This window comes from Ictalurus punctatus, chromosome 14 (assembly GCF_001660625.3).
Source record: "Ictalurus punctatus breed USDA103 chromosome 14, Coco_2.0, whole genome shotgun sequence".
In the NCBI taxonomy this organism is placed as follows: Eukaryota; Metazoa; Chordata; class Actinopteri; order Siluriformes; family Ictaluridae; genus Ictalurus; species Ictalurus punctatus.
The window spans coordinates 29,111,987-29,182,516 of record NC_030429.2 but is presented as its reverse complement, the minus strand read 5'-3'; the positions used below and the strand labels follow the sequence as shown (position 1 = coordinate 29,182,516).

The 70,530-nt window shown below is 41.0% G+C and overlaps 7 protein-coding genes and 2 long non-coding RNA genes across 13 annotated transcripts in view; 5 read left to right on the top strand and 4 right to left on the bottom strand.

Annotated features, from left to right (window-relative positions):
- The window catches only part of LOC128634984 (uncharacterized), a 2,947-nt gene extending 1,357 nt beyond the window's left edge, over positions 1–1,590 (bottom strand). The window contains exons 1-2 of the long non-coding RNA XR_008397895.1: positions 936–1,590; positions 1–858 (exon numbers count right to left, since the gene is read on the bottom strand). The exon at positions 1–858 is cut by the window's left edge and continues 1,357 nt beyond it. This is a non-coding gene — a long non-coding RNA (uncharacterized LOC128634984). The remainder of the gene's footprint in view (positions 859–935) is intronic.
- The window catches only part of LOC108274846 (induced myeloid leukemia cell differentiation protein Mcl-1), a 4,773-nt gene extending 2,601 nt beyond the window's left edge, over positions 1–2,172 (bottom strand). The window contains exon 1 of the mRNA XM_017485279.3: positions 1,597–2,172. Within this exon, the coding sequence (XP_017340768.1) occupies positions 1,597–2,002 (406 nt within the window). The 5' untranslated portion in view covers positions 2,003–2,172. The remainder of the gene's footprint in view (positions 1–1,596) is intronic.
- Positions 2,173–11,666: 9,494 nt separating this feature from the next.
- gpd1c (glycerol-3-phosphate dehydrogenase 1c) lies at positions 11,667–22,169 on the top strand. The gene is made up of 8 exons (XM_017485248.3): positions 11,667–11,825; positions 13,807–13,984; positions 15,129–15,269; positions 17,096–17,234; positions 17,401–17,513; positions 17,753–17,986; positions 19,428–19,534; positions 20,429–22,169. Exons 1-8 carry the CDS (start codon positions 11,785–11,787, stop codon positions 20,523–20,525), a joined length of 1,050 nt encoding a protein of 349 aa, XP_017340737.1. The 5' UTR covers positions 11,667–11,784; the 3' UTR covers positions 20,526–22,169.
- ctss1 (cathepsin S, ortholog 1) lies at positions 21,739–28,714 on the bottom strand. Of its 2 annotated transcripts, none has more exons than XM_017485250.3 (8): positions 28,617–28,714; positions 25,625–25,746; positions 25,197–25,307; positions 24,678–24,830; positions 24,294–24,518; positions 23,382–23,547; positions 22,648–22,753; positions 21,739–22,401 (listed from the first exon to the last, which is right to left on the bottom strand). In XM_017485250.3, the coding sequence occupies exons 2-8, from the start codon at positions 25,739–25,741 to the stop codon at positions 22,305–22,307; spliced, it is 975 nt and encodes a 324-aa protein (XP_017340739.1). In that variant the 5' UTR covers positions 25,742–25,746; positions 28,617–28,714; the 3' UTR covers positions 21,739–22,304. The 2 variants fall into 2 exon arrangements, with proteins under 2 accessions (XP_017340739.1, XP_017340738.1); XM_017485249.3 differs by lacking the exon at positions 28,617–28,714 and adding an exon at positions 25,998–26,363.
- A 4,577-nt stretch (positions 28,715–33,291) lies between these two features.
- slc9a1b (solute carrier family 9 member A1b) lies at positions 33,292–43,133 on the top strand. Its single transcript, XM_017485164.3, has 12 exons — positions 33,292–33,686; positions 35,960–36,420; positions 36,515–36,765; positions 36,853–37,070; positions 37,154–37,356; positions 37,706–37,795; positions 38,553–38,623; positions 39,247–39,423; positions 39,501–39,603; positions 39,842–39,940; positions 40,446–40,515; positions 42,080–43,133. Exons 1-12 carry the CDS (start codon positions 33,500–33,502, stop codon positions 42,298–42,300), a joined length of 2,151 nt encoding a protein of 716 aa, XP_017340653.1. The 5' UTR covers positions 33,292–33,499; the 3' UTR covers positions 42,301–43,133.
- Positions 43,134–44,525: 1,392 nt separating this feature from the next.
- fabp10b (fatty acid binding protein 10b, liver basic) lies at positions 44,526–52,219 on the top strand. 3 transcript variants are annotated; one of them, XM_053686020.1, is made up of 5 exons: positions 44,526–45,093; positions 47,864–48,036; positions 48,240–48,329; positions 48,838–48,919; positions 49,629–49,831. In XM_053686020.1, the coding sequence occupies exons 1-4, from the start codon at positions 45,021–45,023 to the stop codon at positions 48,844–48,846; spliced, it is 345 nt and encodes a 114-aa protein (XP_053541995.1). In that variant the 5' UTR covers positions 44,526–45,020; the 3' UTR covers positions 48,847–48,919; positions 49,629–49,831. The 3 variants fall into 3 exon arrangements, with proteins under 3 accessions (XP_053541995.1, XP_017340248.2, XP_053541996.1); XM_017484759.3 differs by lacking the exon at positions 48,838–48,919 and having other exon boundaries at positions 49,629–49,838; XM_053686021.1 differs by lacking the exons at positions 48,838–48,919; positions 49,629–49,831 and adding an exon at positions 52,082–52,219 and having other exon boundaries at positions 44,529–45,093.
- LOC108274814 (gap junction alpha-9 protein) lies at positions 52,088–54,253 on the top strand. The gene is made up of 3 exons (XM_017485208.3): positions 52,088–52,234; positions 52,338–52,433; positions 52,650–54,253. Exons 1-3 carry the CDS (start codon positions 52,088–52,090, stop codon positions 53,784–53,786), a joined length of 1,380 nt encoding a protein of 459 aa, XP_017340697.1. The 3' UTR covers positions 53,787–54,253.
- A 10-nt stretch (positions 54,254–54,263) lies between these two features.
- Positions 54,264–60,377, bottom strand: mycbp (MYC binding protein). The gene is given in 5 exon segments (NM_001200787.1): positions 54,264–54,515; positions 56,267–56,396; positions 57,250–57,298; positions 57,381–57,453; positions 60,283–60,377. Coding segments are annotated over 5 exon segments (312 nt in total). The 5' UTR covers positions 60,298–60,377; the 3' UTR covers positions 54,264–54,470.
- Positions 60,378–60,423: 46 nt separating this feature from the next.
- LOC128634983 (uncharacterized) lies at positions 60,424–62,500 on the top strand. Of its 2 annotated transcripts, none has more exons than XR_008397894.1 (3): positions 60,424–60,872; positions 61,361–61,529; positions 61,953–62,500. It is a non-coding gene; the product is annotated as an uncharacterized LOC128634983 (long non-coding RNA). The 2 variants fall into 2 exon arrangements; XR_008397893.1 differs by having other exon boundaries at positions 60,424–60,940.
- Positions 62,501–70,530: the final 8,030 nt, after the last annotated feature.

Sequence of the window (70,530 nt, the reverse complement as noted above, 5' to 3'; positions counted from 1 at the left end):
CCTCACACCATACCCCTCACCACACCTCTCACTATACCTCACCCCTCTCACTACACCTCCTGACACCATACCCCTCACCACACCTCTCCTGACACCATACCCCTCACCACACCTCTCCTCACACCATACCCCTCACCACGCCTCTCACTACACCTCTCCTCACACCATACCCCTCACCACACCTCTCACTACACCTCACCACACCTCTCCTCACACCATACCCCTCACCACACCTCACCTCATACCATCTCTCACTACACCTCACCTGTCACCCCTCACTACACCTCTCCTCACACCATACCCCTCACCACACCTCTCCTCACACCATACCCCTCACCACACCTCTCACTATACCTCACCGCTCTCACTACACCTCCTCTCACCATACCCCTCCCACCTCTCACTACACCTCACCCCTCACACCATACCCCTCACCACACCTCTCCTCACACCATACCGCTCACCACACCTCTCCACTCACTACATCTCTCACTACACCTCACCCCTCACTACACCTCTCCTCACACCATACCCCTCACCACACCTCTCCTCACACCATACCCCTCACCACACCTCTCACCTCACCACTCACCACACCTCTCCTCACACCATACCGCTCACCACACCTCTCCACTCACTACATCTCTCACTACACCTCACCCCTCACTACACCTCTCCTCACACCATACCCCTCACCACACCTCTCCTCACACCATACCCCTCACCACACCTCTCACCTCACCACTCACCACACCTCTCCTCACACCATACCGCTCACCACACCTCTCCACTCACTACATCTCTCACTACACCTCACCCCTCACTACACCTCTCCTCACACCATACCCCTCACCACACCTCTCACCTCACCACTCACTACATCTCTCACTACACCTCACCCGTCACACCATACCCCTCACCATACCTCACTACACCTCTCCTCACACCATACCCCTCACCACACCTCTCACTACACCTCTCCTCAAACCATACCCCTCACCACACCTCACTCCTCACTACACCTCTCCTCACACCACACCTCCATCACTTACTTTCATTTAGAAAGAAGTAGAGGTTGAAGAAGTAGATGCACCTTTCCTCAATGCGTAGCACGAGACGTATCAGAAAGCACCGAGTTAAATATTTAGAGTTAAATTCAGTGTTAAATATTCTGAGTTAAATATTGAGTGTGCTAGAACATTCTCCACTGATCGTGTGTGCGATAAGCTCCAGAATTACAGAATACCCATAATGCACTTTAATATTCCTGGGAAACAGCGAAATGAACATTGAATTTCAGAGAAAATTTTGCATAGTGCCCGCCTCCTGCAACAGGATTGGCCAGAAATATCGGCCTGCTGCGTGATGATTGGGTAATTGTATGAGGAAAAAGAACTTTAATCAACGCACAGAAAATCGACGTAAAGCTATAAAACTAAAGTTATACAATCTAAACAATATAAATTAAGTTGTGAATTCGTTCCTAAAAACTACTTATTTTATAACAAAGTGAATGTTTAACTGAGTTAAAGTGTTTGTTGTCCTGTAATATAATGTTTTTTATAGACGGAAGACGGTTTAAAGCAGTAATCTCACCGCTGTAGGTGATCCTGTGTTTGCAGAGCAGTTTCCCCACCACTCTCTGCAGGCTCGGCAGCGCTGGGTGTGTGTTGTTCCCGGGGTGAAGCCCTATGTGACAGCGGTACAACTGCATGAGCAGCGCCCGGGTTTCCGTCTCCAGGTCCGGTATGATCCGCTCATCGCAGCCGCTGTCCTGAAGCAGTAACCGGCTCTCCAGCGGCACTTCGATCTCATTAATCACGGTTTTAACAGTCCTTCCGTCGACCTCCTCCGTGTAGCCGTCCAGCTCCTCCTCGCGTTTCTGTGGGAAAGTCTGTACTGGAGCTCTAGAACGGAAAACACCACTAACACCGCCGCCATTTTCTACTCCACAATACAGTAAACTCAGCGGAGCGGTCCTCTTCATCATGCTCATACTCATGTCTGTGACTGGCTAGCTTCTTAATAATGTCAAGAAATATCCTTTAAAACTGCGTGTATCTGGAGAAAAACGAGATAAAAGCAGATAATTAACCTACAGATTAAATTACGATAAGTACTCCCTGACTACAGTGCAATGGAAACGTCCAGAAGCAGAACATAAGTCATATAGCAGGAAACTTATCATGGGGCGGGGCCTCAGTCGTGCGTCACGCCTACGTCACTCAACCGGAACATAAACATATTTGGAAATGGAAATGGCCTGTGTACTTCGCTTTCCATTCCTCTTTAAAAGTACAGAAGGGGGTTGTGCACACCTTTGTGTGGTGCATACGTTTGTGTAGTGCATACCTTTGCTCTGATTTAAACAAAGATGAGGCGTAATGCCGAAACCCAGCAGCTTCAAAGGACAGTCAAGACTGAACACAGTGTTAATTACTAAATAAAAACCTCAGACGTTGTCATGGTGCTATTACATTGCTTTCGATAAGATGCCTGTCCAGATCTACCAGTGTCATTTATATTTTTCGTATAAGCATCAGACTGTAAGTTGGAAAAATCAGACCAAATGCAAGTCCTTTTCTTTCTAACAATCACACAACTGCTTTGCCCTGTTTTTAACATTATAAAAAATAATAAGAAATGATATGTTGTAGTTTGTGCTTTTTGGGCATGCATAAATTGGCTAATGTTTAGTTCAAACAACAAAATGACTTGTAGAACATTGAGCTAAAGCTGAAATGTTTGAAGTTTAGAAGACCCTGAGATTGGAGCTGATGTATATTATAATTATTATAATTATAATTATACTGGTGTAGGTGTGTAATAATAATAGTAATAAGGAGGAGGAATAAGAAGATAGGCCACATTTTTTTAAAGCATGAATTAACTAAGTAATAAATTGTGTGTGTGTTAGGGAGGGCCTAGGGGGGTAAACGGCACACTTATATAGCACTTTTATCCAAAGCGCTTTACACTGCGTCTCATTTACCCATTCACACACACACACTCACACACCAATGGTAGCAGAGCTGCCATGCAAGGTGCTAACTTGTCATCGGGAGCAATTTGGGGTTCAGTGTCTCGCCCAAGGACACCACGGCATGTCGAGTCATGTGGGCCAGGAATCGAACTGCCAACCCTACCCTTCTGCACCTTTGTGCATTGTGCTCATTACAAGCATGTTCTTATTTTTCTTTGGGTAGCATTTGCATTTTCAGAGAAAGCTAATTTTGAGGAAAGCATCTTTGGCTTGTTTTTTCATATTGTTCCTAACATGGTCAGCTGTCTCTTCTCTACCTCAACACCAAGGCAGTAGGATGTGAAGAAGCTGTGACATGTTGTTAGGACTTTGTAGCCCTTTGCTCATATCTAGCACCGTCCTCATCCACCAGTTCTTCTCAGTGCTTTCCACATCGCTTCCCAATTTAAACTGCATATTCCATGCATAGCTTGATTTGACATCACAGGCTGTCCATATATTGATGCCATATTTTGCAGGCTTATTCAGTATGTACTTTTGGAAAGGACATCACCCTCTGAATGGAAAAAGATGTTCATCCACTGTTACATGAGCACCAGGATTGTACAGGATAGGTATAATGTCCACCCATTTGTCCCATACTTCCCTGATTGCAGCTAGCTTGTCTGTTTCACATTGACCGGGCCTGCTATCACAATTATCAAAGGGAATCACATGGGAAATTATATGGACTGCTTCCAGACACATTAGCTGCATTCATGCATGTCGTAATTACTGTAATTAGGGGTTACAACTTGCAAAAAGCGTTCATCTCCTCATAGAACTTGTAATTACAATTGGTAAACCAGGAATTTCCGGAGAGCTCCAACTTGTACCACCTGACCGCTGCAACCTCACGTGTAAACAATAAAAACACTTAATTACACTACCTGATGCGATTTCTGTGTTCTTGAATATGTAGCAATTACAGTTACATTTACAATAACAATAGCACAAAAATGTGATTTAATGTTGTAATTATGCATTTTGCATCATCATCTCACACGGATTCACTTTGGCATATTGAAACACATAATTCCGAGTCCGAGGACGTGAACAGCTCTGAGTGGAACATCTGGATTATCATCTAGTAATTATGGTAATTCCGACATGGCATGAACACAGCGATTGTTATATTTAATATTGGCCTGACATTCTCTTCATTCCATAGACTTTTGACTTATACATGCCAGCGAATAGCAGCAGTCTATGGTATGCATGCAAGTCAACACGATCCAGTGGTTTTCTCATGAAAAACATGAAACCACTTCAAATTGTTCATGTCCAGTATAATCTTCTCAGCTCTTTCCAGTATGAAGCTGCCTGCATGCTTGAGTGACAGCAAAACCTGTAGGACCTGAAACCATTTTGATCACAGTGGAAGCTAAAAGTCTGTCTTGGCTTTAAGCTAATATTTAAAATATTAATTAAAATATTAGCTTAAGCTAAGCTAATATTTATTATGTAGTGGAGTCTGGTTATTGCTGTAGAAAAATAACTGTAGAACCTGAAGACATTCTTCCTCCAACACATGATCCGTCTTTTCACTCTGACTCAACTCATATGTGTGTGTGACTCAGCATATAGTTGAGTTATCTGGTCTGCTTATGATCTCTCTCTCTCTCTCTCTCTCTCTCTCTCTCTCTCTCTCTCTCTATCTCTCACACACACACACACACACACACACACACAGACCTAGCAGTTCAACCCTCACCCAGAAATACACACACACAGTTACAGACACACCTCTCTAACACCTGACTGTTTACTCACACGCTATTTGAATATTAAATGGATGAATATTTAATGTGGATCATGTTTATTAATGAGCAGTAGATGAACTATAGTTGACGAATATTACACAAATATTTTATAAGAAATGTTAAAGATGCTACAGTATTATTAGTATTATTAGTTTCCTGTGTATGTTTCATACTAATATACAGTAATTTAAAAAAAACAGATAATATATATATATATATATATATATATATATATATATATATATATATATATATATATATATATATATATATATATATTTTAGATTTTAAAATGAAGAGAAATAAGAAAGAGATGGAAAACTACATGATCATGATGACCCACTGGATTAGGACATTTTTATTTAATATAATTGTAAAATAAGGCACAAGTGCTTTTCACACCATGGTGCTGCTGAGTTCTGGATTGTGATTGGTCAGAAGGAGTTGATTAATTCTCTATAGCAGCAGCTCTGACAGTAGCATAGGTTTAGATTAATGCGTTATTGTTTCTATAGTAACCGCTCATTCACAGCCATTACAAAAGTTTCTCCTGTTAATCTTTTCTTAGTGAACTTTAGACTCCTGTGTGATTCTTCTAGTGACACTATTTTACCATGTTAATTCATTCAAATATTCACTGTCTTTTTCCTTTTATTAGTTTTTGAAATTTAAACTTGTAACATCCAATAATATTTCTCTCTCTCCCCCTCTCTCTCTCCCTCTCCCTGTCTCGCTCTCTTTCTGTCTCTCTCTCTCCCTCTCTTTCTCTCTCCCCCTCTCTCTCCCTGTCTCTCTCTCCCTGTCTCTCTCTATTTCTGTCCCTCTCTCTCTCTCCCTCTCTCTCCCCTTTCTCTCTCCCCCTCTTTCTCCCTTTCTCTCTCTCTTTCTCTCTCTCTCCCTTTCTGCCCCTCTCACTCTCCCTCCCTCTCCTTCTGTCCCTCTCTCCCCCTCTCTCCCCCTTCCTCTCTCTCTTTCTGTCCCTCTCTCTCTCTCTCTCCCTCCCTCTTTTTCTGTCCCTCTCTCTTTCTGTCCCTCTCTCTCTCTCTCTCCTTCTCTCTCCCTCCTGGTCTCTCTCTCCCTTTCTCTTCCCCCCTCTCTCTGTCTCTCTCTCTCTCTCTCTCTCTCTCTCTCCACAAGAATAAACAATTCAATTAACAGATGTATTACAGGAAGCTATGCAGTATTTGATTAATTTATATAATCCCTCTGCAGGCATTGTTGGTGGAGTTGTGGGCGGACTTGTTGGTGGAGTTGTTGGAGGCGTTGTTGGTGGAGCTGTTGGTGGAGTTGTGGGCGGACTTGTTGGTAGAGCTGTTGGTGGAGTTGTTGGCGGAGTTGTTGATGGAGCTGTTGGCGGAGTTGTTGGTAGAGCTGTTGGCGGAGCTGTTGGCGAAGTTGATGGTGGAGTTGTTGACAGAGCTGTTGGTGGAGTTGCAGTTAGTTTTCAGTAGAGTTTTACAGAATTCAGTTTGCAATTTTTCGCAGGATTGTTGTCCCAGTTTTTGTCTTTGATTACTGGGCCCCATATTTGACTTGTAAATAGGAGCAATGATGTGATTACTGAATGGTGGAGATTTAGTTAAATTGGAATGGGGATTGGTGTGGAGTTTGGATTTTATGGAAGGCTCTGCGTGCTTTATCTGTGAGCGATTGTACAGCCAGGTTAAAGCTCCCTGTGCTGCTGAGGGTTACACCGAGGTAAGTGTGTGATGTTTTCTGTTGGAGTTGCGTGTTCCCCAATGTGATGTGTGTGTGTTTTCCTCGCTCTGTTCTGGAACACTTTGGTGCTACATTTGCTCTGGTTCACTGATAGAGCCCATTTACAGCAGCACTCGTCTAGTATGGAAATGTTCTGCTGTAGAACCTCTGCTGTACGAGACAGCAGAACTAAATCATTTGCATAGAGCGGGAATGTGACCTGGGTGTGGTGGAGGATGAGACTTGGGTGTGGTGGAGGGTGAGACCAGGGGCTGTGGAGTTCTCCAGCATTGTAGCCAACTCACTGATGAAGACGTTGAACAGAGTCAGACAGAGACAGCACCCCTGTCTCACCCCATGCTCTTGTTTAAAGAACTCTGTTCTTTTCCGTCCAATTTTTACTGCACACTCCTTTCTGTGGTACACTGATTTAATGATATCTTAGACTTTCCCTTTGATAGAGGACTAGAGGAGTTTGAACATCAGTCCTTCATGTCAGACTGAGTCAAATGCCTTCTGAAAGTTTACAATGCAAAGATTTTGCCCTTTTTGTTTTTGATAGTGGTGTTAATGAGTGTGTGTAGAGTGTAGATGTGTTTGGGTAAAAATCCAGTCTGGTTTCTATTTAGGACGTGTTTTTGAGTGAATATGAGAATGCGTGTATGAAGAATACTAGAGAACATTTTACCCAGACCGCTGCTAACTCTAACGCCTCTGTAGTTTCTGGGGTCAAATTTGTCACCGTTTTTCAGAAAAGGTGTAAATGGTAAATGGTCTGCACTTATATAGCACCTTTTAACCATAGCGGTTCTACAAAGCACTTTACACTGTTTCTCATTCACCCATTCATACACACTTACACACCACTGGTAGCAGAGCTAGCCCTCACCCTCAGGCTACAAGTGAAGTAAATGATAGTGGTGTTGCTGTGGGTGAGAATGGTGATGGCTGATGAAAATACAGTTATAGTAGAAGTAAGTGGAGAAGGTGCAGAAACAGTGATTGGTGAGGTAGGTGGGAACGAAATTAACCACAACCTCAAACATCACAGGGCTTTGAAATGAGTAATGACAATGAGATAGTAGCTGAACATGGTTGTTCAGATATTTCTGACATTGGTTCCCAAGTTATGTGTATACATTGAAGGAAATAAACAATTTCTTGGATGCAACTTTTGGGAAAGTAGTTAGTAATGGTAGTTAGTAGTAGTTAGTAGAAAAGTAATTGAAATTAATGATTTTTTCCCAGATGTGGATAAATTTATTGATTCGTTTTTGTTACTACTGAGAAAAGTAAGCTATGATGAGCTAAGAAAGAAGAAGAGATTTCATTTGAAGAAACTCTTAACATAATCATGTCAGGGAAAACCTCATACTTCACATAATTAAGGAAATGATTGAGCTGCACAGGGTGTCTCTTCCTATGGTTTCTAGTTCTATCCCTTTTATCTTTTCTTTTTTGTGGAGTGTTTGCATTCATGCAAATGGAGCTATAACTTCACAGGTGGTGGAAATAAGAAAAATGGCAGTAAATTTTCATGCAACATTAAATAGTAAAGAACCATGTGACTCTAAAAGTACTGAGGAATTATTCCATGATTTCCCAAAGTTAGCAGATGAACAGAAAAAAATGCGGGACAATGAAATTACTTTTAAGGACCTAAAAATAGATATAGATGGACTGCCAGTTGACTTTTATCAACAATTTTGGAATGTAGCTGGAGTGGATTTATATGAAGTACATTTAAGTTGTTTTAAAGAAAAGTCACTTCCTTTAAGTTGTCAATATGCCGTCCTCTCATTGTTACCAAAAAAGGGGGATTTATTATGACTGGATTATAAGATGCTGCCAAAATGTTTGGTGAAAAGAATTAAGTATTGTTTACAGTTTTTGAGTGAAAAAGATAAAATGTATTGTGTTCCAAGTAGGTCATTTATAGATAACATTTTTGTGTTAAGGGACCTGGTTGATTTTAGCCACCTTAATAATAGTAATCTTGGTATTTTATCATTAGACCAAGAAAAGACATTTGACAGGGTGGTTCATGGGTATATTTTTTATGTTTTAAAACACTGGTTTTGGTTAAACATTTTATCATATGTAAATTATTGTATTCTAATGGATTTATCAGTGTACCATCATGTACCATCTAGCAGAGGGCAGGTGGGCTTGGATTTGACAAACACCTGTTTTTGATGAGATTGGTAAATATGAATTTATCTGGAATTACACCATTTTATCAGACAATGTTTTATGTTTGGAGGAATAGTTTAAAGGTGGACAGAGATATGAGCAGTTCTTTTCACTGAGCCTCTGAGGAACCATTGTGTATTTATAACATGATCCAGACAAGTCTTTTGTCCTCAGTAAGTCTGCTAAGGAATGGGATTGTGAAGCTGGGTCACCAAATGGATAAAGATGGATGGAAATCTGTGGACACTATTAAGGAAGGGACTGGTTTATGATCATAGAGACTTGCATCAAAACGGATAGAGGAAATTTATCTGGTAATACAAAGCACTTATAGAGAAAGTATAGCAAGAGGATAAATGGCAAACCAGAGCGACAGAAAAGCCTTTCCAAGGATTGGTATTTAGCTGCTAACGTGTGATGAGAATGAGGGTGAAGTTGTTGATTCAATCCTGAATTTCCGTACTCCTCAGTTGGACTATCTGGATTGTGCTTCAAAGAAGGCACTTTACCACACAAGAGTTAAGGTGCTGCATCAGAAGTCACTAAAGAGACAAAAAGCCTCAACATGGCTAGGTTTGTTGCGGCCAGACATCCTTGTAAGAGACAGGTGGAGGACCCTGTATAAACTCCCTGTAGAGAAGTGTACTGCTGATTATTGAAGATTACTCACGGGACCATAGCTGCAGACACGTGGCACACCTGAATCCAGCAGTGGGTGGGTAGTGTAAGGTTTGTGGCGAGGGAGAAGATTTAGAGCACATGTTTTTAAAATGTATTAGATTAAATAATCTTTTGAACAGGTTGCACAGGTTGAGTAGCATTTAGTACACTATATAGGATGATAATATGTGATTAACACTCTAATGAATCATTTCTCCTCTGAGGCTTTTACCGAGAGCTATTTATAATGTATTTCTACAGCGTATCCCAAAAGTCACACATAGAGGATTATGTTTCCAGCACGAGGTTGGTTGCGTCAGTGGATGTTGGTCTACGTCCAGTTCTTCTCGGTTGGTCCACAACTTCCAGCTTTTTAATATGTTTGGTAACAGAGTGGTGTGCTGGCCATGTTTCCTGTTAAAATCCATCACAACCTTGTGACAGCTTCCTGATACAGACATGAGAGTTTTTTCAATACGTTCTTCTTTTGTCAAAAGCATTACAGACTATCTGAATTTTTTTTAAAATATATCTACATCTACATCTACACACACACACACACACACACACACACACACACAAATATATATATATATATATATATATATATATATATATATATATATATATATATATATATATATACACATATAATAATATTATATTATAATATTAAAATAATAATTCTGTCAGTTTATTCTTATTGAAAGCTCATTTCCCTCCATTCAGTTCGGAGTTCCCCTGAAGCACATTTTACACCCGACCACAGTGACACCACGTCCCTCATGCTGTCATGTTAATCACAGTGACCTTTACTCCAGACTCTGACAGCACAGAATATTTAAATTTAAAATAACCAGGTTTCTGGTTGTGGATTGTAGCTAGATACACTTCAGTAGACACTCTTCATGTTGCTGTGTGTCCATAATGTAAACAGCAGCGCCGCTCTGGCCATCAGTTACAATCCAAACTGGTTCTAAGTGTCACAGAATGTAGAAATGAAAATGTCACCGGATTAACCAACTTTGTCCCATGTTCTCTTTCTTTGTTGCTGAAAAACTGACATGTTTTCTCCTGCTTGCTGTAATTGATTGTTGTAATGCACTTGCTGTGGTAAATAAATCCACACTAAACACTAAACAAATTACAATGTGGTCAACCTCAGCAGCTAGAATCCAAACTAGGGCAAGGAGAAGTGATCATATTACTCCTATTTTAGAATCTTTACACTGGCTTCCCATCAGGTTTTGAGTTGAATTTAAAAATTTTACGCGTGCTTATAAAGCTCTGCATGAACTGCTTCACAGTATTTGTCTGAGCTCTTAACACAGAACACCTCCATGATTCTGCACAGTGCTTTTGGTGTAAAATGGCCTTTACGCTGTATTACCCCTTTTATGTAAAACAATGTGATGTGTCTTTTTATGTTTTTAATTGGTTTTGCTATAGGTTGATAATATTTCTATAAGAATGTTCCAAATCATTCTATGGACTGTTAATTTATGTCAGTAATATATGAATTATTATGGGGTGATTGAGCGACTTTTGATGTTTTATTTGAAGAACAGATTGTGGCAGGAGTGCATGGCATTAGCCATCTGTCCAGCAGGGGGCACTAGAGCACTCAGCCAACGTCCAGGAGCTAAACCCTGCAAGAACCTGTTAGAACTGGAGACTTAGTTATGAGAAATTTCTCCTGCTACTGACGTTACAAAGAAATGCTGAGAGGGAGACAGGTCCAGATCTGTCTAATGCTTACACACACACGCGCGCGCATTCCCTGTTTAGGTGCGGCACATTGGTGTAATGAGGGAAACACAAACTGAGGATTTTCTAATGCAAAAATATCTGAATTCCACTAAACTTCATTTGTTATATATTTTTTAATTCTGTGAAATATAATATTTACAAACACACACAATTATTCACACACACACTCACACACACACTCCCCCACACACACACTCTCTCTCTCACACACACACACACACACACACACACACACACAATTATTCACACACACACACACACACACACACTCACACACACACACACACACACACTCTCACACAATTATTCAAACACACACTCACACATACACAATTATTCACACACATACAATTATTAACACACATACTCACACATACTCACAATTATTCACACACACTCACACACACACACAATTATTAACACACACACCCACCACTCCCCGATGAGAGCCGTGCCAGGAAATTTAAACACACACAGACACACCCACAGACATACACACACACACACACACACACACACACACACACACACACACACACCACTCCCCAGTGAGAGGTGTGCCAGGAAGTTTAAACACACACACACACACACACACACACACAGACAGACACACACACACACACGCACACACGCGTTCATTAAGGAAGTGACAGCAGCACAGACACTGAACAGATCAGGATGCCGGGAAAGAAAGTGTGTATTATTGGATCTGGAAACTGGTATATACTCTTTATATTATGTGTGTGTGTGTGTGTGTGTGTGTGTGTGTGTGTGTGTGTGTGTGTGTGTGTGTGTATTATAAAGTACTATAAGTGAAGTGGCATCACTGTAATGCATTATGTAATGCATGTAATGTAGTGTGTGTGTGTGTGAGTGTGTCTGTGTGTGTGTGTTCATGTGTATGTGTGTTCATGTGTATGTGTGTGTGTGTGTGTGTGTGTGTGTTCATGTGTATGTGTGTGTGTGTGTGTGTGTGTGTGTGTGTTATAGTAGTGTGAATATGGATGCACACACACAGGTTGTATGTGTGTCAGAACACACACAGGTGTAGTTTTTAAAAGAGAAAGGTGCGACTGTGGATCAGGTGGTAGAGCGGGTTGTCCAATAATCGTAGAGTTGGCGGTTCGATCCCTGGCCCACATGATTCCACATACCGAAGTGTCCTTGGGCAAGACACTGAACTCCAAGTTGGCAGGCTAGCACCTTGGTGTGTGTGTGCGTGTGTGTGCATGTGCGTGCGTGTATGAAAGAGGAACAGTGTAAAGCACTTTGTAGAACAGACACTTTACAGTGTAACTCATCATGTGTAACCTGTCTCACTGTCTACAAACTGCTGCGCATGACACTGTGTCAGTTTATTCACATTCTGCTATTGAGTTCTGGATTGTGATCAGTCAGAAGGTGTTGATTTTTTGTCAATAACTGCAGGTCTAACAGTAGCACAGCTGCACATCACAAGTTTATATTAACACTCTCGTTCTAATACCTAATCGTTTCTATAGTAATGGCTCATTGACTCGACTGTGTACAGCAGAGACACATAAACAGATTTTTTTGTAGGTGGAGTTTTTTAGCAACAATGAGACTGAGAGCAGTGTAGTTTCTGTAGGGGAAAGTCTGGATGTCTCAGGTGGAGTTAGCAATCCTCCAACTCCGACATTAGAGCCCTCACAGCGGGGCGAATGAGTGATGATAATCGCAAAGCCAAAGCTAACGCTAAGGCTCACCCCCAGGAGCGCTACTCCTCTCCTCTTCACGTGTCCAACAGGTTTGCTCTCCTCAGTGAAGAACCCACTGAAAAACCTGAAAGAGCTCTGGTTATAGGAGACTCTATCTTAAGGCAGGTGAAATTAGCTAGGCCTTTAGGGTCTCCAGCAGCTTTAGTTAGGTGTACACCGGGAGCCAGGGCACCGGACATAGCAGGTAATCGTAGGGTCTTGGTCAAGCACAGGTTTTCACAGATAGTTATTCACATGATATATGCCTTTGTCAGTCAGAGGTTAAGTAAGTCTACCCAGGTATTTACACTGATTATTATTTACAGGCCCCAGGGCCTTATTCTGAATTCCTTGGTGAATTTGCAGATTTAATCTCGAACATGGTTGTTTCTCTAGATAAAGCTTTAATTGTTTGAAACTTTAATATTCATTTTGAGAACCAAGAAGACCCTCTCAGAACAGCAGTTGTGTTCATTCTACACGCTAGATAAGGTAGCTCCACTTTAAAGGAAAATAATTAGAGAGAAAAAAACAACTTATGACTTCATGAATTTTCTTCATTCAATTCAATTTTAATTCAGTTTATTTGTATAGAGCTTTTAACAATGTCCCAAAGCAGTGTGTGATTGTAAGCAGGTGTGACTGCGAACATGATGGTAGAGTGTTGTGACGGGGATCGTTGGCCATGTTTGAAGTCCATGGTGTGTTTATACTACTGAGGGTCAAAGGCCTTCTTCTCATGTCCTTCTAATCAGTAGTCCAACATTTTAATCACTGAGCTCAACAAGTGTTTGACACAACCCTGAATTCACTACTTCAGCTCCTGCTCAATAACAGACACATACATGCACATGCACACACACACACACACACACACACACACACACACACACACACACAAACAGATGTAACAAATAAAACTTGTTATGATACTAAACTACAGCAAATTTTTTTTTTATATAATTTGTGTGTGTGTCCTCAGGGGTTCGGCCATCTCCCGCATCATTGGACAGAATGTAAAGGCCTCCAATCGGTTTGCTCCACTCGTTAACATGTGGGTCTTTGAGGAGCTCATTAATGGGAGGAAACTGACTGACATCATCAACAAGGAACATGAGAATGTCAAGTACCTCCCAGGACACAAACTGCCCAAGAACGTGGTGAGAACCCACGTGTTGATCCTCTCACAGACTGAATATCAGTGTCTCTCAAACAGACAGTCTGTCTGTCTGTCAGTCCTGCTCTCTGTGTGTTCACCTGTCTATCAATCTGTCTGTCTGTCTATCTCTCTGTATTAGGATATTATAGTGTGTGTGTGTGTGTGTGTGTGTGTGTGTGTGTGAGTGTGTGTGTGTGTGTTCTCTAATCACTGCTCCTGAACTGTATCTCAGACAACTAACAGTAATTAATGGTTTATGTATAGTTCACTATTGCACCACTACACGTAACCATGGCAACAATCTGAAGAGTTCTTCCCCTCCACCTTATCAAGATCTTTTCTATTATTGTCAGGAATCTGATTTATAGAATTATATCTGTGGATAAACTTGGACTTTAGATATTCTACTAGAGAAATTAGAGTACATAAAAAGATCAGACATGTAAACACTATTTTGACATACAGGGCACACAGTCACACACACATTCACTTTAGACATGCCAATCAGAGTACTATGGATGTGTTTGGACTGGGGGAGGAAAACGCAGTACCCAGAGGAAACCCCCGCAGCACGGGGAGAACATGCAAACTCCGCACACACAGAGCCGCCGGAATTGAACCCCATCCCTGGCGGTGTGGCTTAGTGGTTAGCGGACGTGCGCCCATACACACAGTATATTAGCTGGTAATATATAACTAGAATAAGACTAGACGGTGGATTTATGCATGGTGGCTTTATGCACGGTGGCTTAGTGGTTAGCACGTTCGCCTCACACCTCCAGGGTTGGGGATTCGATTCCCACCGTGGCCCTGTGTGTGTGGAGTTTGCATATTCTCCCCGTGCTGCAGGGGTTTCCTCCGGGCACTCCGGTTTCCTCCCCCAGTCCAAAGAGTCTGTAGTGTGCCCTGGGATAGGCTCCAGGTTTCCCCGTGGCCCTGAAAAGGATAAAGTGGTATAGAAGATGGATGGATGAAAGATCAGATGTTGTGTGTGTTTAACAGCACAGTCTTTTATCTCAGATAACTTCATAATATCACTGACTGATTCCAGATTTAGGAATTATTAGGATTATGAATCACTGCTCCTGTTAATAAATAAATAAACATGTATGGAAATTCAAAGGAATGTACTTGTTTCTACACAGATTGCTGTTCCTGACATTACAGAGGCCGTAGATGGAGCAGATATCCTTGTGTTCGTCGTCCCTCATCAGTTTATTGGAAAACTCTGTGACCAGATGAAGCCTCACGTTAAGCCAGGAGCCATCGGAATTTCACTCATTAAGGTCAGAGCCAATCAGTGCTCATGGAATTCAATTCAATTAAGTTTTATTTGTGTAGCGTGTTTAACAGTGGACATTGTCCCAGAGCAGCGTTACAGAAATATATCAATTCAGGATATAGATTTTTCAATGTATGACTTTATCTCTAATGAGCAGCGAGAGGTGACGGTGGTGAGAAAAACTCCCTGAGACGATATGAGGAAGAAACCTTGAGAGGAACCAGACTCAAAAGAAAGCTGTCCTCATCTGGGTGACACCGGATAGTGCGATTATAAATAAATACACCCCTTCTGTAAATGTGCTAATATTACATGCTGAAATAGTGTAGTTGTGTAAGCAGGAAATTCATTACAGTTTCTACAGGAAGTCTGTTGTGTTGAACTTCTCCACTGTTCACTGATGGAGACGCGAGTGCAGAACTGTTTGTGGTAATTGAAGTGCTAAAGCTATCACAGCATAACTGTTCATATGAACTGAGGTCCAGAGGCATCTTTATGGTGTTTAAGTGGAACCGTCCTCAGTAATCTCAGTGATCTTTAGTCTGCATGTGGGACATCCTCAGCAGCAGCATGTGACTCCAACTGATGAGAACTCCAACCAGAAGTAGAGCATCAGGATGGATCAGGCAGGTCCGGAGAGCAGAAGGGGTCAGGATCACTGGCATCTCAGGAGTATCATGTGTTGCTTGACAGAAAGAGAGAGAGATAGAGAAAGAGAGAGAGAGGGAGAGATTATTAGGTATGCTTATTGTACCATAATGGTTAACCCTACTATTATGTTATGGGTCAATTTGACCCATTTCCACATTTGAGAAACTCATTCATTAAGGCCATAGCCTATCAAAGCCCTTGGAGTCTCCCTCGTTAAGAGGTAGCTCTGTGGTTATATTCATCGATTACTGTAGACACTGAACTACTGAATAAAGAAGGTTGTGAGTTCAAATCTCAGCACTGCCAAGCTGCCACTGCTGGGCCCTTGAACAACTGCTCAGTTGTATAATGAGATAAATGTAAGTCACTCTGGTTAAGAGCATCTGCCAAAAGCCATAAATGTAAATGTTGGAAATCAGAATCTCACTTGTTATGATAAGAACCAATCAGAACTTTCAGAAACTCACTCCTTATGTTCAGAACCTTTTGGAAACACACTCATTAATGTCCAGACCAATCATAGCCACTGGAATCTAACTCATTAAAATGCACCTATGGTTTTTCAAATATTACCTTTCATGTAGTGGATTATAGAGCTGTTTGTGAATGTAAAAAGTATGCAAAGTTTCAAAAATCAAAGTGCATGGGAGTTATTGACTCCCAAAAGAAGGAACAGCTGAATCGAGTCATTTGTAATCTACACTAATTTAAACCTACACTAATTTACGTAGGTTTGTAACAAAGATCCCCGCCTCTGGTCTTTACTGGCTGCTTGTAAACAGATGGAGTTGAAACTTGTTATGGTAGTGGGTGTTTCCTTTTCGACACATGCTGACAGAGGTAGACCAATCACAACACACTGGGACATCTGACCAATTAGAGCAGAGTATGCTCTCTGAAAGGAGGAGTTTAGAAGGAATCCTTTAGAACGGATTATTGCATCATTTGTGACGCTGGGGGAAAAGGTAATGCTGCAGTTAAATTATGAACACGTTAAAGTCTTCACCTCGGATGCATTTATATCTATTGTATGAGACCTTTAAAAGAAAATCAGGCACATTTTAAATCCATAATTTAAGATCAGAGCCATGGGAATCTCTCAATGGGTTCTGACTCTGTCCACCTCTCTGTCTGTCTGTCTCACTCACCCTCTCTGTCTGTATGTCTGCTTCACTGTAGGGAATAGATGAAGGTCCATCAGGTTTGACGTTGATCTCTGACATTATCAGAGGGAAGCTGGGGCTCGATATGAGTGTGTTAATGGGAGCAAACATCGCAAATGAAGTTGCAGAGGAGAAATTCTGCGAAACCACCATCGGTACACACACACACACACACACACACACACACACACACACACACACGCACATTTACACAAGCAGCCACTCTACCTCAAAAATATATAAAATAAGACAAAAGAAAACAAAATATTTGATAAGCAACAGTGGATCTGTGTGTGTGTGTATGTGTGTGTGTGTCTTTAGGGGCCATCAATGACCACAATGGCAAGGTGTTTAAGGAACTGATGCAGACGCCAAACTTCCGCATCACCGTGGTATCAGACAGCAACACCGTGGAGCTTTGTGGAGCGCTGAAGGTAACACACACACACACACACACACACACACACACACACACACACACACACACATTTAAGTAATATATCTGATATAAATCTGAAGCTGTGTGTGTGTGTGTGTGTGTGTGGATGTGTGTGTGTATGTGTGTGTATGTGTGGGTGTATGTGTATGTATGTGTGTGTCTGTGTGTGTATGTGTGTGTGTATATATGTGTATGTGTGTGTGTGTGTGTGTGTGTGTGTGTGTGTATTATAAGAATATTGTGGCCGTGGGAGCAGGGTTCTGTGATGGTCTGGGTTTTGGTGATAACACTAAAGCAGCAGTGATTCGTCTGGGTCTCATGGAGATGGTGTCCTTCGCTAAGATCTTCTGCAGCAGCTCTGTCAGTTCTGCTACGTTCCTGGAGAGCTGCGGCGTCGCTGACCTCATCACCACCTGCTATGGAGGACGCAACCGACGTGTTGCTGAAGCTTTTGTCACCTCGGGCAAGGTCACAATCTACCACTCACTGCGTAACACAGTCATTACAAACATTGTACACATGATGCTCTATAATAAACATTCAGTAATGCACATAACAATAACTGGACATTTAAATAATAATACAGTAACTGACACATTTTGAAAATAATCGTAATAACATCACACAATTCAAGATTTCTTGGACAAGCCTCGAATCGGGGTTTGTATTGCCATGTAGAGTTAATTATCTTTCCTTCTGCTCTGCTCAGGTCATGCTCACGTAAACTGGAACTCATACAGACATTTACATGCCTTGTTTTCCTGCTCAGAATCAGAGGATGTTTCTGTTCAGTTTCAACTCCTTTACTGGTTTTATATTATAAATCGGCGTTTATCCATTTCCCCTCAAACTGACTGTGAGCTAGCGTTGGGTAGAATTGAGAGACTGTCAGCCAATAAGACACGAGTATTTCCACGTATTTCCTGTAAGCGCTGTCTGATTGGTCTCGCCTCTGTTCACTGAAGATATAAAATTACAGGCGTCTTCTTTTACTGATGTTCAGTTACGTCATGACAAACCACTCCGAGTGGAGAATTATTCAGAGATAAAGAAAATATATTCGGGGCAAAACGTGATTTATTTGTAAAATACATTTTACTTCATATTGTTATCTTAACAATAAATCTGTAACGCAAGTAATGCGTTTTTTTTGACATTAGTAACTGTAATTACATCCATTTAAAATGTAATGCATTACATTACTGCGTTATCAGAAAAAAGTCATTGCAGTAATGCGTTACACACAACTCTGCAAGGGATCAGGTAAGGTGTGTATATAAGCAGCAGGATGCAAGTGCTGAAAATCAACACAGCTTTTATTTAGGGAAAAACAGAAATGGAGTCCACTGCATGAGTTGAAATACAGTAAAGCAATATCAAAAATGCATAATCCACTCATATGACACAAGGACCAGGAAGTGAAAATAAACAACATATTTATTTATTTATTTATTTATTTATTTGGTTTAAAGGTGAGTGTTTGTGTTTAAAGGGGGTAGTCTAGAGGCTATAGCAAAACCCTGTCTAGGACAGTTCTACTCAAAATTAATCTGGCAACCCAACTCTGAATACAATGAAGTTTCCCCATGTTAATATCGAACCTTTGAATTTAAGTCACAGACTCTGAATAAGTCACAGACTCTGGGTGTGTCACTCTCAGATTCCCAGCATGCACCAGTCTTGGACTTTTGTTTTCCAGGAAATATTATGATGGGTCTTCAGAAAGTCATGTTTTAAATAAATTAAACATATATAGTTTTATCCATCCATCCATCCATCAATCCATTTTAAATAATTTAAACTTAAAGGGTTTTATACACACACAAAATTAGGCAATAAGTTTTCATACACAAGTTTTCACAACTTTTAAGCATTTTTGCGTGTGTATGTGTGTGTGTGCGTGCTGTAGGCTATAGCTGTGCTGGAAGCCGAGATGCTGAATGGTCAGAAGCTTCAGGGGCCTCAAACATCAGCTGAAGTGTATAAGATCCTTCAGAAGAAGAACATGGTGGACAAGTAAGTGATCATCATCAGCAGCAGCAGCAGCAGCACCATCACTGTCATCATTATCATAATTTTCATTCTCAATTGGATCATTTCTTCTAAATATATAGTGATATCTGTTTGGTTTCAGTTTCTTGTCTGTGAACAGGAAGTTCCTGTTAAAGCCCTTCCCTCAACTTGTAACTTTAAACATCAAACACTACAATTAATGTCCAAAATAGTGTTCTTTTGTAAACATCTGGCTGATGCTGGTGCTCAGGATTTCAGCACATGGTTTTATAAGGACACGTCATTTGTGCATCTGCAGTTGCTGTTTTTCTCAGTACGAAATCTAAAAGCCACAGTAGTTTAAACTCCAAACTAATGATAGTTCCTTACTAGTGTCCAGAAGGTTGTGAGTTCCAACCACAGAAGAGCCAGAGAGCCATTGTTAACTTCTTAACCAAGACACATAATTAGTATTTTTATTAATCCTTTTAGTGATTAGTATTTTTATTAAAAAAAAAAAAGTTGCAACTGTTTCCAACACTATGAAGAGTTTGTAAATTTAATTATTTCTCCTTTGTAGCCTTTAAAATCAAATCAAGAAAATTTGTCAAAGGTGTGCATCCTAGACTTTGATTATACACTGAATAGTTCACTTTTTATGTACCATTAGTATAATCATATTCAACATAACCTAAGGAGAAAATGACAATGAGGTAAAAGCGTCTTCAACTGCAGTACTGACACCAATAATATTAATATAATACACATGAAACAGTGTATTTGTTTCAGATTTGCGTCAGATTTGTTTAGAGGGCTTTAATTTCTGTTGAATAGTTTCAGTTTGAGTGAGATTTGCCATCATATCATTTAACCTTTTTACACTTCACCTGTCAAATGTGTGTGTGTGTGTGTTCACAGGTTCCCCTTGTTTGTCTCCGTGTATCAGATTTGTTTTGAGGGCAAAGATGTGAAAGAATTCACCATCTGTCTCCAGAACCATCCAGAGCACATGTGATCTTCTAGAAACATCAAGAACACATGATCCGTAACGAAATCATGAACAGGAACCATACACAACCATAGAAACATGTGACCATCCAAAATCCACAAATTATCTAGTACACCTGATACTCTAGAACCATGAAGAGCACAGAATCATCCAGTAGTGTCATAGCCCCCAGGGCCAATTCCACCTTGGACCATTAGAGGGCACCCCAGTTCCCCGTGTGGAACTACTTTATTGGGTTAACACAGGGAACAGGCACATTACGGACAAACACGGGCAGAAGACACATTAGGAACCACAAATATCAGAACTTAATAAACTAGAAAATAAACACTAAGAAAAATGCTAAACAATCAAAAACATAGTGCCAATAACACAAACATAACAAACACAAGAAAACCAGAACCTCAAACATAACCTGACATGAGTTACTGCTCCAGGAACTAAGGAAGAACCACATGGAACCTAAATAGAGCACTAACCAATCAGGGAAATAAGTAACACATGAGTAAGGTTACACAGAAAATGGAGGGAGACAACAGAGGAAAAAGTACTACATGGGGAACAGAGGTGCCATCTAATGGTCCAAGGTGGAATAGCCCCTGGGGGCCATGACCAAGTACCTCTTCCAGAACCTTCCAGATAATGTGCCCTTTCTAGAACCTTCCCAATAATGTGTCCTTTCTAGAACCATCCAGATAATGAGCCCTTTCTAGAACATCCAGATCATGTGCCTTTTCTAGAACCATACAGATAATGTGCCCTTTCTAGAACCATACAGATAATGTGCCCTTTCTAGAACATCCAGATCATGTGCCTTTTCTAGAACCATACAGATAATGTGCCCTTTCTAGAACATCCAGATAATGTGCCCTTTCTAGAACCATCCAGATCATCTGCCCTTTCTAGAGCCATCCAGATCATTTATCATTTCTAGAACCATCCAGATCATGTGCGCTTTCTAGAACCATCCAGATGTAACTCTTTCCAGACATTTTCAGAACACAGGAGCTGAACTGTGTTCAGAAACCTTACTGTAGCGCTGCCAAACGCACAACATTATAGTTCCACTACAGACTAAAGTCCACTGAGCACACACACAGAAACTCACACAGATTCCACCCAATAAAAGCATTACAAACGCACATGAGTAGCAATCTTAGCTTGTGCTGCTGCTTCATATGCATAAAATTCAACATTATTGCACTTTTCAAACACTGGACCAGTGGATTCTGACTCAAGCCCTGAAGATGTGTAGAGCTTGTTGTTCAGAGTTTTGCTCAGATTAGACAGTGTTCTTTCCACTACTTTATTTACACTGCTGTTTTAGTTTGTGTTTTATTAGATAATGATTTTGCTTTTGTTGTTTTTACTGAATTGATCAAGATATAATCAGAAATCTTGCACTAAACTAAACTAAACACTGTCACATATATCACCTTAGTCCATGTTTGTGCATCATTAAGTAATACAATGTATAACACATTTATAATAATGATTTATTTTAATGCTTGTATAAGGTACATCTTTAAAGCTGATTGATTTAGCTGAAATACTCACAATCATTTCCAAATCAGAGAATGATAAATGTTTTAGCAAAGTCTGAGTTTTAATACTGATAATAAAAGTACACTATACAAGTGTAAATACAAACATGCCTTTCTTTTCTTCTGTAAAAATATTGCTTTCTCATCTCACCAGCAGAGGACACGCTGCAAAACACATGCTGTAAATAAAGAACTTTATCAAAGAGAGCGTGATGGAAGAAAAGTAAAATGGCAGATGAGATCAGACAACTGGGAAAATGGCAAAGTTGGCGATTCCACACTCATTCCTGTTTCTCGCCATCCTGACATAACCCTTCTCTCCCCATGCTATACCCCAACTGAGAGAGAGAGAGAGAGAGAGAGAGAGAGAGGGAGCAAGAATGAGACAGAGAGAGATAGAGAGACACAGACAGAGAGAGAGAGAATGAGACAGAAAGAGACACAGCGAGAATGAGACAGAGAGAGAGAGATATTACAATAAATTACATCATCCAGTTGCTGACATGAAGACATTTAAAAAATTGTGTGTGTCTGCATGTGTGTGTGTGTGTGTGTGTGTGTGTGTGTGTGTGTGTGTGTTTAACCTGTTTTTAACCAGCCAGTAATCCTGCCCTCCTTCAGTTCCATATCCAACCACTAGAACAGCGTGATTCACTGTCCGAGGGTCACACAGAGGATCAGTATAAATCCCTACACACACGAGCACACACACACACACACACACACACACACACACACACACACACACACGATAATTACAGGTAATTGATGATTGTCTTGTCATTTTGAGCCTCATATTTATTCTTTTAGTAAACTTGTGTGTATATTCTTCTTCAAACTGAACTGAAGAAGTGTTTGTGATTGTCTTTGATCTCGTGCACAAATTGGTGAATGTCAATCAGTATTTATTACCAGGTGTGTTCACAACACCGGTGATTTATATTTAGCCACACCCACAATACAAAGAGAGCTAAAAGAACAAAGGTTGCTAAACAGCACAAGAGCATATTAACTCTTCATTAACTATTTCTCTGTTCATATCTGTGTGTATGTGTATGTGCATGTGCGTGTCTGTGTGTGTGTGTGTGTGAATGTGTCTGTGTGTGTCTGTCTGTGTGTGTGTGCGCATGTGTGTGTGTGTGCATGTGTATGTGTGTGAGAATGTGTTTGTGTGTGTGCATGTGTGTATGTGTGTCTGTGTGTATGTGTCTGCATGTGTGTGTGTGTGTGTATGTGTATGTATGTGTGTGTGTCTGCGTGTGTGTGCACGTGTATGTGTGTGTGTGTTTGTGTATGAGTGTATATGTGTGTGTCTCACCACTCCTGTATCTGTGGAATGAGGCCAATTTAGCATTAATTCCAACAGAAACAGGTCCAATCAGAGCCACTGTGTTCAGCAGCACCGACTCATTAACCTGAGGAAGAATCTGGAAACTGGAACAGGAGCCAGCTCTGCCTTGTGGAGAATAACGACACAACCCCTCCTACACAAAGATACACAACATTAATACAGCACATACATTATTAACACAACTTTAATACAGCACACACACCATTCATATTAACACATAGCACAACTTTAAAGTTTTGCCTCTTTCTGTTCTCTCTCTCTCTCTCCGTCCCCGAGTTCCTGTCTATTCCTGAGTTCCTGTCTCTCTCCGTCCCCGAGTTCCTGTCTATCCCTGAGTTCCTGTCTCTCTGTGCCTAAGTTCCTGTCTCTCTCTGCCCCTGAGTTCCTGTCTCTCTGTGCCTAAGTTCCTGTCTCTCTCTGCCCCTGAGTTCCTGTCTGTCTGACCCCGAGTTCCTGTCTCTCTGTCTGAGTTCCTGTCTCTCTCTGTCCCTGATCTCATATCTCACTCTGTCCCTGAGTTCCTGTCTGTCTCTGTCCCTGATCTCAAATCTCACTCTGTCCCTGAGTTCCTGTCTACCTCTGTCCCTGAGTTCCTGTCTCTCTCTCTGTCCCCGAGTTCCCATCTCTCTCTGTCCCTGAGTTCCTGTCTCACTCTGTCCCTGATCTCATATCTCACTCTGTCCCTGAGTTTCTGTCTCTCGCTGTCCCTGAGTTCCTGTCTATCTGTCCCTGAGTTCCTGTCTGTCTCTGTCCCTGATCTCAAATCTCACTCTGTCCCTGAGTTCCTGTCTCTCTCTGTCCCTGAGTTCCCGTCTCTCTCTGTCTTCTTGACCATGTGTTTCTCACTCAGTGATGTTATCGGTGTCTCAGTGTTATGACCTTGTGTTGATAAGGGTAGAAGGCATCTGAGTCGATTCCTTTATTGTGTATAACATAATTGAAAGCTTTAGTCATGAATCCTCCTTTACAGCCATGGTTCCCCTCCTTTACACTGCAGTCCACCAAGTTCTGTGCACTCAGAGGAACCATCCGACCCATCTTCTTCACCATCTGAGCTTCTAATGCTCCAGCTGCACTGAATGCCCAGCATGATCCGCACATACCCTACACACACGCACGCACGAACACACACACACACACACACACACACACACACACAAACAGATCAGCGGTAAAGTAAACTATCAGTTTTTTATTGCTCTCTCTCTCTCTCTCTCTCTCTCGCTCACACCCACACTCACACACACACTCACACACACACACCTGGTTCTGTACAGGGCTGACGAGGCCCTTCTCAGTCCAATCCAGTCTGTCTGGGACAGGGGAGTCACTCAACAGCTTGAAGTTCTTGTTAGTATCCAGAAGAACATTCTCCATCCTCAGACCATTCAGCTTAGCATTAATTTCTTCTGCTGTCTGCAGACATAAATACAAACGTAATTATTTTTTACATTTATATATTGCTTTTAACAATGGACATTATCACAAACCAGCTTTACAGAAATAAAAACTAAAATGTATCCCTAATGAGCCACCAGAGGCGACGGTGGTGAGGAAAACTCCCTGAGACGATATGAGGAAAAAACCCTGAGAAGAACCAGACTCAGAAGGGAACCCGTCTTCATCTGGGTGACACCGGATAGTGCGATTATAAATAAATACACCCCTTCAATAACTACACTGTATAGTCAAAAACTGCTGATTGTGTTAACTAGAACTTGAGTATGAGCATCATTAGAGTTTTAATTTTAAGTCTATCGTATCAAACTGAAGTTATCATACCATGTCTGACAGGTGATTGGTCCCCATGGTGAAGCTGTGATGTCCTTTATTGTGCTTCATCACTTCCACAACGTTCTGCTGCCAAATAGATCTCCTGAATACTTCTTCACCCTTCACACACACACACACACACACACACACAACACACACAGACACACACACACACACACAACACAGAGTTCAAACACTGAGTCAGAGACAATAACACACACCAGTGTACTAACTGTCATTACAGATCCACATGTGATAATGTACATGGTGTGTGTGTGTGTGTGTGTGTGTGTGTGTGTGTGTGTGTGTGTCTATGTGTGTGTGTGTGTGTGTGTGTGTGTGTGTGTGTGTGTGTCTGTGTCTGTATGTGTGTGTGTGTGTGTGCATGTGTGTGTGTGTGTGTGTGTGTGTGTGTGTGTGTGTGTGTGTGTTCTCACTGCATTGTTGTATTTTTTATTGAACTCCGTTTTCCAGGAGATCCAGTATTTGTCCAGCAAATTCATTTCACAGCAAACATGAGATAGGAGCAGAGCCATACACAGAATACACACCATTGTCCCTGTAAACACACACACACACACACACACACACATACACACAGAGTAAAACACACATACTGTAGTTAAAACCACTCACCACAGTGAGGCCTAAAGAAGTGTCACAATAACGGCATCTTATTACTTCCTTTAACACCAAGAAACTGCAGACTCTTTTTCACGAGAGAGAGAGAAAGAAAGAGAGAATGAGAGTGCTTCTCTAAGCTCTAACCACAGTTTTGCTATCAGAAACAAACCAAATGCAGTCACACACCTGCTGCAGCTAAATTCATCTCTGAGCTGCACATGTTCAGAATCCAACTACTGCTCTGATCTTGTAACGATATGGGACTGGATGCGGGAGCAGTTGCAGATCAGTGTCATTATTTTCAACACAGCAGACAAAACACAGGAAACGCGGCCTATACTGAGCAAGATTAACGAGGTTAAAACAAGAAACTGGATGCGAGGCAGAGAAGAGAGCAGGACATGTAAACAAGACCGCTTAGCATACTAAACGTATTCGTCACTACATTCATTCATTCAAACACTGATTTAATACTGCGCGAAGTGCACAGCAACACGAGGTGTTTAAATAACAAACACAATCAAACTAAATCACAGACACAAGGAGTAAATCAAGACACACCCTCGGACATCAACCAATGCTTAAACAGGGGAAGAACCAAAACAAACAATGGCACATGTCCATATACAAGAGTCTCGTGCATGCGCGCTCTCTAAAGCCGCTCGTGCATGTCGACGCCGCAGTGCCATCTGCCGGCAGGAGCTTAAACAGATCTCATTTCACTGTACACTCACACTGTTTATTTACTCTATTTCTCATTTACCTCTCTGTTTTATTTTATTTTAGTCTACTTTATTGTGTAAGTGTACATAGTTGTTATTAATTATACTTATACTTTTGTCCTACACTGGCACTTTTAATTCAATTTAATTTTTATTATTATTCTTTTTTAAATTCTCTTTTCTTATCTATATTGTATGTAAACAGTCATGCCAATAAAGTACTTGGAATTTTAAAAAAAAATTTATAGGAAGAGAGAGAGAGAGAGAGAGAGAGAGAGACAGAGAGACAGAGAGTGAGGGAGAGAAAGAGAGAGAGACAGCGAGAAAGAGAAAGAGAGACAGAGAAAGACTGAGACAGGGAGAGAGAGAAAGCGAGTGACAGAGAGAGACAGACAGAGAGAGAGAGAGAGAGAAAAAGAGAGAGACAAAGAGAAAGAGAAACAGAGACAGAGAAAGATTGAGACAGGGAGAGAGAGACAGAGAGCGCGAGAGAGAGAGAGCCAGGGAGCGAGAGAGAGCCTGTGAGAAGTATAAAAAACAATACTATGGAAATGGACAATTTACACTACTACTGAACATTTTCACTGAACACAGTACAGCACTGCTTCATCTCACGGCACCGAGACTCAGGTTAAAACCATCACCTCATCTTATACCCTCATCTAAAATTATTTAGAAAGGTGTGGGTTGTTGGGAGTGGCCAGGAATTTCGTTCAGAGGGATGAGGAAATAGTAAATAAAATCATGGTGTGATCTGTACAGTTCAGCTGAGAAGAATGATGTTACAGCTTAATAGTTTCTGTGATACTTTTTTCCTATAAAGGTGATGTTATAGGCCATCTGTAGCTTCAGAGTCTGGGTTAGTAGTAAAATGGATAATAATATGTGAAAAATAACAGCTTTAGTTTACGCCCTTTAAGTGTTCTGTGTTACACATGCAGAAGTGTAACGCAACGTTTCACAACTTCTGGTGAAATAGTGACCAACGGCAGCAAACATCCAAACCCTCCATTTTCCAACTCATCCATCTGTAGCCCAGATTATTATAATACATCTACCCCTATGTGTGTCTGAAATTTAGCTTTCTGAATGACACAGGGTGCCAGGATGGGTTCGAGGGCCCTTGGTGTTAACACAGACCCGGGGCCCAGTGTGGTCTTAATATGGACCTGTGTACTCCACAAGGCCTACAGCAGCACCTGGACCTGCGTGAGTAGCACTATCAGAACTGAGGACTGACAGGTCATCTAGCCAAAAATGTAATCTACAAAGAAAAAGGCCAGGTCTCAGGAACACAGGCACCTGTTCGTGTTTGGAAACACTGCCCTACCTCTTTACACTACTATTACCTGAGTATCAGTGCTGCAGGAAACTTTGATCTGGGAGTAAAACACTAAACACGAACAGCTCTTTATACAATCAAGAAATATTTAACAAAATAGAAACGCAATTAGAATTTAGTGTAAAATCTTGAAAATGGCATTATGCCTATTATGCCTATAATATCCAACATGTTCAGAGTAAAACACCAACCAGTGCATGCAGGGCAGAATTAGATTCCAATTGATTATACCTGAATATATCTGATTATATCTGATTATACCTGATTATATCTGATTATACCTGATTATACCTGGTGTTATCTTATTATACCTGATTTTATCTTAACATATCTGATTATACCTGACTATATCTGTACACAATATAACTCTAAACTTTTGGAAACATCTCAAAACAAGTAATGAAAACACACTGCAGTATGAAGCCCTGAAAACCCTTCTGTCAGCTGGTCCTGACATATTCAGGGTTAATAATCAGTGTTAATAATAGAATCTGATCATTAAATTAGATAATTGTATGGAAACAAATCACTTTGAAGTCATGAACTGCAGCATGAATTACCTCACAATAAACATCACAGACTCAATATACATACAATAAAAATGATTCTAAACTATTACAGCTGTTTAGATACTGCAGTAACACAACACTAACAAAAACCAAGTCTGCTGACTTTTATCAAATATCAACAGATAAAACATGAACACTACAAAATGTAAAACAACTCACAGGAGACTCTTACCTGTGTGTGTGTGTGTGTGTGTGTGTGTGTGTGTGTGTGTGTGTGTGTGTGTGTGTGTGTGTGTGTTCAGAGATATTCTGTAATTCTGGTTGCAGTTTTTTAGGTAAAAAAAGATCTAAAAGAGGAAGTGTTGAGATGTTTCCTTTTATCAGTTCTTTCCCCTCTCTCTCTCTCTCTCTCTCTCTCTCTCTCACACACTCTCTGTCTCTCTCTGTCTCTCTCTCACACACACACACACACACACACACACACACACACACACACACACACACACACACACACACACACATTTCTGTTTGAAATGTCCACAATTTTACACAATATTTATGAAGAACACCAGGGGGACTTCTATTATCACATTTACTCACACCATCAACATGTATATTGAATATTTTCTGTAAATACATACAGTACATACTACTACTACTAATACTACTACTATTACTACTACTAATAATAATAATAATTCTCTCCGGGAACCGTCACCTTATCGTGGTGGAGAGGTTTATGTGTCCTTATGAACCTGAGGGTTGTGTTGTCTGGGGCCTTGTGCTCCTGGTAGGGTCTCCCAAGGCAAAGTGGTCTCAGGGCAGGGGCCAGACTAAGAATGGTTCAAAGAAACCCTCATGAAGAAAACAAAGAGAGGAGCCTTGACGGACCAGACTCAGGCGGCAGAGGCTGGCTCTGGGGACGTGGAACGTCGCCTCTCTGTGGGGGAAGGAACTGGAACCTTTCGGGAGGTGGAGCGCTACCAGTTAGATCTGGTGGGGCTTACCTCTATGCACAGTCTCATTTCTGGAACCGTACTCCTGGAAAGGTAATGGACTCTATTCTACTGTGGAGTTGACCAGGGTGTGAGGCACCAGGCAAGTGTGGGGATACTCACAAGGCCCGGTTGAGCGCCGTTACATTGGCGTTTACCCCGGTAGATGAGAGGTTCGCCGGGGGTAACCTCTGACTGTTGTCTGTGCATATGCACCAAACACCAGTTCAGAGTATTCTGCCTTCTTAGTGACCCTGAATGGAGTCATGTATGGGGCACCAGTAGGGGACTCCACAGTTCTGCTGGGAGACTTCAACGCGCACGTGGGCAATGATGGAGATACCCCGAGAGGCGTGATTGGGAGGAACAGCCTCCCTGATCTAAACCCGAGCGCGCGTTTGTTGTTGGACTTCTGTGCTAGTCATGGACTGTCTATAACGAATACCATGTTCGAACACAAGGAGGCTCATAAGTGTACGTGGTACCAGAGCACCCTAGGCCGAAGGTTGATGATTGATTTTGTAATCATATCATCTGATCTGAGGCCGCATGTTCTGGACACTCGGGTGACGAGAGGGGCAGAGCTGTCAACTGATCACCATTTGGTGGTGAGTTGGGTCAAGGGGTGGGGGAAGACTATGTACAGACCTGGATAGCCCAAACGGGTAGTGCGGGTGAACTGGGAATGTCTGGAGGAGGCCCCTGTCTAAGAGATCTTCAACTCACACCTCCAGAGGAGTTTTTCTGGCACCCCTGTGGAGGATGGGGGCATTGAGCCTGAGTGGGCAATGTTAAAAGTCTCCATTGCTGAAGCTGCGGCAGAGAGCTGTGGTCTCAAGGTCTTAGGTGCCTCAAGGGGCGGTAACCCTGGAACATCGTGGTGGACACCAGAGATCAGGGAAGCCGTCCGACTGAAGAAGGAGGACTCCAGAGGCAGTTACAAGGGTGTGCGAGAAGTTCGGAGAGGATATGGAGAAGGACTTTCGGTCGGCCCCAAGGTGTTTCTGGAAAACCATCCACCACCTCAGGAAGGGGAAACAAGGAACCATCCAAGCTGTGAACAGTAAGGATGGGACGCTGTGACCTTAACTGTGGAGGTAATTGCATAGTGGAAGGAACACTTTGAGGAACTCCTTAATCCGACTAACATGCCCTCTATGGTAGAGGCAGAGGTGGAGGCTGATGGGGATCATCATCAATTTCCCTGGTGGAGGTCACTGAGGTAGTCAAACAACTACACAGTGGCAAAGCCCCGAGGATTGATGAGATCCGTCCAGAAATGCTGAAAGCTCTGACTGTGGAGGGGATGTCTTGGATGACACGCCTCTTTAACATTACGTGGAAGTCGGGCACAGTGCCCAAGGAGCAGCAGACCGGGGTGGTGGTTCCCCTGTTCAAAAAGGGGGACCAGAGAGTGTGTGCCAATTATAGGGGTATCACACTTCTCAGCCTCCCTGGTAAAGTCTTCTTCAAAGTGCTGGAATGGAAGGTTTGGCCAATAGTCGAACCTCGGATTGAAGAGGTACAATGCGGATGCCATCCTGGTCGTGGAACAATGGACCAGCCCTTTACTCTCGCAAGGATATTGGAGGGGGCCTGGGAGTATGCCCATGCGGTCTACATGTGTTTTGTGGATCTGGAGAAGGTGTATGACCGGGTCTCCAGGGGTTTACTGTGGGAGGTGCTAAGGGAGCATGGGGTGAGGGGTTCCCTTCTTAGGGCTATCCAATCGCTGTATGCCTAAAGCGAGAGCTGTGTCCGGATTCTCGGCAAAAAGTCGGACTTGTTCCAGCTGGGGGTTGGTCTCCACCAGGGCTGTGCTTTCCTGTTTTGCTGTCACCAATCCTGTTTGTGATATTCATGGAGAGGATATCGAGGCATAATCATGGTGGAGAGGGGTTGCGGTTTGGTGGCCTGATGATGTGGTCCTGATGGCATCATTGGTCCGTGACTTTCAGCACTCACTGGATCGGTTCGCAGCTGAGTGTGAAGTGGCTGGGATGAGGATTAGCACCTCTAAATGTGAGGCCATGGTTCTCAGCAGGAAACCGATGGAGTGCCTACTCCGGGTAGGGAATGAGTACTTAACCCAAGTGAAGGAGTTCAAGTACCTCGGGGTCTTGTTCACGAGTGAGGGGTCATTGGAGTGGGAGATTGGCCAGAGAATTGGAGCAGCAGAAGCAGTATTTCAATCACTTTACCGCAGCGTTGTGACGAAAGAGAGCTGAGCCAGAAGGTAAAGCTCTCGATCTACCGGCCAATTTTCGTTCCTACCCTCACCTATGGTCATAAAGAACTAGATCGCAGGTACAAGCGGCTGAAATGGGTTTTCTCAGGGGGGTGGCTGGCTTCTCCCTTAGAGATAGGGTAAGAAGCTTGGCTATCCGAGAGGAACTCCGAATAGAGCCGCTGCTCCTTTGCGTTGAAAGGAGCCAGTTGAGGTGGGTCAGGCACCTGGTAAGGATGCCCCCTGGGCAGTAGTAGTAGTGCTACTACTACTACTACTAATAATAATAATAATAATAATAATAACAATTATACTACTACTACTACTACGACTACTACTACTACTACTAATAATAATAATAATAATACCACTACTATTCAATTCAATTCAATTCAATTCAATTTTATTTGTATAGCGCTTTTTACAATAGACATTGTCTCAAAGCAGCTTTACAGAAATTTCAACATGGTATACAGATATTAAAGGTGTGAATTTATCCCAACTGAGCAAGACACTGAGTGAGAGCGACCCAATAACGGATAAGCGGTTGAGGATGGATGGATGAATGAATGGATACTACTACTACTAATAATAATTATTATTATTATACTACTACTACTACTAATAATAATAATAATAATAATAATTATTATTATAATAATACTAATACTACTACTACTACTACTAGTAGTAGTAGTAATAATAATAATAATAATAATAATAATAATAATAATAATAATAATAATAAGCCTATGTATGGGTATGTGCTTTACAATACTTACAGGCAAAACAATTTAGTGTGAAATATTAAATAAATAATTGTTATTGTATTATTAAAGCAAATATAACAGGTGTTAATTGAGAAATTAACTGCCAATTGCCAGTTAATTGCCAAATGAAAGTGATTAAATCATAAACACTGAGTGTTTTGACATTTCTGAGATGTAAACATGAGGACAAAAATGTCCATGTCCAAAAACTGGCATAAAAATATGATATACTAATTTTTTTTCCACTTTCACTGACTTTAATTTTTACCAGCATCAGTTCTGATCATAATTACCCAACATTCATTCATTTTCAGAATTTTAACCTTTTAAATGCTGGTTTCTTTACACAGTGGAAACATCTTCAAAGTTCAGGAACCTCCTTTGACTGTATACATGGGGTGGGATTTGTGATTTCCAGTACAATATCATTTCTATCTTTCAAACTGTTTACACACACACACACACACACACACACACACACACAATTATAGTTTCATCATTTAATCAGATGGTCTGCAGCGTGGATTTCCCCCATAGGTTAAACCTGAGAGAATATTACACACTTCAGAATTTTTTTTTTTTTAATCAGTGTTTTAAAACCTTGTCAACAAAATAAAAGCCTATTAACATAGAATGCATGATTTTATGCTTAAACGTAACCGGGACTAAATATTGCAGTTTGAACGGGTTTCAATGGGGACATTTCTGTCCTTAAAGTCCTGAGTGGAACTGTTTTGTGTATTTAGTTTAAAATAGATTTATCAAAGCAAATGAGGGCGAAATATTAAAATTCCAATAAAAAACACACCTTTGGCTAAATTTATGCTGTTTGCATTAACACAGACAAAATGATAAATTTTGTCTGTGTGTGTCTGTGTGTGTGTGTGTGTGTGAGAGAGAGAGAGAGAGAGAGAGAGAGAGAGAGAGAGAGATTACAGTAGGAGTTTCTTCGTCCTCATTAGCGGGAGGAAAAATGAAATTTTAATGACCGGAAGTAATGGAAGTGTGTTCCGAATGAGAGCTCCTCTTTTTTTCTGTTTTTGCGCGCGCGATGTGTGTTTGAATAGCTGCATTTATATTATTTGTATTTATATTCGTTGCCTTGTGTTAAACCTGGAGGATCATGCACGCGCCCCTGTGCGCACTTGTTTTGCTCGGTGTGCTCCGTTCTGTTTCCGGTTCTGTGTTGAACTCCTCGGTAACCGGTGAGTCCGCGCGCACCTTGCCGGTGCTGACCGTGAACTATGACCGCGTGCGTAAACCGTTCGAGGTGTGTCTATGGATCCTGCTGGCCTCCTTAATGAAGCTCGGTGAGTTTATTCATCACTCATTCATAATAATCAGACCAACACGAATATTCAAATATGCAAATATATTCATATGAATTATTACACCACTGCTGAGTTCTGGATTGTGATTGTTCAGAAGGTGTTGATTAATTTTCTATAACAGCAGCACAAACAGTGGTTATTATGTACAGGTGAACATCATTGACTGCAGTCCTACAGTGACCACCGCTGAGCAGGTAGAAGTTCAGTGGTGATGATTTATCGTGAAATAAGAATTTGGAGAATGGAAGTTGGACACAGACACAAAAAAATATGATGGAATAAAGAGTTGATTTACAGAGTTGACTTCTGACTGAATTTAGACTGAAGTTTGACCTTCACCTTTACTCTCCTACCAGAGCACTAGGATCCTGGAATCAACTTGTTCTATCTTTTATTTCTCGTGCTAAGACTTAAGGGTGATGGAGCCTTTTCTGTGGTTGCTCCCAAACTCGTGAGGTCCGCTCCAGCTTTAGCTATTTTTAAACTTCTCTTAACACTTTTTTATTATTATTATTTTCTTATGGTGTTATTTAATGTGATGTTTTTTGATGTTTGGATCAGCACTTTGGATCCTTGTTATTTCATGACAAATTAAAGAGATAATCCTGAATTTGAGAAATTTTCTTCTTAGCCTTCAGCATACATGAAGACACGTATACATGAGGCCCCAGTATCAGCATGAGTCAGATGCTGAGGTCCACCCAACAAAAACTGATAACACACACACACACACACGCACGCACACACACAGTAAACATTAATAATGTGAGAAATGTCAGAGTTGAAAATACACACTTACTACACGTGATAAATGTGTAAATAACATGTAAATAACAAATTTCACATGTGAATCATGTGACTTCTGTAAGAGTTCGGGGAACTGACTCTAATATTCTATTCTTTAAGGTATTTGTAATAACTTGTAAATGTTTTACCTTGTCTCTGACATTAGATGGCACCATCTCACACACACACACACACACACACACACACACACACACACACACACTCTCTCTCAATACCTTATGATAAACTGAACCTTCACTAATTGTCCTGTATTTTATTACTGCAGAATGATATGTTTTCAGTATGCTAGCACACTGCTGTCTGTGCTCAGTGTTCGATTTAATTACATTTTGTTTGTGTTTTTTATGATCAAGGTTTTATTGAATTTTAAAAATTTTTACATTTACATATATGGCATTTAGCAGACACCTTTATCCAGAGTGACTTACAGAAGTGCTCTGAAGTCTCCATACCTAAGGAGAAATTAACACTTTTTAGCAAAATGTCTACCAATTTTTATATGCTTATATAGATTATATATATAAATATTTAGATAGCCAGTAAGAATGCTTTTGACAAAAGAAGAAAATATTGAAATGATTCTCATGGCTGTATCAGGAAGCTGTCGCAAGATTGCGATGGACTTTAACAGGAAACACTGTGAGCACATCACACACCTAACTGTTAACAAACTTATTAACAAATAAATAAAACTGGAAGTTGCGGATCAACCAAGAAGAAGTGGACATCCACCAACATCCACTGATGAAGACACGACTGACCTGGTGCTGGAAACGAGACTTTTGGGTCATGCACTAAGAGCACTATCGGTCTAAAAACTGAATATAGTAAGAAAAGCACACATTCAACACTTGTTTTTGTTTTAAATTAAAGTGCTAATATTAGATCTATAGAACAATATTAGAAGCTACACAGGGTGAATTTTTAAACAAACTCGTTTACCTGAGCTGTGTACAATCTGTAAGGGGATAATTATTAAAGCATTTAAAATTTTTATTTCTAACTCTGGCAGGATAAATCTACAGAATTGTAGAGACCTGTCCCCCGCCTGGAGTTCTCAGAGCAGTCCAGCACAGAATAAAATAAAATAGTTTTGTCCTTTAAGATGAATGAAATAAATACAATTTATTGTAGGTGTAATATTTCTAGGCCAATAAATTCCATCTGATTCTGATAGCATTACCACAAATACTTGTTTGCAGAATGTTAAGTTCCACTTGTTAACTAAACACATTGCTCGAGTTGAGCAGGAAATAAAACCTGCCTCCCAATGGGAATCCCTCAGTAAAACCTTCTCTCAGTGATGGAGTTCCTCAAGGTGGTGGAGCACTAATTAACCACATTTTGCTGAAGTTAAGTTTTGTCAGTGCACTCAGGTCTCTCTTTCTCATTCGCTCTCTCTCTCTCTCTCTCTCTCTCTCTCTCTCTCTCGCTTTGGTTCTCAGGGTTCCACATCATCCCTGTTTTCTCCCGATTTGTCACTGAGAGCTGTGTGCTGATGATAGTTGGTCTGATGGTCGGCGTTCTAATTAAGCTCTTGGGTGAAACACTTCCTGTTTTGGACACTGAGCTCTTCTTCCTGTGTCTCCTCCCCCCCATCATCCTGGATGCTGGATATTTCCTGCCTCTGCGCCCCTTCAGTGAGAACATGGGCTCCATCTTGGCACTGGCAGTGCTGGGAACGCTCTGGAACTCCGTCTTCGTTGGGTTGGTCTTATACGGAGTGTGTAAAGTGATCGGGGTCCAGATGGGTGGAGTCAACCTGCTTTCCTGCCTACTGTTTGGTTCCATCTCCTCTGCTGTGGATCCGGTTGCAGTCCTTGCCGTCTTTGAGGAAATTCACATTAATGAGCTCCTCCACATTCTGGTGTTTGGAGAGTCACTGCTTAATGATGCTGTTACTGTGGTGAGTAGATTAAAGGTGCAGTGTACGGAGTTAAAGGTACAGTGTGTGGAGTTAAGGTGTAGCGTGTGAAGTTAAAGGTGCAGTCTTTCTCTAGGTATTGTACCATCTGTTGGAGGAGTTTGCTGGCAGAGACTCAGTGGAGTTCAGTGATGCACTACTAGGTGTGCTGAGCTTCCTGGTGGTGGCATTGGGGGGCATCATGGTGGGCATGGTTTATGGCATAATGTCCGCTGTCACCTCTCGTTTTACCTCACACTCACGTGTCATCGAGCCGCTTTTCGTCTTCCTCTACAGCTACCTGGCGTACCTGTCGGCTGAGGTGTTCCACCTCTCTGGCATCATGGCGTGAGTAATTTATTTATTTAGACTGCAGGACTGTATTTCTATCAGAATGCTGTAGTATGGTGTGTGTTTGTGTGTGTGTGTGTGTAGTCTCATTGCATGTGGCGTGGTCATGCGGCCCTACGTGGAGGCCAACATTTCCCACAAGTCTTACACAACTATAAAATACTTTCTGAAGATGTGGAGCAGTGTGAGTGAAACGCTCATCTTCATCTTCCTCGGGGTTTCCACGGTAGCAGGACCGCATCACTGGAACTTTATCTTTGTCTTCTTCACCATCATCCTCTGCCTTATCTCCCGTGTACTGGGTCAGCTCTCTGTCTGTCTGTCTGTCTGTCTGTCTGAGGGTGAAGCTTCTTTTAATCACACATTAATCACTGTGTGTGTGTAGGAGTGGTGGGACTGAGCTTCGTCATGAATAAATTCCGCATGGTAAAGTTAACAGGTAAAGACCAGTTCATCGTGGCCTACGGTGGCCTGCGGGGAGCCATCGCATTCTCACTGGCCTTCTTGCTCTCCAGTGAACACTTCCCCATGAAGAACATGTTCCTCACATCCATCATCACACTCATCTTCTTCACAGTCTTTGTTCAGGTGTGTGTATGTGTATCAAAAGTACTCACAGAATATCAAAAGTACTCACAGAAAAGCGTGAAGAACTGGGAAATGAGAGTAGGAGATATTAGGAGAACCAGGTGTGCTAGGAGAAATGGGGAAGTTGGGGATGTAGAGGAACTGAAGAACCAGGGAAACATCAAAAACAATGTAAAGTACAGGAGGTTTGTAAACTAGGGAATTAGGAAAGAACTAGAAAAACAGGAAGATCTGGCTTTACACCAGCTCCACCTCTGCAGGACACTCATGTCTCACCTTGTCATGTTAGTAATATAATAAATAATCCTCTTAATGAATTTTCATGTGTTTATTTTGTTTTGTGAAACAGGGAATGACGATCCGCCCGCTGGTGGAGCTTCTGGCAGTAAAGAAGAAAAGACACACCAAGTTTACAATAAATGAGGAAATACATACACAGGTCAGTTTCTCCTGTTAAAATTCTGGATTGTGATTGGTCAGAAGGTGTTGGTTAGTTCTCTATAACAGCAGCTGTGACAGTAGCGCAGGTTTATATTAATGCGCTCGTTCTGATACGTCATCGTTTCTATAGTAACGGCTCGTTCACAGGGACATGTACGGCATGTAATCATTGCTGGGGGCACACGGTGGCTAAGTGGTTAGCACGTTCACCTCACACCGCCAGGGTTGGGGTTTGATTCCCGCGGCTCTGTGTGTGCGAAGTTTGCATGTTCTCCCCATGCTGTGTGGGTTTTCTCCGGGTACTCTGGTGCCCCTGAAATAGAGTAAGCGGTTGAAGATGGATGGATGGTAATTGTTGATGTGGTGAAGTTATTCTTATTCATAAACATCTTCTGTAAGGAGATGTTTATGTAACGTGTATGGAAGGAGTCTCCAGTGTCAGCGCTGTGTAACAGTCAGAGGTAAAGCTGTAAATTTAAGTTTTCTGTTTGCGGTTTCTCAGTAACATGACAAGCTGGTGAACAGGAACTAACTTGTAAATGTAACTATAAATAGATTAAAAGTACCGTGTGTCATTCATAAATAAATAAAAACGGTAATAATTGGCAAATTGCTCTGAAAAGTAATAAAACACTTTACATGCTGTTAAAGGAAACTAATTGGCGTTGGGGTGGTAACTCTGCTTCAACACCACATCACTCACATGTGTTTACTGTGACAGCATAACTTGTGTGTCTGTGTGTGTGTGTGTGCAGTTTCTTGACCATGTGCTGATGGGATTCGAGTGTATCTGTGGTCATTATGGACACCTTCACTGGAAGGACAAGTCAGTAACACACTAAACACCAACAACAATGTTATAATAAGAGTTATGGTAGGGTGAGGGTGTCCCTCTATCCATCCCTCTATCTGTCTTTCTATCCATCCCTCTATCCGCACCTCTGTCCGTCCCTCTATCCGGCCCTCTACCTGTCCCTCTATCCGCACCTCTGTCCGTCCCTCTATCCGGCCCACTATCTGTCCCTCTATCTGCCCCTCTGTCCGTTCCTCTATCCACCCCTCTGTTTGTCCCTCTATCTGCCCCTATCCACCCCTCTATCTGTCCCTCTATACACCCCTCTATCCGCACCTCTGTCCGTCCCTCTATCCGTCCCACTATCTATCCCTCTATCCGCCCCTCTGTCCATTCCTCTATCTACCCCTCTGTTTGTCCCTCTATCTGCCCCATCCACCCCTCCATCTGTCCCTCTATCCACCCCTCTATCTGTCCCTCTATCCACCCCTCTGTCTGTCCCTCTATCCACCCCTCCATCTGTCCCTCTATCCACCCCTCTATCTGTCCCTCTGTCCACCCCCTGTCTGTCCCTCTATCTGTCCTTCTATCCACCCCTCTGTATGTCCCTCTATCTGTCTCTCTATCCATCCCTCTATCTGCACCCTGTGTCTCAGGCTGACCCGGTTTAATAAGCGCTACATGAGGAAGTGGTTGATCTCAGGAGACAGGTCTGAGGAACCACAGCTCATCTCCTTCTATAATAAACTGGAGAGGAAGCAGGCACTGCTAGTGGCTGAGAGTGGAACTGCAGCCAATTTAAAACCATCACTGCCCTCTACTGTATCATTACTGTGAGTAACACACATATACACACACACACACACACACACTATAAAACACAAATATTAAAATGTGTGTGTGTTTTCAGGAGTGCTCAGAGTGGAAGGAAGAACAGGATGAAGATCACAATGGAACAAGAGGCAGCAAACCAAAACATTCTCAGAGCAAACCTGCAGAAACAACAGCAGAGGGTGAGCACTCACGCATGTGCACATACACACACACACACACACACACACACACACACATGCGCACACATACACACACACACACACACATACACACACACACACATACACACATGCACACACACGCACATACACAAACGCACACACGCACACACACACACACGCACACATATGCACACACATTTCTGCTTATCTCTCACTTCTGCTGTGTGTGTGTGTGTGTGTGTGTGTGTGTGTGTAGATGCGCTCGTACAGCAGACACACACTGTTGCTGGAGGAAGAAGAGGTGGAGTGGCGTGAGGCTCAGCTCCACAGGCAGAGAGCACAGATGGAGCGGAGGGTGAGGATCAAACACAATTGTTTATATTAACCCCACTCACTAATTTATACTCCACCCACATGTTTATACTCCACCCACATGTTTAATCTCCACCCACATGTTTAAACTCCACCCACATGTTTATACTCCACCCACATGTTTAATCTCCACCCACATGTTTAAACTCCACACACATGTTTAAACTCCACCCACATTTGTACTCCACCCACGTTTAATCTCCACCCACATGTTTAATCTCCACCCACATGTTTAAACTCCACCCACATGATTATAATCCACCCACATGTTTAAACTCCAGCTACATGTTTATACCCCACCCACATGTTTAAACTCCGCCTCATTATTAATGCTAAGCTCGAATTCTCACTATGTACTGTATTAAAGAAATTTAATCATCTCATTTTAAAATTCATGTGATGTGGTACTCCACAGCTCCAGTACAACCATAGACTCTGTGTGTGTGTGTGTGTGTGTGTGTATGTGTGTGTGTGTGCACTTTCCACAGATGAGTCACTATTTGACTGTTCCGGCTAAAAGGCTCTCCCCCCCGGTCAGGAGAGCAAATGTTATCTTCAGTAAGTAAACACAAGCATCTGGCCATCTTATATTCTAACACTAGAACCAGAACAAGAACTGGAACCAGGAACCAGAACTAAAATCAGAATTAAGAAAAAAAAGAGTGAAAAGATCAGTGCTAAAATCAGAAGTAGAAACATATCTAGACATAGTACAAGAACTAGAGACTAAACTAAAATCTGATTCAAAACAAGAACCAAAACAAATATAGATTTTTTTTTAAAAAAACCTTAGAACATGAACTTAACATACTATGGGACCAGAACCTAACTAAAGTCTGAATAACAACAAAGCAGTAAAGGAACCCCCTCTGGCCTGGACACTCCCTCTTTATGTTCCTCTGAGGATGCAGCTCTTGACCTCTGCTTGATATCATGGACACAGCTGAGAGTGGAGAGGTATGCGCTATGTGGGATTAGAGGTATTATTCCTGTTATCTGCAAAAATTTTGTTATTTTGGCTCCAACTGAACTTGACCTCTGACCTAAACTTGAATGTTTTACTGCTGAATGTGAAGTCCAAGGCCATGGTTTTCTCCCAGAAAAGAGTGGAATGCTCCCTTCAGGTGAAGGGGGAGACTTTACCCCTGGTGGAAGAGTTTAAACATCTTGGGATTTTATTCAAGAGTGATGCAATGAAGAGAGCATGAGATAGACAAATAGATCAGGTCAGCATCATCACTGTAATTAGTGACTGAAAGAAAAAGCTCATAAGTTCAGGCAGTACAGGGCAGACCCAGGAAAAACTGTCTGCTTGGCAATGTCTGGAGATCCCCCTGGAGGAGATGGAATTTGTGCCTTGGAATCAAGAAGTCTGGACTGACCTTCTCTGTGACCCACACCAGGCAAATGAATGAATCAATCAATCAACCAATCAAAACCAGATGAAGAGCCAGAACACAAAACTAGAGCCAAAGTAAAAACTAGAAAACAGGTCAAGAGTCAGGAACAAAACCAAAAGTAGAACAAAATTAAAAACAACAACTTGCAGAATAACAATCATGACCAGGATATGAACTAGAATAAACACTAGAACAAGAACCTAATCCAACATAAAAAGGCAAAAAAAAAAAAAAATGATATCATGGACCAGAACCAGATTCAGAACCAGGTTTGTGTCAGTGGAAAGTTTATCACACTAATGACGTCAAACGTCAGTCCCTGCAGGATTTAGCAATTTTGAGCTCACAGAAATGAACGCAAAATCAAGGAAACGTGCAACATTGGGAGGAGCTTGCAATTTTTCTAATTTTCCACAGATTTGGGCTTGTCATGTGACGTCATCACAATGCACAAAGCCTCTTTAATTCATGTGCATTGAACACGAGTACAGCTAAAAGCTCTCATTTACCAACAAACATCCCTGAGAAAGATCGGGCACTACTATTTAGTGCAACTGTGATTTCACCAATTCAATTAGTTTTCCACAAAAAAGAAAAAAGAACTCCACAAATTGTATCAAACATTCTGAAAAAAGACGCAACAAAACTCCACAAACTCCTGTACGAACTGATACACTGTAAATGTTTAAAAAAAACTGTGTTGAAATTATTTTTCTCTCCAGATAACCCGAGCAGTCCCGCAGTTAGTGAGATCATCATCAGTACAGAGCCATGTTCTCCTCCTACAGACACGGTGAAGCTACTGAATGAAACACAACTGAGACAAGACAGAGTCAAGAAAATCCCTGACAACAAAATCCAGAAGAAACTAGACGACTTCCAGGCGGACCGAGATGGATCCAACATGGCACCTGTGGAGGAAAAGGTCAGAAGCTGGGTGTAAATTTTGGTGTGGATGTGGAGGAGCAGAAACCTCCTCCTCACAATCGAACCAACCTGGAAGTGAGCAAAATTAAGGAGGAAGATGAAGATGCTTCTTGTCATGAGCACATTGTTACAGGAGTTACACAGCACCAAGTCAACACAAACTGAGAGAAATTTATATTCATTCAGAGCTGGTTTTGATAATAATGAGGAAATGATGCATTACTGCACTGTAACAGCATCAGTTAAGACTCTGTGTGTGTGTGTGTGTGTGTGTGTGTGTGTGTGTGTGTGTGTGTGTGTGTGTAAATAAAGTATGTAACAGTAATGTAATATTTATGTTGTGGGTAAAATAAAAGATTGTGTATGGAAATGGGAATTCTGTGATTCTGAGTGCACATTTTTCTCATTTGTAAATTTTAATACTAATAATAATAGTAAATTTTATAATATAGTCAATTCAATTCAATTCAATTCAGTTTTATTTGTATAGCGCTTTTTACAATAGACATTGTCTCAAAGCAGCTTTACAGAAATATCAACATGGTATACAGATATTAAAGGTGTGAATTTATCCCAACTGAGAAAGCCACTGAGTGGCGACGGTGGCGAGGAAAAACTCCCTAAGATGTTTTAAGAGGAAGAAACCTTGAGAGGAACCCGACTCAGAAGGGAACCCATCCTCATCTGGGTAACAACAGATAGTGTGAAAAAGTTCATTATGGATTTATATGAAGTCTGTATGGCGTTAGGAGCAGCCGTAGTCCCAGCAGTCTGGAATTAAAGAAGATTTGAGCTCCATCCAGAGGCAGAAAGGATCTGGATCTCTAGTATCTCCATAAATTCGTGTGGGGCTCAGCGAAAGGAGAGAGGGAGAAAAAAGATAATTATGACTGCGAAGTAGTAGAACAGAATCTAGTCAGGGTAGGCTTGAGTAAAAAAATACGTTTTAAGCCTAGACTTAAACACTGAGACTGTGTCTGAGTCCCGAACACTAATAGGAAGACTGTTCCATAACTGTGGGGCTCTATAAGAGAAAGCTCTTCCCCCTGCTGTAGCCTTCACTATTCGAGGTACCGTCAAATAGCCTGCATATTTTGATCTAAGTAGGCGTGGCGGATCATATAAAACCAAAAGGTCGCTTAGATACTGTGTCACGAGACCGTTTAGTGGGTTTATAGGTTAATAAAAGTATTTTATAATCAGTGTGAGATTTCACTGGGAGCCAATGCAGTGTGGATAAGATCGGTGTGATGTGGTCGTATCTTCTAGTTCTAGTTAGGACTCTAGCAGCTGCATTCTGGACTAACTGGAGTTTGTTTATGCTCCTACTGGAACATCCAGACAGTATGGCATTACAGTAATCTAATCTAGAGGTGACGAATGCATGAACTAATATTTCCGCATCATGTAGTGACATGTTTCTTATTTTAGAAATATTTCTGAGATGAAAGAAGACTATCCTAATAATATTATCTACATGAGCGTCAAATGATAGGCTGGAGTCAATAATCACTCCAAGGTCTTTAACTGCTGCACATGATGAAACAGAAAGACCATCCAGAGTTACTGTGAGATCAGAAAGATTACTTCTAGCTACACGTGGTCCTAGTACAAGTTCTTCTGTTTTATCAGAATTAAGTAGAAGGAAGTTAATTAACATCCAATGTCTAATGTCCTTTACACATTCCTCAACTTTACTAAGCTGCTGTCTGTCCTCTGGCTTCGCTGAAACATACAGCTGTGTATCATCAGCATAACAGTGTAAGATCATTCCATGTTTACGAATAATTTGACCTAGGGGTAGCGTATATAAAGTAAAGAGCAGGGGGCCTAAAACAGAACCCTGTGGAACTCCAAAAGTAACCTCAGTACGCATGGAGAAATCACCATTTACATCTACGAACTGATAACGATCGGTCAGATAAGACCTGAGCCAGGAGAGGACTGTTCCCTTAATGCCAACAACATTTTCTAATCTATCAAGGAGAATAGTGTGATCTATAGTATCAAAAACTGCACTAAGGTCGAGAAGACAATCTTATGATTCTGTAATCCAGACCAGAGTTCAGTAAAGCACTTAGTAATAAACTAAATGTAAACATTCATTTCACTAATTGGCCTTTAATGACGTGTGTTCTTCTCCCAGGAGTGGTCATGGACTCAATACTCACCTTGGAGTCAAAATGATGCAAACAAAACTCTGTGTGTGTTTGTGTGTGTGTGTGTTTGTGTGTGTGTGTGTGTGTTTGTGTGTGTGTGTGTCCTGATGATGAAAACCATCACCATCCCCAAAGGAAGTGATTAAGACTGCTGTGAACAAACATGTTAAAATGACAGACACACCTGCATATCAAACAGAGTGTGTGTAGAGAAGGTCGACTGTGTGTCAAGGAGGACGTGTGTGTGTTGAGAAGGTCGAGTGTGTGTTGAGGAGGACGTGTGTGTGTGTTGAGAAGGTCGAATGTGTGTTGAGGAGGACGTGTGTGTTTGTTGAGAAGGTCGAGTGTGTGTTGAGGAGAACGTGTGTTTGTTGAGAAGGTCGAGTGTGTGTTGAGGAGAACGTGTGTGTTTGTTGAGAAGGTCGAGTGTGTGTTGAGGAGAACGTGTGTGTTTGTTGAGAAGGTCGAGTGTGTGTTGAGGAGAACGTGTGTGTTTGTTGAGAAGGTCGAGTGTGTGTTGAGGAGAACGTGTGTGTTTGTTGAGAAGGTCGAGTGTGTGTTGAGGTTCTCTCTTGTCATGGCTGTGGATTTTAGCGGATCGTGGCAGATGTACGAGCAGGGAGACCCCGAGGAGTTCCTCAAAGCTGTGTGTGAGTTTCTCCATCATTCTTCACTAACAAAAAAATATTCATTATGACATCTATTATGATATTTATGATATTTATTATGACATTTATTAAAAATATTTATTATATTTATTATGATGTGTTGATATTTATTGATATTTATAATGATATTTATTATGATATTTATTGTAATATTTATTATGATATTTATGATATCGATTGTAATATTTATTATGATATTTATTGATATTATTATGATACTTATTGATAATTTAATTTGAATAATTCTAATGATTATCTGTGTAGGTCTTCACTGGATATACAGTATGTAGTCTGGGATTCCTCTCTCTCTCTCTCTCTCTCTCTCTCTCTCTCTCTCTCTCTCTCTCTCTCTCTCTCTCTCTCTCTCTGTCTGTCTCTCCTCACTCTCTCTCTCTCTCCCTCTCTCTGTCTCTCTCTCCCTCTCTCTCTGTCTCTCTCTCATCTCTCTGTCTGTCTCTCCTCACTCTCTCTCTCTCAGGGCACTCACATTCACTCTTGCAGTTTATTTTTTTCCTTCCCGCACTTTCCCTTTATAATTTTACCCTAGACAATTAAAATCACGGTTTATTTAACTGACACTCAGACACAGACTGTTATAACACTAAAGCTGTTCAGTAACAAGTCAAATTCGTGGCTTTAATTTGTTTTTCTCTGTCACTGACTTCAACATAACAGAATAAAAAATGAAGTTAAAATGTCTCTGAGGCTCTCTAGTGGTTGGCTGCAGTAAAGCGTTTACATTTTCAGCTCACCCTGATCCTCCTCAATATTTTCCTTATAATAAGTGTGTTTTATAAAAGTTATCTGGTGATAAATAAAAGGCTGTGGTTGGTGAGATGATTGGCAGCTGAGTCTCTCAACAGTTCTGTAGTAAAGCCATGTTCTGTCCTTCTGTAAACTGTTCTAAATATGGACATAGCAGTTATTGCAGAAACAGTCAGGTAAAGTGTTTAATAGTGACAATAAATGAAATATGATATTTTTATAATACAGTATCAGCAAAAAAATGCAACAGAGTCAATGCAGGAATGTGCAAATATTACAATGGGAGTGGAATGGTGTTCAGTTCAGAGTGTTCATCGGGAGTCTGATGGCTTTGGGGAAGAAGCTGTTACACAGTCTGGTTGTGAGAGCCTGAATGCTTCAGTACCTTTTTCCAGACGGCAGGAGGCTGAAGAGTGTGTGTGAGGGGTGTGTGAGTTTATCCACTGATTATCTACTGTTTATCCACTGATTGTCTACTGTTTATCTACTGATTATCTACTGCGCAATGGTCTCAACTACTCCAGCTGTGTTAAGAAAAGTGTAAGAAGTTTATTAAGAGCAACCTAAGTGGATTTAAGTAAAGCAGAATGTGCTGATTTAGTTTTGAATTATAAACTTGACTGATGAAGGAGGACACTATAATTAAATGATTTTGTCTCACTGTACCACTGAACCTACAGTGAATATAAAAAGTCAAGGTGTTTTTTTTAACCAAGATAATTTCAGATCTTTTTTCACTTTGGATATAAGCGCTATATAAGTGCACCATTTACCACTTTTAATGTGAAATAGAAATCCGCAACATTCAAGTGGAAAACAAATAGAATTGTTTTATTTAAAAAAAAGTACAATAACCTGGTTGTATAAGTATGTACACCCTGTTATAATGTGGCCTGTGCCTGTACTCAGAATGAACCAATCACATTCAATCTCATGCTCAAAAGTAATTATCATACACCTGTCATCAATGAAGTGATTCTGATTAACCCCAAATAAAGATCAGCTGTTTCTGCATGAGTTTTTCATATCTTCCTGAAATTTATGGAGCTTGAAGAATATCCACTTCCTGCATGTGAAAACAATCTCTCAAATTCTTCACATGTCTGGGATATGGGGTGTCTAGATTGAAGCCCTCTCATGAAAAACAAAACAAATATAACAGTAACAACAACAAGAAAAACATCCAAATCCTTGGCACAAAAACAAGAGCATGTCACCCAAGGAACACCACATCAACAGTGAAGTACGGTGGTGACATCATCGTGTTATGGTTCTGCTTCTCTTCAGCTGGGACTGGGGTTCTAGTTAAGATAGACATGGAGAGCTCCAAATTCCAATCTATTTTGGAACAAACCCTGCAGACCTCTGTTAGACAGCTGAAGATCAATAACATGTTCACCTTCCTTCAGGATAACGACCCAAAGCACAAATTCAAGTCAATAAACAGCTTCAGAAGAAGAAGATCAGTGCTGTGGAATGGCCTAGTCAGAGTCCAGATCTAAATCCTACCCAGAAACCTGTGGTTGACTTGAAGAGGGCTGTGTACAGGAGAACTGCTCACTATCTGATAGATCTGGAGCATTTTTTCAAGGAAGAGTGGAATAAAATCGACAGATGAAGACGTGCAAGCTCGGTAGACTTTTACCCAAGAACACTGAGTGCTGAATTACAAGCAAAGGTGCTTTAATAAAGTATTAGTTAAGGGGTGTGAACACTTATGCAACCAGATTATTGTAAGATATTTTCATTTTATTTTTTTCTGCTTGAAAATTGTTGGTTGATATTTCACATATATATTCACTGTAACTGTCACCATAGCAACATTTGTGTATAGTGTAGAACTATTTATCACCTCATACCATATAAAATGCTTCATTTGTTGGTTATTTATGTAAATGATCAAATAAATGCAGTTCTTATGTTTGATGTGTGTGTGTGTGTGTGTGTGTGTGTGTGTGTGTGTGTGTGTGTGTGTGTGTGTGTGTAGCCATACCACACCTAATGGCAAAGATGATGAGGGAAATTAAGCCCTTAATTATTATAAAACAAACTGGTGAGGACTTTGTGGTCTCGGTTAAAACTCCATTGCGCACAAACACCAACTCGTTCACCATCGGCAAGGAGAGCGAATTCACCACCATGGACGGAGTGAAGACCCGGGCAAGTGCACTTCACTGCTCACACTATATCTAGGGCCCTACATAAAGCCATTTCACACTCAACCTAATGTGCAAACACACTTTTACATAATTTACCATAGAAGAGGAGTGAAACACAATAAATATGAGATTCAATCTGTTTTAGTGAATTGTAATCATTACAATATTAAATCTGTGTGTGTGTGTGTGTGTATTTCTCTACAGGCTACAGCACAAATGGTTGAAGGGAAAATTATCATAGATACAGAGAAAGTCACACACATGCGTGAGCTCCAGGGAGAGGAAATGGTTGAGGTTTGTTCTCCTTCATCATTCATTAGTATTATTCTTAATAATTCCAGTGCAGAAGAATAAAACCTTTATGCAGAGTCGAGTTTTTACCCAATAAACCTGCCAGATGAGGCAGATGTGGTAAATGATTGACAGCTGTGAAGGTGTTTTGAACTCTCTGATTTTAGATGAGCTCCCCCGCCTCACCCTTCCCTATGTGTCTGTATTATACTGTAAAACCAAGTGGATAGACAGTTTCTACCTTCTTCAGATCATTCCTGAAAGGAGTCTACTGAAAATGTACTGCATTCTAATGTTTATTATAGCACAGAGCAGCTGAGTCCATATTGAGGTGGTAACAAGGTGACAATGAGGTTAGGGTGAGAATTATTATAGAATTAATATAGAATTAACAAGGTTAGGGTTAATTATCGCTAAACTAAGGCGAGTTGTGTGCAGAGCTGAACAAGATGGAGATGATTATACGTGCATTTATCTCCTCCTGTCTTGACTATTGTAATTCTCTTTTCAGTTGTCTTAACAATACATCACTGAACAACTTTCATGTGGTCCAAAATGCTGCTGCTAAGCTTCTGACCAAGTCTTCTAAAAAGGTCTCGTGTAACACCAGTTCTGATTTATTTGCATGGGTTTCCGATTAAATTTAGAATCCAGTTTAAGATTCTTGTGACTAGGTTTAGAGCCCTGCACAGTCAGGCACCTGCCTATATTACAGAGCTATTGAGGCCATACAATAACATTTGGAATCTCAGGTCCTCTGATCAGGGATTGCTGGTTGTTCCTCGCACTAATGTGAGTAATGGGGTGGTACAGAGGTGGTAATGGGGTGGTAATGGGCTGGTAAAGAGGTGGTTATGAGGTGGTAATGGGATGGTAAAAAGGTGGTAATGAGATGGTAATGGGATGGTAATCTATCACACCACCCTGGCATAGAATATTTTTGTAGAACAGCATGGCTCATTGTGTGTTACTCCTTACTTAACAACACTGTAACAGACACGACAAGCTAGCTAATGAACCTTTTACTTTACAACCTGTATTACATACACCATCTCCGTCTGCCTCTCTCTCTCTCCCTCTTTCTGTCTCTTTCTCTCTCTCTCTCTCTCTCTCTCTCTCTCTCTCTCTCTCTCTCTCCCTCTCTCTCTCCCTCTTTCTCCCTCTTTCTCCCTCTTTCTGTCTCTTTCTGTCTCTCTCCCTCTCTCTCTCCCTCTTTCTCCCTCTTTCTGTCTCTCTCTCTCTCTCTCTCTCTCTCTCTCTCTCTCTCTCTCTCTCTCTGTCTCCTGACCTTTGACCCTGCAGACTTTCAGAGCTGGCTCTGCAACCCTGGTCAGAAGATACAGGAAGACTTGAAACGCACACAGGCTGAAATAATAAAAAATATATTATTATATTAAAAAAGACGCAGTTTTGTGTAAGAATAAAATTTAAAGTAGCTGTATGTACTTTAATAAATGTTTAACGTTTAATGTTTATTAATGTTTAACTCCCTGGGCATAAATGAATAAATAATAATAATAAAGTATAAATTATGTAAAATGATTACTAATGAGTTATTCAGATGTGATGTAACAGTGAAGCTGAGCACTGATTGATCATGTGTGTGTGTGTGTGGGGGGGGGGGGGGGGGGGGTTAAAGCCCAGAGCAGAGGATTTAATTAGCTTTAGAGTGAAGTGCGACATATTGATTTCATTTATCAATAAGTGAGCATGAAGTGGGAGAGAGAGAGAGAGAGAGAGAGACAGATAGAGACACAGACAGAGACAGATAGAGAGAGACAGAGAGAGAGAGACAGAGAGAGAGAGAGAGAGAGAGAGAGACAGAGACAGATAGAGAGAGACAGAGAGAGATACCAAAATCCCACACAGGTCACTTTTACTGTTAGACTCATGAACAGTTCTACACAGTCCTGCTGTACGACTGAGGGAACAGGTATGTGGCCTTTTCACTGCTTTCTTTCCTCAGCAACTCTGTGTATAATTTATGTCTGTGGGAGTCAGCAGTCACTTTCAGGGTAAAAATCCTGTAAAATTAAAAACAAACTTTAATGCACAAGAAATGGATCAGAGATGGACTTAATTTGTTTCATGTATTTTTATTTGTCATTTATAAGTAAATAAATAACGATAAAATAAAGATAAAAATCAGGAGTATGTTAGGGGCTAACTAATATAAATCAACTGTAAAACTGATCAAATGTAATTAGCATGTTAGGGTTAAGGATTAGCTAGCTAATAATATAATTTTTATTTAGTGACTGTTAGCGTGTCATTGTGACATCGTGTTGTGTGTGTGTTGTGTGTGTGTAATATTGATCTGTTACTGTCAATGCTAATCTAATGAAAGCAGACACAATATGGGGTGCTGATAAAACATTAAAGTCTCTACAGTAAGATGTATTTAATCACTGTGTGGTGTATTGCAGATCTGCACTCAGCCCTTCCTTCCTGCACTCATAATTAATAAGGAAATTTTGTTTTGTCACACTCAGTTCGACATGCAGTCATGTTGACTGTCTGTGACATAAAAATAGAATTTACATAGAATTACATAGAATTTACACAGAATTTACTTCTATACAGGTAGAAGAGGATATATATATATATATATATATATATATATATATATATATATATATATATATATATATATATATACATACAGTATCTCACAAAAGTGAGTACACCCCTCACATGTTTGTAAATATCTGATTATATCTTTTCATGTGACGACACTGAAGAAATGACACTGTGCTACAATGTAAAGTAGTGAGTGTACAGCTTGTGTAACAGTGTAAATTTGCCGTCCCCTCAAAATAACTCAACACACAGCCATTAATGTCTAAACTGCTGGCAACAAAAGTGAGTACACCCCTAAGTGAAAATGTCCACATTGGGCCCAAAGTGTCAATATTTTGTATGAATTTTTATATTATATTTAAAAATATTTATTTTGTATGGGCACCATTATTTTCCAGCACTGTCTTAACCCTCTTGGGAATGGAGTTCACCAGAGCTATTTAATCACCAGTTAGCCATTTTCCCTCAATGGTGTCATGTGACCTGTTAGTGTTACAAGGTCTCAGGTGTGAATGGGGAGCAGGTGTGTTAAATTTGGTGTCATCGCGCTCACACTCCCTCATACTGGTCAGCCTTACGGACTACAACAAGATCACATGACCATGTCACATGCTATTGCCCTCCTGATTACCAATCACCTGTTTGTGGTTCCCCGTGATTAGTGCCCTTAAGTTCTGAAAGTCCATTATTTCATTAATAAAGTTCTGTTCATTACGTCATGCTGTGTTCTCCAAGTTCTTGTTTTGACTTTGTTAGTTGTGTTTGCCTGAAATAAAATAAAAACCCTGCAGTTTTTATCCATCTCCATATCTCTAACACACTAATGCATTATTAGCCTGTGAAGGAGAAGCAACGTTTAAAACAGGCCGTCTCAGAAGGAGTACAAACCTCATGGCCTCCAAAAAAAAAAAAACTATCCCATAATCAATCCTTGTGACTTGAGTTATCAGGCCAAGTTTGAAAACAGCCTGATGTTGGTATCTGCCTAGCTTTAAGATTCAGAATCATGGTCTGGGCCTTGGGTTTCTGACATTCAGAATATAACTGAAGTCTGTATTCAGCTCACATTACATTTATGAAGGGAATTCATTCATATTCATATTAATTCATTCATTCTCATTCATTCTCGCTCTCTCTCTCTCTCTCGCGCTCTCTCTCTCTCTCTCTCTCTGCAGTAGAGGATGGGGGACTGGAACTTTCTGGGAGGAATCCTCGAGGAGGTTCATATCCACTCCTCTATGGTGGGAAAGATCTGGCTCACTGTTCTCTTCATCTTCCGCATGCTAGTGCTTGGAGTGGCAGCTGAGGACGTGTGGAACGATGAACAGGTCCACTTAAAATTCTCATCAAAAATTTAACACAGTGACAACAACAAAAAAGATTAAGAAATATAAAACACAATGTATAATTGTGTTTATTTTATAAGTGCAGGACGACTTCATCTGCAACACGCAGCAGCCTGGCTGCAGAAATGTCTGCTACGACTGCGCCTTCCCGATCTCCCTCATCCGCTACTGGGTGCTGCAGGTCAGTCTGTCAGATCAGAGTGCATGTATCTGTCTAATAGACTGCTTCATCTTTAGTTTACATCTATGACTATTTCTGAGATTTTATTTGGAGATGTAACCAATTACAAATCGCTACATATTGTCAGTTGTAATGCTGTTGGAGATCTTTAGCCATTTTTTAAATGAAACAAGGGCTCAAAACAATGATTGATTTATAAATACGTCTCTTCTTTAGGTGATCTTCGTCTCCTCACCGTCATTAGTGTACATGGGACATGCAATCTACCGACTCCGTGCACTGGAGAAGCAGCGGCATTGCAGGAAAGCGGCGCTGCGACGCGAGCTTGAAGCGTTGGAATCAGACCTAATGGAGGCCCGCCGACATTTGGAGAGGGAACTGAAGCGGCTTGAGCAAGGAAAATTAAACAAAGCACCACTGAGAGGCTCATTATTGCGCACTTACGTTGCTCACATCGTGACCCGATCGTCAGTGGAGGTGGGCTTCATGCTGGGTCAACACCTGCTCTATGGAAACCATCTTGAACCGCTGTACAGGTGTGATCAGGAGCCATGCCCAAACTCAGTGGACTGTTTCGTGTCACGGCCAACAGAAAAAAGCATGTTCATGGTGTTTATGCAGATCATCGCAGCTGTTTCGCTGTTTCTCAGCCTACTGGAAATCGTGCATTTGGGATACAAGAAGGTGAAAAGAGGAATTCTAGATTATTACACTCACGTTAAGGACGATTTGGATGATTATTGTGGAAGCAAATCGAAAAAGAACTCTGTGATGCAACCGGTTTGTGTGAGCCAGGGACGCAAAGTCACCATTCCCACAGCTCCGACCGGAGGATACATGCTCCTGATGGAAAAAAAACAAGCTAATGGCCCTTCTTTCCCACCTCTCATTGGTTCTCCATCCACATTCCTTCAATGTGGGGCCAAAAGAGGTTTGGAGGGGCAAAACGAGGGCAAAGACAGTGTTCCAAGTCCAACTGAGCACACAAGCAGCTGCACCCTCTCTCCTCACAAACTTAAACAACTAGGGACTGAGAACGCCACATACCCAACACTTCCTACCACCGACTCAACGTCCTGTCCCACTTCCTGTCCCAATGGCGCAGCATGGAAACTGCAGCGCATCAGCAGCACGGTGATGGAAGGAAACGGGGAAAACGGGGAGTTCTGTAACTGTTCTACGGGAACTCAGCAGTATGATTTTACAGCAAAATACAACAAATGCACATCCAAATCAGAGTCAGTGTGTGACGTAAGCTCTGAGTCACGCCGAAGCCCCGCCCTCTCGCCAAACCGTCGTACCTCATTGGTCAGCACTGTGAGCAGCAGGAGAGCCACAGACCTACAGATCTGAAACAACTTTAAGCAATGATGTTTCCATGTTTAAATATAAAAACTGTGATGAATAAAGGGTTACACGTGCTGAAGTCTCTACAGATGATCTAGTGTTCTTCTCATTTCCTGTTTCTCTTATTTCCACACGTGTGTCAGCAGCATAGGACATGACTTCAGTATTTATACTGACAGACGCAGAAAAGTTACACGTGAATTTATAATAGATGTACTGCTATAAAATCAAACAAACCAGCACTTAACCCTGCTCAATACTGACCACTACAGGAGGAGTAATATTATTAAACTCATACTCTGCATGTTTAGATTCAGCTGCTGCATTTTCATTATAAACCAATGATCAGTGTGTGCTTTCATTCTCCTGCTCATGCTGATAAACTGCTCAGATACAAGAAAAAAGTCTGAAGTGGGTCAAAAATGTGCTGCAAATGGATTCAGAACAATGACTCATTTCATTTAACACACACACACACAGAGATGCAGAAAAGGTGTATTGTGTTTATTCATAAATCCAACAGTAAACTCTGTTTATCAAATTAAATAACCCTTCTGAGCATCACACACACACACACACACTGCACCAGTGAGAACATAAATCTGCACAAATTAACACAACAATGACATCATTATTATTGCTCTTAATTATAATTCTAATAATAATTAAAGTAAATTAAAGTAAACTCAGTCATTCTGCTCCTGCATCTTCAGCAGCCGGTTCATACTGCAGCAGCTGCAGGGAGAGAAACATCCACATCAGGAAACAGGACTTACACACTCATACTCAACTGGTGAACCATGTAAAATCACTCACACACACACACACACACACACACACACACACACGCGCGCGCGCGCAGGCAGAAGGAGAATGTGAGTGGAATGCAACAGAAAAGTTAAAGAACCATCAAGGGAAAATAAAAAGACATGTGAGGGGAACATGAGGGGAACATGAGGGGAACACAGTCCCAGAGAAATGATTGTTAAGAGCCAATAAAATAATTTTATGTGGTTATCTCTGTCACCCGTGTGTATATGTGTTCGGCTGTGTTTCAGCACTCACACCGAGTCAGTCATTTCAGATTCATGTTGAACTGTGTTTAGAAGAACCCTATCTGGACATTGGGTATAAAATCTGCATGTTATGTGTAATCTGATCCATGCTGGGAGCGGGCTTTAATATTCACATTACCATAACAAGGTGTGCATAGATCCAGCCAGCATGTTTAGCTTTTTAATCACGATGTTTGTGTTTTAAATGATTTCCTTCTGAGAAGAGAGTCATTGAAGTGTGAACCACGCAGCAGTTCATATTTACCCAACATTCAGCAACAGGATCATCACACACACATTACCCATCACTGTTATACAGTTACTCTTCACCGTATCCTGGGAATAACTGCATAATAACCTCATCTTTCATGCTACACCACTACCTGCATCTGTATAAGATTGAAACCTGAAGTGGGCGTGGTCTCAACCAAACCGGGAGTGACCAAGAGTGCTTTGCATGGGAAACAGCCAGAGGAAAAAGGGCTGAAAGGGACAGGTAACACATACAGTTGCAATAAAAATTCTTTACCCCCCCCATTGCAAATCAGGTTTATTGTCAGAATGTACAGACTTTCAGCTGTTTGCAATGAACAAATCAAACAAACACGATTTAAATATTTAGACACAACGAATGCTTCAAGTGGTTTCCTCAAATTCAACTGAAAATGCAATTTATAATGATTTCTTCAGTCTCAAAATTATTCACCCCCTTCATGGCGAGCATCTTTAGTACTTAGTAGAGTTCCTTTTGCTGTTATGACCTGCTGCAAAGCTTCTGCAAACTTCTGTGGACTATTTATATGATTTTGAGTGACTTTTCTTGTGTTTTTGGGTCAGAAGTGGTGAAAGTCTTGAAGTTCTGGCATGGAAACCTTCTGCGTTTAATACACACCTTACTGTGTTCACTGAAACCTCAGTGCCTGTTGCATCAAGTCTCGCTGCAGGTCTTTTACAGTCTCTTTTACAGGGTTTTTCACAACCTGCCTTCTCAGAAATCTGCTTGTAGCCGTTGATAGCTTCATTTTTCTGCCCGCCCAGGTATTTCATGATATTCTGCCCATAGCCAGTTCAGGTATTCCATGTGTTCCAGCTCAAGCACACCTGGTGCAACTAATGAAGCCCTTGATTAATTGCATCAGGTGTGCTCAAGATAATACCTGTTTTGCATACTTGTGCTGTTGTGAGGGGTTCTATTCAGGGGTGAATAATTATGAGTATTGAGAAATCATTATAAGTTGCATTTTCAGTTGAATTTGGGGAAACCGCATGAAGCATTCGTTGTGTCAAACTATTTCAACTGCTTTTGTTTGATTTGTTCATCGTTACAGCTGAAAGTCTGAAAATTTGGGGAATAAACCTGATTTGCAATGGGGGTTAAATAATTTTGATTGCAATTGTATATAGGATGGAGGTGGTGGTGATGTTCCTCACCCGGTTCCTGAGCTCACGGTTCTCCTCCTGTAGCAGGTCATATTTATGCTGCAGTTCCTCCAGTTCCACTCGGAGAACCTCGGCCTGGCTGGAGTCCAGATCTCCTGCAGACAGGTGCTGCTTTATAAAACTAACAAAAACGCTCACTAAGGATCAACAACAAACACTGCAGTGCATTGTGGGTTACACACACACTCCCTGAACCACTGACGATGTGTGGACGCTGTAATAAGGGGTTAAAAGTGAAGCCAAGGTGTCTCTGAGGCCCTCTAGTGACTGGCTGCAGTAGTTTTTAGCCCCACCCACTCCCTAAAGTTACAGCTCCACAAATGATGTAACATTTTGATGCTAGCCCATAGTACTGGTATTATGACAGCATAAACCAAGGCAGCTAACACTAGCTCAATTTTAGATTAATTTAATAGTGACTTTAAGACCAAGGCGAAGACTAAATACGTAGTGAGGTTAGCCAGTCCCTCCTTCTATAACCAGTGGAGCATAAGTACACTTCACCAGTCAGCTGTGTAACTTACAGCCAGATTAACATGATTTTCCCTCAAATATAGTTTGTGTCGAGTGTAAATGTGGATTATATTTTCAGTTGGTACATTACATTAGATACTTATACTTGCAGGACTGATTAAATTATGGATGTCAGCTAGACAGCAAACAGTAGTTCAGTCAGTCATCACTCAAAGCTCTAAAATCTCCTCCTGACAGTGTTAAACTCAACATAGCTGTGAAAATGATACGACTGCAGTTTAGTATTTTACATATTAGTAGAATAACTCTGTACACAGCATTCTGAGCTGCCCTTCCTGTGGTTTTCTTGTTATTGGCATGTCTCAAAGAGAGATCAATCAGGTATGTCTAAACCTAGAATGAGCCCTATAGTCCCTAGTGTGCTGTCTATCTGTGTGTGTGTGTGTGTGTGTGTGTGTGTGTGTGTGAGAGTGAGTGTGAGAGAGACTAGTGAAGGATACTCCAGGGCGTTGCTGGGTTTCTCCGTCTCCTCATATAAGGCCACCAGCACTGTGAAGTGAGTGGGAGGAGAAGGTTAGCGCTGGATGTGTGAGATTCACGTGATATGATCATAAACATTAGCAGCACACACCGTTAGTCAGACTGTCCAGTACCCCGGCCTTCTCCAGGTACCTCCTGAACTGCTCACGCTTTGACTCTGAGGCCTGGAGGACACGCACGCATGCGCACACACAAAATCACATGAGGGTCAGGTCCCAGTAGAACCTTATTCCACGCTCAGGTGTTAATAAAGATTTTTACACTTGGAACAGTAAAAGAGTTTGATTATTACTGTAACATGATTTAATACTCAGACTGTGTGTGTCGGGCTTTTTCAAATTCAATATCCAAAAGTGTCAGAATTTTAATCATTCACCTGAGTGCAGGTATTTACAACATGCCCTCTTGGCTGTTGAGGGGGGAAAAATACTCTGTTGTTAAAATAAATGACAAAGTTAGTGCTGAACTTTAGTAAGTTTTATTTAAAAAATCTGAACATCACGATGTATTTCCTCTTATCTGTGTAACTACTGAAACTAGGGCTGGGCCTGTTTGAGGACATTTCTATGATACATATACACGATATATAAATTAGCTACCAAACTGTCTGCAATACAGCAGTAAAATAAACAAAAAACTGCAACTCATAACAAAACAGTTACGTACCATTTTATTGTCTTGTGCATGAAATGTGAATAATGTGTAAACACCAGTGGTGTATTCGGGGCCAGATGCACGTAGTATACACCGTGTGCTTACTGCCCTCCAGGGCTGTTTGCGTAAAATGACTTCTAATGATCAATATTAGCAGAGACCCTTGGTATAACCACATGTTTTGTGTTTCAGATCTACTCTTGTGTTCGCTTCCCCTTTAACGGGATCACCTAGTTTTATTTATTGTGAAACTCGCAATTCTTTGTTGTAGTTGGGTGCGTTTTTATTTGAATTCCACCTTCCCCACCCCTGACAACCGCAAACACTGCGGTTACCGTCTGAAGACATTGTCCCACTGAAGCAGTCAGGTAAAATGAACAAAAGTGCTTGAAGTGGGCTTGAAGTTACTCAGCGCTCACCAATATGTACTGGGAATGATTCTACTCTCTTCTGTTCCTGCTGGAAAGAGATATTGAACCGAACTTGCAGATTCGCTCTTTCTCCTGCGCTCCTCTAATCACCATCGTGATTTATTTATACATCCATCACAACTTTTAGTGCTGACTTTACAGAAATCATTACATGATAGGTGATGGAAGTGCTTTCCTGAATCGTTTCATTTCATGTTATAGTCGTCCTGTTGTTAGGCTCAGCAGTTAAAATCCTCTCCAGTCCTCTCCAGAGCGTTTTTTCTCCATCCCACTTACAGCTGTTCTGTAATGTCCATCATTCATTTTACTCCAAAATTAAATGAAGGTATTCTTCACCACATATCCTTTATGGGTTTATCTTTTCCCCAACTGATTAACAACTAATATAATCTGTAGTTATTTATTCACTCTAAAATACTGTGTTGGCAAAGTTACAAATAAATATTAAAAATCTGTATTGAAATTACTGCCTTAACAAGTAAACGAAGGGAATGATAAAGTATATAGTATAAATTATATAAGGAATAATAATGAAGTTGAAATGCAGTGAGGAGTGTGTTTACGGTGACACAGTGCTCTCTTCCTGTATGTCCCAATACTTACATACTCTTACTACACACACAAAAGTATGTACTGTTTCTCCACAAAAAGAGTACACACTTTTAGTACGTAGTACACAGTAGGTAAAACAACTGGGATGCAGGCATGGGTTATTTGAGATGTACGTGTGTGGTTCTGTAGCTTTGATTAATGTCTTTTGTTATTTATCTCACAATTGTTGTGTGTTTTCTCACACAACTCTAGACACTGATAGCACTCCAGAGGGATGAAGCTACATATGACTGATAAAGCAATTAAATGGGGCTTCAAGTAGTCTGACACTGAGAGGATACCATGTGGACACTGAGAAAATATTGCTTGGCAAAGAAGAGGAAACCTTCTAAGCACAGGTTTATACAGAATGCTGGAAGCCCAGGTATGTGTTCTGTGTAAAGGATGGCAGAGCACCTGTGATAGGATCTAGAGAGCTTCCTGTTCAGACTGCTGGATTTATGGTGCAGGTATACAGTAGGACAGAAAAGGTGGACAGGTGTTGGCCACTTGGAGAGGTTGTGAGGACACCTAATGGCACTTTCAGACATTACCTTACACAAAATAACATAAAGAATGATTTTCTACATGATTCTAAACATCCAGAATTTCACTTTACATCACAACTAAAAAGATATAGGGTGGGGCCAACATTTCTGTGTGCATTCCCAGGTCATAATTATTTTTAAAATGATCAAAATAAAATAATTTAACCATGATCTCTGTACACTTGGAGACAGTAAGATGTAAAGAGAATGAATAGGAACAGGATTCAGCTTTGCCTCTGAACACACTGCTGCAGCAGGGCCGTAGCACAGGTGTGTAATTAATGGGCTCAGGTGTGTTAGACAAGGTAATTGTGTATACATTAAAATAAGAAGCACACTCTTGCCTTATAAAATGCCTAAATTCCATAAATAGCGTATTAAATAGTGAGCAGAGTGTGTTTTATATTTGAAAGAATATTATTTGATATTATCTCGATATCATCCAGCAAATTTAATGTCTCATATTCTTGTTTCATTTAAATATAAAATGTAGAATCTTTTTCATTTCTTTGTAGAATAGTTAAGACCGTCGTAAATAAAAAGAGGTATCAAAATAGCGCACTTTAAACAAATAAAATTAAATAAAATTAAATAAAATTAAATATTATATGTATAAACAGCGCGAACCCCACATGCTAGTTTAGTTTAGCATGGATAAGAATGCTAATGACGCGGAACACATCCGATACACTACACTACACTACACTGCTATCTGCAGCAGGACAGCGGTTATAAACACCCGTTATGACTCTTGATAAACGATACTTACTCTGTAATGTGCCATTTCTATTGAAATTCTGTAGAATACACGATTAGCTCCTGGCTACCTGGGGTTAAACGGTCTCCGCGACGCGCATGCGCACTGTCAGCGAGACTAGTGCGCGTTCACGATAGACAACAGGCCGTTGCCGTTGGTTACTGTTCGACCAATCAGATAAGCATTCGGCTATCACAGCTGTGTTAGCAAAAACACTGAAGAATACCGGTCCTGTAGCCGTCTTAGCCACTGAAATGGCCAATCATAGCGCAACTAGTGTTAACAAGGCCAGATCTCGGGCCGCCATCTTACTAAGTGCTACATGGATATATCCTTTATACTGAGAGATATCCTTATAATGAGTCTTTATTAATCACATATACATTACAGCAGAGTGACATACTTTTCTTCACATGTCAGAAAGTTGGGGTCAGAGCGCAGGGTCAGAGCCATGGTACAGCAGTCAGAGCCATGGTACAGCGCCCCTGGAGCAGAGAGGGTTAAGGGCCTTGCTCAAGGGCCCAACAGTTGCAGTGCTGGGGCTTGAACCCCCAACCTTCTGATCAGTAACCCAGAGCCTTAACCAAGTCACCACTGTCCCTGTATGTATTTATGTACAAATTTAGCCAAGATCACATTGAATTATTTTTCAATGCAGTACGACGTTGCGGTAAGCAAATTATTATAATTCCAAGTTTATTTGTTTAATGTTGAATTTGGTTATTTTGACAATTGATCTTTGATTTAAGTTGCTATTTTTATGAATGGTATATATATACACAAAGGAAGATATCTGCAGTATAACAATGTAAGTATAGCAATAAGATACTAAAACTGTAATGATAAGTGTCATTGATAACAATAAACATTTACAAAGGAGAGACACTGTTATAAGAGGTGGTATAGTCTAATTTATTAACAGTACTTGAAAATATCCTGAATTTAAGTTTTATAATTCATTGGTGATAATTGCTTATGTACATCATACATAATAATTTTCAATTTAAATTTTTTTTGAAAAATACAGATATATATATATATTTAATATACATATAATACATGAACCTATAACCTGAATCGTAATTTCTAGGAGGCTGGTCTAACAATTCCACTGCTGCACATTTCAAAGCCACATTTAAATGTCTCATCACAAGATGTGGGGCCCTAGCCGCAGGATCATCAGGGAACTGCACATGCTTTGGTGATACAGACCTGGTACAGGCAGGATTCAGCACTTTTGTATCTCCAACTCTAATCAGGTAATGAAATACTGCAGAACTAGTTTCAATAATTACACATACTATTACCTAGGATTGACATATTCAACTTTACTTAAAAAAGTTAAATATTTGTCTACTATATAGACAAATATTTAATATTAATATTAATATATAGTGATGGCTTGGTGGTTAAGGCTCTGGGTTCCTGATGAGAAGGTCGGTGGTTCAAGCCCCAGCACAACCAAGCTGCCACTGTTGGGCCCTTGAGCAAGGCCCTTAACCCTTTCTGCTCCAGGGGTGCCGTATCATGGCTGACCCTGTGCTCTGACCCCAACTTCCTAACATGCTGGGGTATGCGAAGAAAATAATTTCACTGTGCTAGAATGTATTTGTGATCAATAAAGACTCATTCATATAATTATATTATAATATAAGACATTACTTTACTTTCTTGTTTAACAGGCAAGATGAGGAGATAGAAAATATGTGCATGGACCAGGACTTTGTTCTCCCAAACCAGGAAGTCCTGGCAACCCTGCAGAAACATCCTTGTATACATTGGAGGTTGGGTGGTTAGGAAGGCACTGCTGAAAGTCTCATGCTCCACATGCAGGGTGGCACTCATGGCTTCAGAACCTTGGATTAACTCAATCAGTGAGACAGACCCTGAATAGGACTGTTATCTTTCTAGGACAGTGAACTGTATATGCACTAATTTAAATGACGGGTTTTACATCCATTTTTTGCATGTGAGTACTGATTAGATGAATATCACAATACAGATTGGTTTCATTTAACAATATGACCATGAAAATAAAAATGTGATTAATACAATAGCTAAAGGTAGTCTGTAAAGTCACTTGGAAGGTTGTATCACAAGGTAGTGCCTGAGAAATGTGTGGGATTTTTGTCTGAATGTTTTGAATCTATTGCTTATTAACCAACCCTGATGGTTTGTATTACATAAGTTAGTCTGTTTGCTGAGGTCCTTGAAGTATATACAGACATTCTGTAATAATTTTTTCCCTCCATTTTCAAATGTTATATATTTCATGCAAAAAAAATGTAAATTACAAATCATATCAGTAATGGATAATCGAGAGGGTGGAGACATAAATTCCTGGGTGTTCACCTCAACAATAAACTGACTGGTCCACAAACACAGATGTCCTGTACAAAAAGGGCCAAAAAAAGGTTTTTTGGTGTGTGCAGGACTCAAACTTAAAACTTTAAAACTTTTAAAACTTGCTTAAAACTTTTTATGACACTGTGGTAGCATGTGCTATCTTATATGTTTCCTGGGGAATTAGGAGCACAGAGAGGGACAGGAAATGTTTCAACAAACTGGTTAAGAGGGCTAGCTCTGTCCTGGTCTACCCTCTGGACAGCATAGAGGTGGTGGGGGAGAGGAGGATGTTAGCTAAGATGGTGTCTATCATGAGCAATTCCTCTCACCCTCTGTATGAGATACTGGGGTCCCTCCTTCAGCAGCAGACAGCTGCACCCTCAGTGCAAGAAAGAGCGCTACCGCAGGTCCTTCATCCCTACAGCAGTCAGACTCTTTAATATAACAACATAATGTAGCACTGCTAGCTGTTTTTTACATCATCAACCCACACATTATTATTATTTGTTGCTCACCCCACTATTGTTAACTGCGCAATAATACATTTATCCACTCATGTATATAAACAAGGTGTTACACATATGTATATATTCAAATTTATATTCATCTGTACATACATTGAGGTGTTCATAGTGTACATATTACCATTATTATTATTATTATTATTATTATTATTATTATTATTATTATTATTATTATTTTACTACTTTAATTCTTATTTTTCTATTCCTACTGTGTGTGTGTGTGTGTGTGTGTGTGTGTGTGTGTGTGTGTGTATATATATATATATATATATATATATATATATATATATATATATATATATATATATATATATATAACTTATATGCTTTATTTCAATTCTATTCCTATTTAATGTATATTCTGTCCTGCCTGCTTGGTTAGAATGAATGGGAATAAAATTCTGCAGATTAAACCTCCATGTCTCCATGAAGCACTGAGCAAGATGGCGGCCATTAATCCCGCGTGGCGACCCCTACGGTCATTCCAGTGTATTTCGATTTCAGTGGCCTTAGCTCTTAGAGCTGATTTATACTTGCTGTAACAAAAAAATATGAGAATACTTTCAGAGGCTCCACCACTTCCTGTTCCAGAGAGCCTGAGCCCATGATGTGTAAAAACTGTTTAAAATAAGTAATAATTCAAATAATTGAACCCCCGATTCCCGCCGAGGCCCTGTGTGTGTGGAGTTCGCATGTTCTCCCCGTGCTGCGGGGGTTTCCTCCGGGTGCTCCGGTTTCCTCCGCCAGTCCAAAGACATGCATGGTGGGCTGATTGGCGTGTCTAAAGTGTCCGTACTGTATGAATGGGTGGGTGAGTGTGTATGTGATTGTGCCCTGCAATGGACTGGCACCCTGTCCAGGGTGTACCCCGCCTTGTGCCCGATGCTTCCTGGGATAGGCTCCAGGTTCCCCGTGACCCTGAAAAGGAGTAAGCGGTTGAAGATGGATGGATGGATGGACGGATAATTAACCCCCCCCCCCCCCCCCCCCTACTATGTAAAGCGTTTTGAGTGTCTAGAAAAGTGATATATAATTATAACTTTAACTAACGAAATTAAATGTTGGAAAAAGTTAAGAATCTGTTTTTCTTTTGTCTTTGGTGTAATATGAATTACACAGGATTCATTTTGTGGTGTTTAGGTTACAAAAAGCCCCAGAATTCTTAGCTTAGTCTTTCTGGTAATGACATATGGCAAATGTCTTTTCTCCTCATTATTCTTTTCTTTAAGTATCTTTTTTTTAAGCAAATCATTATTTAGTTTATTATTTCGAATTTTGAGCAAAGAAACAAATGCATAGGAACATACAAACATTCCAGTATTACAAATCAGCTTCCATATATCTAATTCCATTCTGAGTCTATAGCTCCAACAGCACGAATCCATGGACCCAACAGTCCAGGCTGGTGGAGGTGGTGTAATGGTGTGGGGAATGTACTCTTGGCACACTTTAGGCCCTTTAATATCAATCTATCATGCCACAGCCTATTTGGGTATCATTGCTGACCATGTGCATCGCTTGGCCACAATTTACCATCCTCTAATGGCTACTTCCTGCAAGATAATTCACCATGTCACAAAGCAAAAGACATCTCAAACTGGTTTCATGAACATGACGATGAGTTCAGTATTCTTCAGCGGCCTTCTCAGTCACAGGATCTGAATCCAGTAGATCACCTTTGGGTTGTGGTAGAATGGGAGATTCACAGCATGAAAGTGAACCTGAAACATCTGCAGGAATTGCATGATGGGAAGTGGTAGTTCAGTGGTTAGGACTTTGGAATACTGATCGGAAGTCGTATTCGTGAGTCGTGACTTCAAATTCCAGCACCGCCAAGCTGCCACTGCTGGGCCCTTGAGCACGGCCCTTAACCCTCAACTGCTCAGATGTATGAAAATGAGATAGTTGTGAGTCACTCTGGATAAAGGCAAATGCCATAAAATGTAAATAGTAATAATAATAATAATAATAATAATAATAATAATAATAATAATAAAATGATGCATGCCTACCCAGTATTAATGTAGTGTTCCTAATAAAGTGATTGGTGAGTGTATATGTAATTGATTTTGTACCTGCAGAATGATTCCCTGTTTTGTTTTGGTTGTTTTTGTTATGTTCTAAACATGTAAAGACGACAGCTCCTGACTATTTGTGTTACTTTTAGTCTTGGAGCCTGAGCGCCAGAACCTTCACAGATAACAGTGTTCTTTAAGACCTTCAACTAGGAACTAACTGAAATCTGACCCAGCTGATGGTTTAACTGTCCCGGTCATCTTAAATAAATAAAATGAAAAGAAAAACAGGAGTCCCGGCATCCCGTTTTAGTATGACCCTGAAGATAAGATTAAGCTTCACCCTTCACACTGAATTAACCATTTTTATTAATGAACGTATTTAACAAGTATCTCTTCAGAGGAAGATCTCAGGAGAGTTCATATTGATTCTCACTTGTGTTCATTTTGATACCGACATTGGCACGAACGTGTCTCATAAATTCAGTAAGAGAAACAGAATGAGAAAAAGAGATGTGTTCATTTTTCTGAGATTCTCCTCAGTCTCAGAGTCTCCTAATCACCAGGCAAGAACTTCACCATTGTACCACCTGAGAGCTTTATTATTAATAATTGAGTAAAAGGGAATGGAATCAAAATCTCTCTATTACACACACACACACATTATATATATATATATATATATATATATATATATATATATATATATATATATATATATATATATATATATATATATTATATATATATATATATATACACACACACACACACATACAGGCCATAAGGTCATGCCATAGTCTAGTCCTTGTTTTATTTGTTCTAGTTATTTAGTTCATTTCCAGTCTTTGTTTTGTCTATTAGTTATTTAACTATTAGAACTGTAGAAGGAGGCCTTCCGGGAGGTGTTATCCCGGTGGACTCCGTAGGCAGTTGCAAGGTACCGACAGGCCCAAAGGGCTGCCATGAAAGAGGCAAAGCAGGGGGTGTGGGAGAATTTCGGAGAGGACATGGAGAAGGACTTTCGGACGGCACCAAGGTGTTTCTGGAAAACCATCTGCCACCTCAGGAGGGGGAAATGGGGAACCATCCAAGCTGTGAACAGTAAGGATGGGATGCTGTTGACCTCAACTGAGGAAGTAATTGCATGGTGGAAGGAACACTTTGAGGAACTCCTGAATCCAACTATGGTAGAGGCAGAGGTGGAGGATGATGGGGGATCATCGTCAATTTCCCTGGTGGAGGTCACTGAGGTAGTCAAACAACTACATCATGGCAAAGCCCCAGGGATTGATGAGATCCGTCCAGAAATGCTGAAAGCTCTGCTTCCAAGCAGTGCTGGGGCTTGAACCCACAACCTTCCAGTCAGTAACCCAGAGCCTTAACCACCAAGCCACCACTGCCCCATGCAGTATTGAAGACAGAGATTGTGTTTCCAAATAATTGTAAATACTCTTTTTTTTTTTTAGTTCATCATTCTTTCTCTAGGTAAGATTTTTTTAATGATAATCTTCAATCTGAGGTTTGACTACTGGCCAAACCCTCCGTTCCAGCAACCTGGAGTAGACTTTACCAGGGAGCCTGAGAAGTGTGATACCCCTATAGTTGGCGCACACTCTCTGGTCCCCCTTTTTGAATAGGGGAACCACCACCCCGGTCTGCCACTCCTTGGGCACTGTCCCCGAGTTCCACGCAATGTTAAAGCGGCATGTCATCCAAGACATCCCCTCCACACCCAGAGCTCTCAGCATTTCTGGACGGATCTCATCAATCCCTGGGGCTTTGCCATGATGTAGTTGTTTGACTACCTCAGTGACCTCCACCAGGGAAATTGACGATGATCCCCCATCATCCTCCACCTCTGCCTCTACCATAGAGGGTGTGTTAGTCGGATTCAGGAGTTCCTCAAAGTGCTCCTTCCACCATGCAATTACTTCCTCAGTTGAGGTCAACAGCATCCCATCCTTACTGTTCACAGCTTGGATGGTTCCCCATTTCCCCCTCCTGAGGTGGCAGATGGTTTTCCAGAAACACCTTGGTGCCGTCTGAAAGTCCTTCTCCATGTCCTCTCCGAAATTCTCCGACACCCCCTGCTTTGCCTCTTTCATGGCAGCCCTTCGGGCCTGTCGGTACCTTGCAACTGCCTACGGAGTCCACCGGGATAACACCTCCCGGAAGGCCTCCTTCTACAGTTCTAATAGTTAAATAACTAATAGACAAAACAAAGACTGGAAATGAACTAAATAACTAGAACAAATAAAACAAGGACTAGACTATGGCATGGCAAGGCAAATATAAAACATAAAAACAAACAGTACTGAAGGTGCACCTACACAAGAACAGTAATAATACAACATAATGCTAAATATTGAAACTGCTTTGCTAAAGGTTTCCAATTAGATTTTACTCTCTCTTGATTCTGTTTCTTGCTGTACAGTACTGTATTTTAATTCTGCAGGATTTAACTGCAGCCTGTGATACAGTAGCTCATGACATACTGTTAAAGAGACTTAATCATGTGGCTGGGTTTCAGGGACCTGTGTTGAAGTGCTTTGCCTCTTACTTTAAGGGGAGAACTTTTTCTGTTCATGTAGGAAATTGTTCTTCATCTCATGCACAGATCTCTTATGGTGCTCCTCAGGGTTCCATTTTGGGACCTCTTTTGTTTGCTCTATATATGCTTCCCCTTGATCGCATCATTCAGAAACACAACTTGTCATATCACTGTTACGCTGACTGTCACGTACTGTATGGGAAGGACAGAAGCAAGTACAGGTATGGCAGTTTAATGAAACACCAATACGTCCAAAGGATCAGGAAGAAGACAATAACGGAACGCGAATCTTGTCGACCTTGGAGAGGAACGCGGCTTGGGAGGCCGTCTCTTCGACCTCGGAGAGGAACGCGGCTTGGGGGTCCGTCTCTTCGACCTCGGAGAGGAACGCGGCTTGGGGGTCCGTCTCTTCGACCTCGGAGAGGAACGCGGCTTGGGAGGCCGTCTCTTCGACCTCGGAGAGGACATCATGTTGACCTCCAACTGGGTCTCAGGAGCTGAGGTCACCCCACTGACCTTAGACGAGTGTTCAGCCAGTGATACCACCTCATAGGTCTCATGCTGGAACTCTGGAGATGAGACAACCTCTTGGGTCTTGTGCTGGAGCTCTGGGGAGAATGTCACCATTTTGACCTCCAGCTGGAGCTCTGCAGGTGAGACCATCTCGTGGGTCTCAAGCTGGAGCTCTGGAGATGAGGTTGCCACTTTGACCTCCGGCTGTAGCTCAGAAGGTGAGACCACCTTGTGGGTCTCAGGTTGGGGCTCTGGAGAGGAGGTTGTCATGTTGATCTCCAACTGGAGCTCTGGGGAGGAAGTCATCTTGTAGTAGGTGGTGAATGGCCTCGCAGGTTCATTCATGAGACAAATGAACTCAAAAAAACTCATCCAGGTTGGGGGTGTACTCTGGACTACCAAGCTCCTTTATCAATAGTCACACAAACTGAGTTACATTGTGAAGACCCTTGGATTCTGTATGGCCCAGACACTCCACTCCACCGGGAGAGTATGAAAACTAGCCACTGCCTCTGGTCAGGCTTGGGGTGCGCCAGGCTCAAAAAATGTAATTGGCAGTCAAACAGAAAATATGCAGGGTAGCCAAAAAAAATCACCATAAGGCTCTAAGGGATCCGTGGCAACCCATTGAGGAAGATTGATAGAGTTGAGTCTCGGTAGGGTGTTCTTGGCATGATGTCTCCTTCACTTTCCTGCTGCTTCCATGTTATCGGCAAATTATTCTGTCATGTACTGTATAGGCAGGTCAGAAGCAAGTGCAGGTATGGAAGTTTAATTAAACAACAACAAGTCCAAAGGATCAAGCAAAAGACAATAATCATGAACAGGTAGAGGTCAGGCGATCAGGCAAACAGCACAAACAGGGCAGGGCAAAGAGACAAAGTCATAAACTTAAGCAAAGTCAAAACACCAGAATAAACAGACAAGATCTAAGGCTTGGTAACAACAGATACAGAAGTCAACTGTACGTATACTTCACAAAGAGTGAATGCATGGAAGGTCCTTTTAAACTGTGGTACTGATTGTACTGTGAATTGGATGCAGGTGTGCATGATTAGAATGAAGGCGAATTTTGGCCATGTTTGTAGGCCGCAGTGTGGGATGGGAAATGTAGTCACTGGTTTGCTGTGATATGAGACTGACACAGCTTTATTTTCCTGTCAATTCAAATAACAGTTGTTTTCTGTCAAATCTGTTTGAATGTCTTCATAACATTAAATGCTGGATGGACATGAATTTTTTTACAGCTAAATAGTGATAAAACTGCAATAATCATTGTCAAACAGTTAGAGCCTCTGTCTACCAATGTACATGATTGCATTAAAGACCTAGGTGTCTTTCTAGATCCAACATTGTGTTTTGATAAGCAGATCACTGTTTTTTCAGCAGAGATCTATTGCTAAAATCAAGAAAATGCTCTATACAAAGGACCTGGAAACAGTTATTCAAGCTTTTATAACATCAAGGTTGAGCTACTGTTATTCCCTCTATTTTGGATTGCCTAAAACCACTCTCAATCCCTTGCAAATGGTTTAAAATGCGGCGGGTAGATTATGACTGGCACCAGAAAACACGAGAATTCCTGTCCTTGCCTCTGTATACTGGCTGCCAGTCAAGCTTTACATGGATTTGCACCCCAGTAATTATGTGATCTCCTTACCCATAATACTGCCTCAAGATCTCTTTGATCATCCAGTCGACTCCTCCTTTCAGTCCCAGGTTCACGTTTTAAAGCCAAAGGTTTTCTCAGTAGGTGCTCGTAGGCTCTGGTGTAGTCTCCCTTTTATTATTAGATCTTTTGACCTACGATTTGGATTTGTCTGCCTGCCTCTCTATATTAAAAGCTTTAACTGCACTTGCATCCATCTCCACGTTGATGACATGACATGCATGTACTAGAATAACAGGAGTAGGCCCGACCATTAGGTTTCATTACTCTCCATATATCTAACAAACCTTTAACAAACTGATGAATAGTTGTTCTGCATCTGTAATGACTGATCTATTGACCGGATCCAAGTACAATTAAAATCCCCCACTATTATATTCAATGGCCTGAATGTCCTTAATGACATATATCAGTTGTAGTTAGTTAGCTTTGACTATTTTAATGTCTTTCCTTTTTCTTTGCTGAATTTGCTGTATTTGAAAAGACACCATCAAATTGTCTAAAAAAAAGAAAAAAGAAAAAAAAAGAACACTTAGCTCACATATTTTTTTTTTCTGAATCAAGTATTTTAGTAAAAATGATTCGAAGCAGTTCAAAGCCTGTGCAACTAGGAGGGGCCATAACTAGAAGTCCAGATTA

Excerpts from the sequence above, each read along its gene's own strand:
- gpd1c (XM_017485248.3), top strand. The coding sequence starts at position 11,785 with ATGCCGGGAAAGAAAGTGTGTATTATTGGATCTGGAAACTG. Across the intron at positions 11,826-13,806 it reads ATTATTGGATCTGGAAACTG|GGGTTCGGCCATCTCCCGCA; the intron begins GTATATACTCTT and ends GTGTGTCCTCAG. Across the intron at positions 17,514-17,752 it reads AGCTTTGTGGAGCGCTGAAG|AATATTGTGGCCGTGGGAGC; the intron begins GTAACACACACA and ends GTGTATTATAAG.
- ctss1 (XM_017485249.3), bottom strand. The coding sequence starts at position 26,031 with ATGTGCAGCTCAGAGATGAATTTAGCTGCAGCAG. Across the intron at positions 25,747-25,997 it reads GATGAATTTAGCTGCAGCAG|GGACAATGGTGTGTATTCTG; the intron begins GTGTGTGACTGC and ends GTGTGTTTACAG. Across the intron at positions 25,308-25,624 it reads ATAAAAAATACAACAATGCA|GGTGAAGAAGTATTCAGGAG; the intron begins GTGAGAACACAC and ends GTGTGTGTGAAG.
- slc9a1b (XM_017485164.3), top strand. The coding sequence starts at position 33,500 with ATGCACGCGCCCCTGTGCGCACTTGTTTTGCTCGGTGTGCTCCGTTCT. Across the intron at positions 36,766-36,852 it reads CACCTCTCTGGCATCATGGC|TCTCATTGCATGTGGCGTGG; the intron begins GTGAGTAATTTA and ends GTGTGTGTGTAG. Across the intron at positions 39,424-39,500 it reads CCCTCTACTGTATCATTACT|GAGTGCTCAGAGTGGAAGGA; the intron begins GTGAGTAACACA and ends GTGTGTTTTCAG.
- fabp10b (XM_017484759.3), top strand. The coding sequence starts at position 45,021 with ATGGCTGTGGATTTTAGCGGATCGTGGCAGATGTACGAGCAGGGAGAC. Across the intron at positions 45,094-47,863 it reads GGAGTTCCTCAAAGCTGTGT|CCATACCACACCTAATGGCA; the intron begins GTGAGTTTCTCC and ends GTGTGTGTGTAG. Across the intron at positions 48,037-48,239 it reads TGGACGGAGTGAAGACCCGG|GCTACAGCACAAATGGTTGA; the intron begins GCAAGTGCACTT and ends ATTTCTCTACAG.
- LOC108274814 (XM_017485208.3), top strand. The coding sequence starts at position 52,088 with ATGGGGGACTGGAACTTTCTGGGAGGAATCCTCGAGGAGGTTCATATC. Across the intron at positions 52,235-52,337 it reads ACGTGTGGAACGATGAACAG|GACGACTTCATCTGCAACAC; the intron begins GTCCACTTAAAA and ends TTATAAGTGCAG. Across the intron at positions 52,434-52,649 it reads TCCGCTACTGGGTGCTGCAG|GTGATCTTCGTCTCCTCACC; the intron begins GTCAGTCTGTCA and ends TCTCTTCTTTAG.